The sequence below is a fragment of the Haematobia irritans genome, chromosome 2 (genome assembly GCF_050003625.1).
Source record: "Haematobia irritans isolate KBUSLIRL chromosome 2, ASM5000362v1, whole genome shotgun sequence".
In the NCBI taxonomy this organism is placed as follows: Eukaryota; Metazoa; Arthropoda; class Insecta; order Diptera; family Muscidae; genus Haematobia; species Haematobia irritans.
This window is the reverse complement of record NC_134398.1, coordinates 101,237,386-101,309,474: the sequence shown is the minus strand read 5'-3', so window position 1 is coordinate 101,309,474 and position 72,089 is coordinate 101,237,386. Positions and strand designations below refer to the sequence as shown.

Here is a 72,089-nt window from a genome sequence, read left to right as displayed (position 1 = left end):
CAAAAATGTGACTTTTGATACAAAAAAATTTAGCTTTTTTCTAGCTATTTTTTAACATTATTTAGCTTTTTTTGGCTAGTTTTTTGGGCAAATCTAGCGGTTTTTGGTGAAACAATTCTGGCAACGCTGCTCCAAGTTCACAAATTACGTAAGGTGGAGACCGAGAATGACGAATCAAATTCCGTGATTGATTCAGTGAAAGAAGCCGTTAAGCAGGCAATGCCAGAAATGAAGCAGGAGACCACCAAATTCAGAATGAAGTGCTATAACTGTGATAAGCCTGGACATGTTGCTCGCGAATGTAAAGCACGTCCTAAGCGATCAAGATCGAAATCGCCATCCCCATCAAACAATAGCCATGTGTGGGTGAACCCACAGTCCAGTGAGACACCTTTAAACTAAATAGAGCTAGTTCAGCGGGGCAAGAGCTGGCTCCCACATATGATAGCCCCACAATCTCCATAGCAACAGCAAAATAACCATTTAACTGTCGCGGGGTTTGTTAACGGCGACAAGCGTACATTGACGTTGGATACGGGTGCGTCGAAGTTATCATTAGATCAGACCAACAATTCAGGTATCATTTCACCTACTGTTTATTCTAATAGGCATTTAGGCGTTCAAGATAAATCCAATGTACTTTGTATGTCACCGTTTCATATAAATCTATGTTATAAATGTGGCATGCCAGTGGATTTTTATAGAAAAAAGAGAGAGACATTGGAACAGAATGTATGCAGATCAACTTTCCACGATATGAAATGCTTCGTTTGTGGCAAAGATGAGTCTTTTCTGGAATATGAACCGAATTCGGTAAATGTGAAGGTGGCAGAGATGACGGGGTACCTTTGCCAGCAGTTAGAAACCCCGGACATGGACCAATAGAGATTTTGAAAAGGGAAAATGGGGGCTGTGTGTTCAAGGTAGGTGAGGCAGTTGAACAGGCTCCAAGAAAATCTTTACATCAACGAAGAATCGAATATGAAATGGCTAGGCGTAAAATCTTTTGTGATGAATTGAGGAAATGCACTAGAAAATACCGGAAAATTTCGAAACTGAGGGAAAAAGAGAAAATAATTAAGAGATCGAAACGACTACTGGTAGAAACTGTGGTGATGACTGGGAATGACGATAGGCTGTATGCAAGGACATTTGTGGCAGGAAAAGAAGTTACGGCACTTTTAGATTCTGGTGCAGCTGCATGCTGTATTGGAAGAAATGCGGATACATTTTTAAAGGGTGTGGATAGGAGAGTGATAGGATTAAGGAATCAAGTTGTCCGTACTGCCAACGGAGGTGAGGTCTCAGTTAAGGGTATAGTTACACTTCCTGTGACTTGGAAAGGTGTTACCAAGGACATTGATTTTTTTATTGTACCTGGTTTGGAACAAGAGTTCTACTTTGGCATTAGCTTTTGGAGAGCTTTTGGTTTACCTTTAGTTGGTGAAGCTCTTCGAGCTAATGCATCAATTTCCGAGTTGGTTGTGGATGCTTCGCCAGAACAGGACCCGGCACGACATTCATTGTCACTCATTGATACGGAAAAGCTAGATAAGGTAAAATGTTCTTTTCCATCATTTTCTAGCCTTGGTTTGGGTAGAACGTCATTAGAGGAGCATAGGATAGATGTGACGAATGAGGATATCCCCATTAAGCAGCGGCACTATCCAGTCTCACCTGTTATACAAGAGCTCCTGTATCGTGAACTGGACCGTATGCTTGAATTGGGTGTTATAGAGGAGAGCAATAGTGCATGGAGCTCTCCGGTGACGTTAGTGAGGAAAGGGGACAAATGCCGTTTGTGCCTTGACGCTCGCAAGGTTAATGCCAGGACGATCAAGGACGCATATCCCTTGCCCCATATTGAAGGGTTACTTAGTCGTCTACAAGATACTAAGTTTATTTCAGAGATAGACCTCAAAGATGCTTTTTGGCAGATACCACTAGAGGCGAAGTCAAGGGAAAAGACGGCGTTCACAGTCCCTGGCCGGCCATTATACCACTTTACGGTAATGCCGTTCGGTCTTTGTAATGCCGCCCAGAGAATGTGTAGGCTCATGGACAAGGTCATTCCAGCTGGTCTAAGAGCCAACGTCTTCGTTTACCTTGACGACCTTCTAGTGGTCTCTGCCAACTTCGACGAGCATTTGACATTATTGGAGAGTGTAGCAGAATGTCTTAAAAATGCGAAACTCACCATAAATGTCGAAAAAAGTAAATTTTGCTACAAGGAGGTTCGATATTTAGGGTTTATCGTGGGCAATGGGTGTATTCGTACTGATGATACCAAGGTGGAGGCAATAAGGGAATTTCCGATACCAAAGACACCAAGACAACTGCGTAGGTTCCTCGGCATGTGTGGATGGTATCGTAGATTTATTCACGATTACGCCAATATTGCTGCTCCTCTTCATGAGTGTTTGAAAAAGGAAAACATCAGGAAATTCTTGATTTCCGATGAGGCCCTTATATCTTTTGACCGGCTTAAAGATTGCCTTACTTCAGCTCCTTTACTGATTAATCCAGACTTCAACCGTCCTTTTTATATTCAGTGTGACGCATCAACCCATGGCGTTGGTGGGGTACTATTTCAGCTGGACGATGACAATCATGAGCACCCAATAGCCTACATGTCTGCTAAATTAAATAAGGCACAGAAAAACTATAGCGTGACAGAGCTTGAGTGCTACGCCGCGGTGCTCAGTGTAAAAAAAATTCGACCTTATGTGGAGGGTTTACCCTTCACAATAATAACTGACCACTCGAGCCTCAAATGGCTCATGGACCAGAAAGAGCTGACAGGGCGACTTGCACGGTGGAGCTTGAAGCTCCAAGGGTTTGAATTTACTATTCAACATCGCAAGGGTTCGCTAAATGTCGTTCCTGACGCCCTTTCGCGGGCCCATGTTGAGGAAATGGCAGAAATTCATCGACAGCTGGATATTGACCTCTCGAGTCCATTTTTCGAGTCTGATGAATACATAGCACTGAGAGAGAGAATTTTGGAGAATACGATACCAGACTTATGTATTTCTGAGGGTTTTGTTTATAAGCGCACTAGGTTTGTAAGTGGGGATCCTTTAGGTGATGACAACTCATGGGTAATGTGGGTGCCAAGAGAATTGCGAAGTGGTTTGGTCGAAGCTGCACATGGCTCACCGTCGTCAGGCCGTGGTGGGGTACTCAAGACCTTGGCCAGGATTAGAGAGCGGTATTTTTGGCCTGGTATGGTGGCGGATGTTAAAGAAGCCGTAAGGGCTTGTGATATATGCTCCGTGAGTAAGACTAGGAACCTCTTCAAGAAGCCCTTGATGGGGAACAGATGGTGAGCGAACGACCTTTTCATCGTCTCTATATCGATTTTATGGGTCCTTATCCTAGAATACGGTTCTGTTCGTTTGTTTGGACCATTTTTCTAAATTTGTGATGCTGGATCCGATGCGTGCGGCTACGACCGTTAATGTAATCAAATTTTTAGAGAAACGGGTGCTACAAACATTTGGTGTACCGGAATTCGTGCATTCAGATAATGCAAAACAATTTGTTTCAGGTGCGTTTAGGGATTTCCTTCAACAGTATGGTATTAAACATATTCGTACAGGCCTATACGCACCACAATCCAACGCAGCCGAACGTGTGAATAGGTCTGTTTTGCAAATGATTCGTTCGTATATAGGGTCAGAACAAAGGAACTGGGACAAGCATATTGGTGACGTGGAATTTGCCCTAAGGAGTACCAGACATAGTTCTATTGGGGTATCTCCCTATTACGCGATATTCGGTCTTAACATGATACAACATGCAACCACCTACAATATTATCCGGAAACTTGATTCTGTCAAGGATCTTGATTTGGTGCTAACTGATCGGGCAGATAAATTGGCCCTCATTCGAGATAAAATTTTTCTCAATCTGAGAGATGCTCATGAACGTTGTTCGAGGAACTATAACACGCGTGCCAAAGAGGTGCGGTATAAAGTTGGCCAAATGGTGTTTAGGCGGAATTTTAAGCTTAGCAATAAGATTAAGAATTACAACTCTAAGCTTGCACCGGCCCATATAAAGTGCGTTGTGCTAAAAGTGTTAGGTAATTCACTATACGAACTAGGAGGGCTGGACGGAAAAAGTATGGGCATATTTCATGGACAAGACATATTTGTGGGTTAAGTAGTCCCGGCTAGCGGATTAGTCGTGGGTCGAGGCCACACATCCTGGATACACGAAAACGGAATTTAGGATTCGATAATGACAATTTATTGATTCAATTGTTTTTTTTAGATTTAAACTGCCTCAACTGCTTTAGTTTCCAATATCGAAATGAAAATAATTGAAAGTTTACACCAGGATCAATTTGGATATCGATTGAACAATTAATTGATTATATGAATTAATAAAAAAAAAAGAAAATTCAGTTAATGACAAAATTTTGAAAATGTGAACAAGTTGACCAATTCATTCTGGTTACAATACAAGGTCGCTTAATTAAGCATAGCTTTTGTTTAAGATTAAAATTAGGAACGCAAGTTAATATATGTACTGACTTTTGAGCAATTTGGTCAAACCTTTTTTTTTTTTCTTTGAGTGTAGAGACATATTTATGGCAATGTTAATTAAAAGGGTGATTGAATCAAATAATGTTTTTATATCCTTTACCGTATAATATAATGTTTTACACGGTAAAATATTCAAATTGTTAATTCGATATTATGTGTAAGAACTTGATTGAAAATTAACTGAAACTATATTTTATCTTTATTGAAAACAGTAAAAATGACAATTATTGATTTGATTCAAACATCATTTAATTTCAATTAGCAAATTAACTGACTTAATAACCTTTTAAGAAATCTTTAGACATGTGTTTAATTTTAGTTTTTTTGGTTAATTATATCAATTGAATTTTTACCATGTTCTCGTTTTCTTTTGCCGGCTGATTTTTTTTTTAATTAGTTTTCAATTTTGATTGAATTTATCGAGTAATGATTTTACGCTTCCGTTCCATACCAATCCTGGTATCGACGATAGCGAGCCTGTTACGTGAGGACTAATCAAGACTAGCTTCCCTTTTATTCCAACTCTGCAAGAATGCCCCACTCTATCTCTTGCACAATATCATTGGGAGAGAGAAAAAAAAAGAAAAGAAACAAGATTTTTAGTCAGTGGGTGTTATTCGTATAGCTCGCAAGGCCAGTACATATCAGCGTATATGATTATGAGTTAAAAATCTCGTGAAATATAAAAAAAAGAAAACGAGAAATAGTGACTAAACCAGAGAAAATTATAAAATTTAACCAAAGACAAAGAAATGAGTAAATATTAACTGGCAATAAAAATGTACAAGAATGCTATGAATTATAAAAGTGCATAGTTTATACATGTTAGAAATAAAGCCAAAAGCAGAAAAAAACTGGAAAATAAAAATATATATAATATATGATGATTTAATGTTGTGTAAAGATTTATTTATTTATTTTTTTTTTTAAATTTTTGTTACGAATGTTACGTAACATTCACACAAGTTATATACTTTAGTGTTATGCTAATCACATGGTAAAAACTAAGGGGATATTTTTTTTTTACACCCACCAAGTACATTGTACATGTGTAGATTAAGCCTTCATAGTGTTAGGCCAAACCAGTTTTATAAAATAATAAAAGTGTCATTCTCTGGATAAACATCATAGTAACTCAGAGAGAAATGAAAAACATGTTAAGAAATAACATTAAATATTTGTGATATGTTACTAACATCAAAACTAAGAAAATAAGAATTCACCAAAAAGAAGAATTACAACACAAAATAATAAGACGAAATGTAAGGCAAAAAACAAACAAAAAACCAAAACAAAAACAAAAAAAAATATAAATCAAAACAAATACGTGGAGAAGAAGAAAATATGCAAGAATTGTATAACAAAATAAAAAGAATGAATGTCTAGAGTTATCAACAAAGAAGCGAAGAATAGGCGATCTGCAAAATGTAATGAGGAATTTAAACAAAAACAAAGAACCAAAACAGTGAAAAGAAAAAGACGTAAATTCGAAGTCAATACAGAATAATTGATCAAAACAAACTACTGATAAAAGTACAGATGCTGCTGATGGTGAACAGGTGACACTGTTATCGACACAGAATACAGAATTATCAGACTCGCATCCATTATCACATTGTATTGAAAAAAAAAAATAAATAAATAATTAAAAGAAAAATAATAAAAAAAATAAAAAAAAAATCTATATAAACAGAAATTCAAAATCTCAGGGGTAACCTGTAAACTTAATCCACTATGAATTGGAAATTGTATGTATTTTTAGGCTAAATTTAATTAATGAATAAAAAAAAAACAAAAAAAAGAAAAATAATAAATTTTAATGAAAAAAAAAAAGAAAAAAAATCAAATTGTACAAGTATATAGTCTTAGCATTTAGTAAATTAGGATTAAGAATGTATCTAGATAAGGATAATGTGTTTTAATAAATTTTGGTTAAATTTTGAAATAATTCTTTGGTTTTATGTCGTCATTGATATAATCATAATGGAGTAGAGCTTTGTTTTTTTTTAAGGTGTTGTTTTCAACGTAGGTATGGGATAATTGATTGGAAAAGAACAGATGGACTGTTTGGACTCGGACAATTAGGCGGACAGATTCGATAACGTAGACGGACAGGCTAGATGGACTCTCTTAACTAGACGGACGGTGAGTTTATTTAACGAAGGGTTTTTCTGAGTTATTATTTGAGCCAACGGAAAAACATAGGCTACAGGCTTGTTTGGCAGTAGATGGGGTGGGAGGCTCTGACAACGGACGGGACAAAAGACCTGTAATTGTGTGATTGTGGAGGTTCCTATTGTAGAGGTTTCTTTTTTTATTTCTTCTGGACACGAAGAATTATGTAAGTGGCTTCAAATGGTATGATGAGCGGTGCAAGGTACCCATTCCCCAAGCTGACGAGCTAGCAGATATGCCACCGTGTCCAAAATACTCCCTCATCATATTCAATGTAATGGTTCTAATGATTCTAATAATAATACGGGTGCGTCGAAGTTATCATTAGATCAGACATAGTAAAAGAAAAAGTTACACCATTGATTGGAGTCAAACTACGCACAGCCACAGGGGAACCCGCAACAGTATATGGGAAAGTCGCCATGAAGTTAACTATTGCTAACATAACTATTGCTAAGTATGAGTTCATTGTGGCCGATATAGTTGATGATGTTATAATTGGTGCGGATTTCATGATGGCCTTCGGTCTAAACCTGGATATGAAACGTCGTGTCATGACCTGGTCCAATACCGAAATACCGGTTAATGTGGGACGACAAGAATACCCCTATCAGACAATTGACTACGAGCAAGCCAGAGTTAATACCACCGCATTCTGAAGCGATATTATGGGTGCCAATGAATGGAGATTGTGAAGTCGGCAAATTGAGAGCTGTTGAACCAGCAGAAAACAACAACATCTTGATAGCAAATGCCCTGGTAACAGCGAATAGAGAGAGACTAATACCAGTTCGTGTTTTGAACTTGTCCGACAATCAAGAGCATATTGGAAAATTTTCTGACATTGGCAAATGTACACAATAGTCAATTTGGAAAGCAACTCATCGAAGGCACATGGCACAGTGAAGAAACATCTTGAAGGTTATGTCGAAGCTTGGACACGTCATCTATCACCGACCGAGAAAAATAAGGCCAAGCAATTGTTATCGAAAAACGCCTTTGCCTTTGCTTTTGAGAAGAGAAATCAAGGAAGAACACCTGTTGTGAAGCATGAAATAAATACTACAGAGCAAAGGCCAATAAATGGGCAAGACATTTGACGAGCACCTTAAGAACTTGAAGGATATTATCCAGCAACTGTCAGGCGCTGGTCTACGACTTAACGCTAAGAAGTGCTCGCTTTTCCAGCGAGAAGTTAAGTACCTGGATCATCATGTTACAGCAGAGGGCATATCCACCGATGAAGATAAAATTCAAGCAGTAAAAGATCGGCCACGTCCACGGAATCTCCACGAGTTGCGCAGCTTCGTTGGTATATGCACATACTACAGGCGTTTCGTACCAAACTTTGCCAGCATCGCCGCAAGCCTCCATAAATTAACGAAAAAAGGTACGAAGTTCCAATTGAACAAGGAACAGGAGGAGTCATTCTATCATCTAAAAGAACTTTTATGTTCTGCTCCTGTTTTGGCATATCCGATTCCTGGTGAAAAATTTGTTTTGGATACAGATGCTAGCGCGTTCGGAATTGGAGGTGTGTTGTCCCAACAGATAGATGGTAAAGAGAAGGTCATTGGATATTTTAGCCGAACGTTGTCCAAGTCCGAAAAGAACTATTGCGTAACGAGAAGGGAGTTGCTTGCTGTCGTAGAAAGCGTAAAGCATTACCACAAATACTTGTATGGACAGAATTTCTTGCTAAGAACTGGTCAGCTCTACGATGGTTGCTTCAATTCAAGAATCCGGATCGAAAGACTCCAAAGCTATGATTTCAATATCGAACATAGAAAAGGTGGCAAATATGACAACGCGGACGCTTTGTCACGTCGCCCTTGTAATATCGAGTGCAAACGCTGCTCGAAAGCTGAACATAAGGTAGAAATCGTGGATATCCGGCTGTTCCACGTCGAATCTGGAGTGCAAAATTATTTCGGCGAAGGAAGAAGATAAGAAACCCAGCAAGAAAGCATCGCAGCCGGAAACCCACTTATGAAATCATACTGGGCTCAATGGGACAGTCTATGTCTGGTCAATGGAAACCTTCAACGTAAATGGGAAAGCGAAGATGGTAAGAGCTGCCGAAATTTAATCATCGTACTCGATTCTAAAATAAGAGATGTTTTGACGGAATTCCACAATGGACCTAGTGGAGGTCACTTGGGAATAACCAAAACAGCCGAGAAAGTGAAGCAACGATTCTACTGGGTTGGATGCCAGAAATCAATTGCTGAATGGGTGGCAAATTGTGAGAAGTGCATAAAGGCGAAAGGGCCAAAACGAAAAAGTAGAGATCTTATGCAAGAGTATAGGCCAGGAGCGCCATTTGAAAGAATACCAATGGACGTTGCAGGCCCTTTCCCAGTAAGTGATTCTGGAAACCGATGGCCAGCAAGTGGCCAGAAGTTTATGCCATTCCAAACCAAGAGGCGAAGACGATTGTAGACGTAGTCGACAAGAACTGGATATGTCGCTACGGTGTGCCGTCCGAGATACACTCAGACCAAGGAAGAAATTTTGAATCGGCCATATTCCAAGAAATGTGTGACTCCCTTGGTATCAAGAAAACAAGGACTACGCCATTGCATCCACAGTCTGATGGCATGGTAGAAAGGTTTAATCGCACTCTGGAAGAACATCTTGGAAAGGTGGTAGATAACGGCCAACGGGACTGGGACGAGCATATACCAAAGTTTTTGCTGTCGTGTAGATCAGCCATACATGATTCTACGTCACGAACACCGGCCAAGGTCCTATTCGGAACGGAATTGAAGTTGCCCGGAGATTTGATATACGGCGCTACACCCAATGAGCTCGCCATGGAAGAAACCAGTAACGACATACCAAACACATTTGGTAAAGTTCACGAATCAGTGCGAAACAAAATAAAAATGGTCAACAACAGGATGAAGGCGAGATATGATCGTGCAGCGAACATTGAGGGCTTTAAAAAAGGGAAACTGGTTCTGCTATTCAACCCACAACGAAAGAAAGGATTATGTCCTAAACTACAAACACAGTGGGAAGGCCCATATAAAGTAATCAAGAAGATCAATGATGTTGTATACCGCATTCAAAAGGACGACAGCCCAAGGTCAAAGATGAAAGTCGTTCACCTGGAACATTTGGCTTCATACGGAACGGGTTCTGTGCCCGTTCGGGACGAACGGGAGGCAGTGTTACGAATTTTATATTTCTAGATTTAAGTTTATTAAAATTAGTTTCCGTTAATTTAAAATTTCAAATTGTAACGGTCAAATTACGTCATCACATTCAAAATCATTTCTTTATTTTCTAGTACTTTCCTAAACATCTTTTGTGTTCTTAGTTTCACAATAATTGTAGTAACCCCTTTTGTTTTGTTATTGTTGTAGTAATATTAGCACAACCCTCTGTCAGCTAAATTACGAGATAGGCAGAAACGACAAAGTGATTGTTCTAGATAATTGTAGGCAGGGCTACGAACAGAAACGACAAAATGATTAGATAATTGTAGGCAAGACTATGAACATAATCAGCAATTTATGTGCGACATCTGCCGGACACTAGTAGAACATTCCAGATGGATGTAGACAATGAAGATAACCAGTTGAATATGTGCTGTTAGATAAATTTTTTTCCCGGACCAAGTCCTTGACGGTAAGATACTGGATGGTATCAAGGACGATATAACTTAATAGCATTTGCGGACCAGAGGTCTATGGATTGATTTAAAGCTGCTTTGATGCAAATTGGTGAAGTTTGGGAAGAAGCCGCTTTGGAGTTAGTCGATAGAAAAGACATACCGGCTAAGCCTAGAGCACATGCATGGATACCTGCAAATTCTCCTGATCCTGAGTCAATACTAAACGGACTAAAGGAATGTAACCCAGATCTTCCAACCGCCGATTAGAAGGTTGGTCGTTTGGATGAGGTGGATGGAACAATACGACCTGCAGTGTATATATTGAACATTGAGTTGCTGCCACATCTAGCCCAGACCCAAGGACGTGTAAGTTATGACTTTCAGCCAAAGGATTCCGAAACGAAAAAGGCTCCGGTAGAGTTAGAAGAAGAAAAATCTTGCGAAGCCGAAGGAGACATAAAAACTGCAGACATTGACGAACATCGTATGCGGGAAGTCCCTACAGGCTCAAACCTCACCAAAGCTGAACCGCGGGTTGTTGCGATAGTCACCGAGATCTGTGAAGAGGAAGCAATTGAAGCGGCTGATGTATCAGTGGTTGAAAATTTGGATGGTTCTACGGTTCCTCCAGATAAATCTTCACCATTGTAAAGCCGCTTGTGCTGCCTTAAAAGTTCTCCTGATGAAAGGAGACATAGATATAGTTCTTATTCAAGAACCATACCTATATAAGATCAAGATCTGTGTATTAAGCTCTCTGGATATCAAACTTTTGCATAATACCGGTAAAGAGCGTGTATAATTGCTAAAAACTAACTAAACATGTATCTGCTTCCTTCATTGAGCAATGCAGACACTGTCGTAGCCAGTCTAGAGATAGCCATGTTTCCGCCAAATGTAAGGAAAGCTGATTGGAATAGGTATAGGGAATCGTTCGGTATGATGATACCGGAAATAACAGACAAATATGATAAATGTGCAAGATATCGAACACGCAGTGGAGAGGATTTCTAAGGCCTTCAACATCTCACTGAAAGCTGCATGCCCTAGAGGGAAGCCAAGGGGGAACACCGACCACCACGGTGGTCTACGAAGCTAAGTAATATGAGGAAATCCTGCAGGAAGCTCTTTAACAAAGCAAAGTCCACCGGAGCTCCTGAGGATTGGGACGCTTACAAGATCTGAGAGGATACAAGCGAGAACTGAGAAAGGCTCAGCCTAACTCTTGGAATAATTACCGAGGCTTCCAGACTACGGAAGGTACTAGCATCCACTAACTCCGCTCCAGGTTTCATTAAAACATCGGAGGGCAATTGGACAACGTCCAGTGGGGAGACGCTGGAAATCAGACGGTTGAACCATGTTCTGGCGGTGCCACATTGGCTCAGCGGTCATTTCCTATCGAGGAAATTGTATCGGAATCTAGAATAAAATGGGCGTTAAATAGCTTTGGGCCATTCAAATCCCCCGGACCTGATGGAATTACTCCGGCGGAGTTACAAGCAGTGACTGAAAGAATTATCCCCTGGTTGACGGTGATATAAATATAAAGGATGTATAAACTTAGCATATATTCCAGAAAAGTGGACGGAAACAAAAGTCGTTTTCATACCGAAAGCGGAAAAAGCCTCTCACTCGAGTGCGAAGGGTTTCCGACCAATCAGCTTATCCTCATTCCTACTTAAGACTTTGAAGAGGATGATAGATATTTATCTTAGAACTAGCGACGATTCAAGTTTGCTCTCGAAACGACAGCATGCATACTCGAAGGGCAGATCTACTGAGACCGCTTTGCATGAACTAGTCAGCTTTATTGAAAGCTCTCTATCTGTCAAAGAATACACAATCGTAGCGTTTCTAGACATCGAAGGGGCGTTCAATAATGACCATCCGAGCTCGATATTACATGGACTGACAACTCTGTATGTTGATCCATGAATACTTAGGCAGTTAGACGAACTTCTAATGAAGAGACGTATTTCAGCCACACTAGGACAAGCAAACATACAAAGGTATGTGAACAGAGGCACTCCCCAAGGAGGAGTTCTATCAGTTCTTCTTTGGAATGTTGCTAGAAATAACCTTCTAGTTACCCCAGAAAAAGAAAGGATAAAAGTGGTGGCATACGCAGATGATGTGGCTTTAGCAGTCAGGGGACTGCTACAATCAGAGATGTTATACACAATCAGAGATGTTATACAGAGAGCCCACCGGATGACTGAGAAATGGACGAAAGAGAATGGTCTTGGAGTAAATCCTGCAAAGACAGAACTAGTCATGTACTGCAAAGATCGCAAAACCCCCACGGTTAAGCCCATATCCTTAGGGGGTATTGAAATTCCTTTTGGTGAGTGTACTCGTGCAAAAAGGCAATAGGAAAAAAGTGGGGACTAAAACCGAAAATTGTGTATTGTCTATACACGGCAGTGTAATCAAAGCAAACCAAAGAGTATATATTTAGAAAGAGATTGCATCAAGTTCGAATCGAAAATTCGAAGTTTGCGAGCTCAGTCCAACATTGGATCCCGTAACTTTTTGGGTACAGTGTTGTATTTTGGGTTTAGAGAAAATTAATGTCGTTTGTTTTTTACGAATTTGGATTGGCACCAGCGTTGCCAGAATTGTTTCACCAAAAACCGCTAGATTTGTCCAAAAAACTAGCCAAAAAAAGCTAAAAAATTTAAAAAAATAGCTAGAAAATAAGCTAAATTTTTTTGTATCAAATGTCACATTTTTGATTGAAATTTAACAAACTTTAAGGCTTTATTTCACTTAAAATGGATATTATTTTAATTGTATTCAATTTATTTATTTATTTATTTATTTATTTATTTATTCAGTCATCAATACAAAGGAAGCCAATAAAGGCCTATTATACATGTATTGTAGTAAGAAATCTATGTGTAGAATATATGAAATAAAAGCTTAAAAAGTAAAGTATTTCAGATTATTTATAATTTGGATGGCTCCCCAGCCACATGAAATTCATACAAGATATGTACAAAAAAAGTAATAGATAAATGATCCCATGACGCCAGCAAATCATAATAATAAGCTACTCAATACTATTAAAATATTGCATAATCCTCTTTCTATAAGATTCGCATGAAAACGAGAATGACCTAAGGTCATTAGGAAGATTTCAATTTAATTCCATTTCTGTGTAATGTGTCTTTGTTTATTCAATTCAAATCAAATAATAAAAAATGGAAAATAATTTTCTATATCAATTCAAAGGTAATTCGATGCCATAAATATTTTAACACAAAGGTTACTGAGATACAGGATATATCACATCCTCCGTGCCAATTTGTTTGCCATCATCGGAGAGTAGCGAATAGGTTTGCGTTTAACCCTCTCCGATTTCCTCAAACGTGGTATTGGATTTTCCCTACTATATACAGCGTCTCCAACATCTGGAGTGTTGACCTGTTGTGGAAGTGGTATTGATTCTGGGTGTTCATTACGTGGTATTGGATTTTCCCTACTATATACAGCGTCACCAACATCTGGAGTGTGGATCTGTTGTGGAAGTGGTATTGATTCTGGGTGTTCATTGGTATTATTACTGTCCCTTCCGACAATTGGAGTATCTCTCGAATTAATTGTAGAAGAGTCTCCATCGATCAACAATGGGACAGAATACGTGCTGAATATATGTACGTTGTCCTCAATCTTAAAAATACGAACTCTTTTAAATTCATCGTACCAATTGAGTCCGAATATATTTGAACACTCTACTGAGTCCGCAACAATAAGCTCCAAGTTTTTTATTTCCCCTTCAATTTTTACTTCAACTTTCAGTAAACCCAATACGGGAATTTCGGTCTTACCATATCCGAAGAGCTTAACGTCTGTGTATTGCAGTTGGGGCTTCCTAGCTGGTTGTACCCTCTGATTCCAATAACAGATTTCATAGCTCCTGTATCAAATTGAAACTCCATTTCCTTACCGTTAATTTCCACGTTCAGAACTAATTTGTTGCCTGTTCTTGTAATGATACTATCATCAACATCACATGAAAGCATTGCAAATTCGTCTTCTACCGTTCGTATGTCAGTATTAGTATTCTGATTTGACTTGCATACCGGGGCAATATGACCGATTTTCTTGCATATATAACATTGGGCTCTACGATATTTACATTGTTCTTTCTCATGTGTCTTAAAACAGCCCGTGCATGATGGCCACTGCTGACTCGATTTCAGTTTCCTATAGTCTTGATTCGAGCTTTGGTCGTATGTTTTCCTGGAACTATTTCTTACCACTAAAATCTCTGAATCGCCAGTATTATTAGCTTTTATACTATTAATTGTTTTCTGGGTAGTTTCAAATGTCTCAGCAATCTGCATCACTTCCTTAAGTGTTGGTTCCTCCTTATGTAGTGCAGCAGTTCTAACCGGTTCATCCGGTGTATATAAGATCACTATATATCGAATAAGTTCATCAGAATATTCAGTAGAACAGGTTGCATTTCTACATACAAAATTACACTCTCTGGCCATACCTCTCAATTCAGTAACCCACTGATTGTAAGTTTCTCCTTCTCGTTTCAATCTCTTATAAAACTCATATCTTGCTTTGATTACATGTGTCTTACTTTTGTAGTGTGTTTGTAAGCTGCTGATCAACTCTTTGTAGGACAATAACTGTAGTCTCTCCTTCCCAACAAGTTTCTGTAGAACGCAAAATGTTTTATCTCCAATCCAAGATAATAAAAAGGATCTTTTGCGACCGTCACAACTCCATAAGCTTTAAAATGTTCCTATAGTTGTCTCTTATAGGAATCAAATTCGGTCACTTCTTCCTCAAAGTGATGAAATTTCGGCACTGATATACTTCCTGGCAATGTACTAACAGCTGGACTAGCTATACGCTGGTTCAATACACTTGCAAAGAATTCCTGTTGTTGTGTCAGCATTTGTTGTGCCCAAGCTTGCTGACGTTCCAAAATTTGTTCAAACGCTTGCTCCATTATATTTTTATCCTCGTCGCCAATTAATGTGTCTTTGTTTATTCAATTCAAATCAAATAATAAAAAATGGAAAATAATTTTCTATATCAATTCAAAGGTAATTCGATGCCATAAATATTTTAACACAAAGGTTACTGAGATACAGGATATATCACTGTGAGACTGTAAGAAAATCTAAATCATATTAGCTCTGTTGGCGTACTCGATACATTTTGATTACTATCACAAATTTTTACTGGAAGTCCTTCGTTTATATTTCCTTGTAAAAACATTTTTCCCAGTGAACTTGCAATTGTCAGCTGGTTAATCATGCATTAGAAAATATCTATATATTTTGTTTTAACCGAATTAATGATAAATTCGTGAACGTGTACACTTCTCTTAATTTTACCCAAGAGAATAAACCCCATTCTAACTGTCTTGCAAGTTTATAATGAATAACTTTTATTCGAAAATTTCCCAAACCTATTGTTGTCCAATTTTCGTAAATGTAAATCCATCCCATTAATAAATAGCAGATTTGTTTTGATCCTACCACTACGAATTTTTATTGCATTTTTTGGTGTTAAAAAAATAATACCACATTCAAAACTTTATTTCCTTAATTATTTCTATGTTCGGTTCCAAAGATTTTGTACACTAATGATTTTTGTATTGATTCCGAGTCAAAATTGAATTTATTCGTTTTCTCAGCTTTTTCTTCATGAGCTATCACAGTGCTTTAAAAACGTGCTAACAAAAACTTAAATTTTCAAATTCAGACTCGACTTTAAGTAGAAATTATTTTATGTATACGTTTTTAAAATAAAATGTTTAAAAACCTCTTCTATTTTTTAACGTTATTTTGGTTTGTGGTCAAGATACAAAAACTCCACAAATTTAAAGACTATTAATTTAAAGAATTTTTTAGAATTGACCCTAGCCTTCTTTCATGAAAAGATACCCATTTTTAAGTTGAATCACTTAACTATAAGGACAAAACGACTTTATCGGCTTTTAGACAAGGAAAACAGTTTATATAAGTGAAATTCACAAATGCTATTTTAACCAAAATTCGCGTTCGTATTTTAAGGACATGATATCTTTGGCCTCACGACAATATTTTTTCAGTGTACAAAGCAATTCACATCTACTATTTTAATTTAGTAATATTATAATAACTTTAGAATATTAAAATAACATAAAAAGGATAAACGAGTCAAATGCTAATATTCCTAATAATTTACTGACAGTTTATAAGGAATTTGCATGATAATAGTAGATTTAAAGTTTACGATAACTTTTATGAATACGAGGCAAGAACTTTACCACAATGTGTATTTGCTGCAAAAATGCCCGCATAATGGCTGGAATAATTATTAATGTTTCAATTGAGATTTGAAACATGTGAAAAACCTTATTCTGGCAGCAAGGCTTAGATAAAAACGAAGTTTTATCCATATTTCAATAGGAACATGCCGAAAATAAAAAAGCCAAAAATAGCTAAAAGGGTCATGAAAAAAAGCTAAAAGCTAAATGCATTTTTTTCCCGCTAAACGTCTTCAAAAAAAACCAAATCTAGCGGGAAAAAAGCTAAATTGGCAACGCTGATTGGCACATACATTTCATTAACATAGCTTAGAATAGAAAAAAATGAGAAACAATTAACTAAATGAAATGTTAGTTCTCATGAAATGTTGCTACTGACCCTCCAAACATTCTGAGAGTCTTAGGATGGCTGATTCATTGGAATGACTATTTTAAGACTTCGACTGATGTTCAATTATGGATTAATTATCATCATGAGTAATTTTTTACTCTTTAGTTATTTAAAAATGTGACTTTCTCACTTTCATAACTCATTTAGTAGAATATTTTCTTCATCACTCAAGATTGTGTGATGAAACACATTAAAGAGTATATTCTTAATCTTTTTGTTTTAATATGCTGATTTTCAGAAGAAAAAAGCTAACGCTCATCAAACAAGCATACGTGTAATTGATAAATCATCGTTTATTGTTTGCTTTGGTTTGACAATTTATATGTCTGAGAAATAGAATACATATTTCTTCAGTTGAATAAAATATGCTAACACAATAAGCCCATATCATATATAATGCATTTTACGGACATGAAACAAAACAATAGTTACCATATTTTTTACGTTCTTTTCTTATTTTATATGTAATAATGCAAACTATTAGATAATATAAAACAATAAAAAAGAAAACATCACATGTAAAGATGTGCAGTAAGTAATGAGGTTTACAAATTCTCATTTCTTCTCTTGTGCTTATTTTATAAATGTAACAAAAATCAAAATTGCAGTCCAAATTTTAATAATAATAACTAATAATTATTATTTATGTGTATATAATACAACAAAACAATTGGATTGAAATTGAACATATTGGGATCTCAGAAAATAATATAGGTTATTTTTGAGAAACTATGCATGCATACATATAACTGCTAATAGCTTTACATGAAAAAACGGCCAAAATCAAATCTTATCATTTTAATTCTTAATATATGGAAGTGTATGTGTGAAAATGTACCTTTATGCATACGTTCTCCATATTGAAAAACTGCTCTTTCTCTCTCACTGCAAGTTAACATTTATACACGAAACACTTAGAAACCATCATTTAAGCAAGAATATAAAGATACCATATTTGTATATGAAAACACGTACGTGTATTTGTAAATTTACTAGTACATAGACAAGAACGGATGTCTGTTTAACTGAAAATAAAATTTAATATCCATTCAAAAGTTCATATTTTAGTCATCTTCATCGTCGACCCTTCATCAGTTGTAATATTTTTTGGCTTTTGTATTCTCCGTATATATAAATAATATATAAAAATGAATTGTTTAGTGAAAAATTGCCCGGGAAAAACATCTCAAAACATTAAAATGTTCAGAATACCAAATAGGTATATTAAAAAATGGTGTTATAATATTAAAGTGAACTACAAAGACTTAACACCATCTTCCCGTATATGTAGCCGTCATTTTCATAACGATTGCTTCGGACATGCAAAATTGAAAATTGCTTCTATGCCAACACAAGAATTAGGTAACTTTAAGATTTTATGTTATTATTAATATTAAGGTTATCAAATACTTATTTATTTTTATGTTTATACTTTGTAAAAAAAATATGGTATGCATTAATTGTTTGGTTGTGGTTGTCTTTATTATATTAATCCAATTCGGTTAATATATAATTTCTACATTTCGAAACTATTTTTATTAAATTTTAACAATGTATACAATAATAACACCCCCGTTTTTAGTCGTAGTTACTCTGTACTAACTATATCGTTGAATATTTTCCCTTTTGAAACTTAAAAAGTATGATGCCATTTCTTCTTTCACCTTGTTGTTTCATTACGTTCGGTCGAAAGTATATAAGCCTCCATAAAAACTATTAAAAACATTGATATAGATCAAATAAAAGTGTGTTATTTGGTTTCACACAAATACTACCGTGTGCTGTGCAACTTTTGCGTGTCGGCTATGAACGGGTCGGGCTGTGTAACCGATAATATTTCATCAACATTTTTTCATTTTTTTGGCACAAAAAAACTTAAATACTTTGCTATAAAAATATTAAAACAAAAACCACCGCTGCTGATAGAGACAGTAAAGAAAAAAGTAAACAAATACATCTGTTCTATTCGTTCAGAAAATTTGTTAGTGATACCGGATCGTCTACTTTTGTGTGTAAATATAACCATAGCGATAGGCGGTAGGCGAAACATTTTTGCCGCAACGGCAAATACAATAAGCTTGACGGCGAATAATTCCATTTTTCACGTTTCCTAGTGTTTTTTGTTGTCAATACAGCACGCTTTGACAATACTAAACAATGAAGTTGAATAAAAACATACAATGGCTTGTTATTTGTTGAGTTATTTCAAGAAAAAATAATCTACACGTGTCCAGGCAACAGCAATTCCTAGTGGTGAGTTAAAAAAAATTGATAAGCGATGGCAACACTATACCAGTTTTCGCCAAGGAGTTAGAATAAGTTTTAATTTAGCGACACGCCGCTAGCCGTCACGGTATTCCGTCGCGGATTTTGGGCTTCCCATAAGAAATACACGTAAATAAGTGTTCGCCTACCGCCTATCGCTATGGTTATATTTACACACTTACACAGCGGTTGGTTAGTAGACCAACCAGCTGATTACAACTAACCCAGTAGGAACAGATAGTAGAAACAACCCATTAAGAACAAACAAACAATGAGTTTTCCGAACTCTCACCAAGACACACCAAGAAATAGTTTATCCGAATTCAGGGTAAATCGGGTAAAAGAATTGGAAGCAATTAATGTCAATTTAATAAAGAGAGTCAATGAACTCGAAGCTTATGTTCATAACCTTCTCCAGGAAAACAATAAATTGAAAGATGAAAACAATTCGCTCAGAGAGGAAATCAATTTGAATTCTGAAGAAATTGTTGAAACACAAAACCAACAACAAACGGGCGATGACCCAACAGCTGATAAAACCATGAATGGTGAGTACTTCACTGACGAGGAAGAACTCAATCGTGAAACGGACTGGATCGTCCAGAGACACAAAAAAGCAAACAGGAACAAAGGGTTTATGCTATCAACAGAGCCATCCACAACGAAGCAAGCGGAAGAAATGCGTAAAAAAGAGAGAGAAAGAAATGCACAACTAAACAGGCCACCACCGATAATAATTTCTTTTGATAAAAATTACAACGAGTTACACAGTCTTGTTAAAAAAACTGTAAAAAATGATTTTACGATCAAGCTACTCAACAACAAGTCTTACAAGATAAATACTGTGGAAGTCGAGGACTACCGAAATACTACAAAATCATTTAATGATTCATAAATTACTTGGTATACCTACGAAGACAAACAGCATAGACCGATAAGAGTCATGGCAAAAAGTTTGTCTCACACATGCGATCCAAAAGATATTATCGCAGACCTAAAGTTAAGGGGATACAAAATTATTAATGCTTTCAATAAGACCAAATTCAAATCAAAGGAACCGCTCGATATGTTCGTGTTATCATTTGAAAATACGGAGGATATAAACAAAATATATAATATTAATGTCATTCTCGACACAAAAGTCTCTATCGAAGGTTTGAGGCTTCCAAAACTTATTCCTCAATGCGCAAAATGCCAAAGTTATAATCATACAAAAAACTATTGTTCAAAAGAACCGAGATGTGTCCGTTGTGCTGGAAAACACGAATCTAAAAATTGTGACAAACCTGTAGATTCTAACCCCAAATGTGTTAACGTGGTGAGGGAGCACCCAGCAAGTTTAGAAAACTAAAAAACCCACCAAAATTCAAATTCTAAAACCTAAAGAAACAGTAGTTCTTGTAAATAAAAAATCAACACTGAATAAAAATTTATCAGCACCTTCAAATTCAAAGACAAATTCCAAATTGTACTCTCAAGTAGTACAACAACGCATCCAAACTAACGAGCAAACAAACCAAAACATTTTAACACAAATACTAATAAAACTGGAAAACATTGAATCTCAAAACAAGACATTTGAGAGTCGTTTACTCTCACTAGAGGAAAATTTCAGTTCCGTATTTGAATGAAATCAGAAATACGAATTATGCTCTGGAATGCAAATGGTCTTCTAAAGCACAAAACTGATCTGCTTTATATCCTACAGTCCAAAAACATTGACATCTGTCTCATAAGCGAGACCCACTTCACAAGAGAGTCGTTTATTTCATTTGAAAATTACAAAATATATCACACCATACACCCGAGTAATAAAGCCAGAGGAGGCAGTGCAATTATTATTAAAGACAAAATAACTCATTGGGAGAAAGAAAAGATTAAACTCGAACAATTTCAGGCTACAACTGTTACCGTTATGGAAAATAAAGAATACTTAACAATCACATCGTTATATAGCCCGCCAAGGCACAATATTAAACATGCTGAGTATGTGAGACTTCTAGAATCTCATAAACAAAAATTCATAATAGGAGGTGATTTTAATGCTAAACATATTCAATGGGGATCAAGATTGACCACAACGAAAGGAAGAGAACTAATAAAAGCAGTAAAACAGTGTGGATGCAAAGTAATATCTACTGGCTTACCAACATATTGGCCAGCAGACTTAAGAAAAAGTCCTGATCTCATTGACTTTTTCATAACAAAGAAGATCTCTCAAAACCAAATGAAAGTTGAGGAGGGGTTTGAATTAAACTCAGATCACTCGCCAATATACTTAACGTATAAAAACAAAAAAACTGTTAACGTTGAAAAGCCACAATTAATAAGCTCAGACACAGACTGGGAATTATTTAATACTCTTGTTAATAAAGGCCTAAATTCATATACACCAATCGAAACTCCAGATGATCTTGAAAATGAAACCAATAAACTCACAATCGTAATTCAAAATGCTTGTTGGATTAGTACACCGACATACCAAAAACCAACTTCATGTAACTCGTATCCCTTGCACATAAGAAACCTGGTGAAACAAAAAAGAAAACAAAGAAAGAAATGGCAAAAAAGCAGATCTCCTCATGATAGAAAACTGTTGAATGATTTGACAAAAAAGTGAGGAAGGAAATTAAGAAAATCAACAATGTGAAGTTTTCTCAGTTCATATCTAAACTGAGTTACGACAGTAAAACTAATTATTCCCTATGGAAAGCCACAAAAAAACTAAACCGGCCAAAAACTCTTAACCAGCCAATTCGAACCATGCAAAATACATGGGCAAGAACTGACCGAGAAAAGGCTAGCGTTTTCGCAAATTTTTTATCTTCAATTTTTTTCAAAAAAGTCAACCTCAAATATTATTAAAAGCTATACTGCATGCGAGGAACAGATTCCAAAAGTTACTTTAGGGGAAATCCTTATCGAAATAAAAAATCTTAAAAATAAAAAGTCTCCTGGCTTTGATTTGATTAATGCCGAAGTTCTAAAAAAACTTCCAATTAAAGCACTAGCCAAAATAACAAAATTATTCAATACAGCTATTCGTATAAAGTACATACCAACCACCTGGAAGGTCGCAGAAGTAATTATGGTTCCAAAGCCCGGTAAAGATCTGAATGAAGTCAGTTCATATAGACCAATTTCTCTCTTACCAATGATTGGAAAACTTTTTGAGAAGATTGTATGCAAGCGTCTCAACGAATACATTGAAAAAAGAAATATCATACCAAGCCATCAATTTGGTTTTCGAAAGGGACATTCTACAGTCGAGCAACTCCATAGGATAACTTTTGATATTGAAGAAACCTTCGAAAAAAAGGAAGTATGTTCAGCAGTATTTTTGGATATATCCCAGGCTTTTGATGGAGTAGGGCATGCCTTGCTAAAACAAAAACTAAAAACAATTCTACCGAAAAGTTACTGTAACTTATTAGATTCGTATCAAATGATAGATGTTTTCGGGTCAAGCACGGAAATGACTATTCGGAAATCTTTCCAGTTCACTCTGGAGTCCCACAAGGCAGTATATTGGGCCCAGTTTTATACTTGTTATATACATATGACCTTCCATCACATTCACAATATACGATAGGGACATTCGCCGACGATACGGTCTTAATAGCTAGAGGAAATTGCAATGAAGCGTCAACATTGAAACTACAAAACGTCCTGGTGGAAGTAGATGCATGGACGAACAAATGAGGACTTAACTTAAACAGTTCGAAATCTGTTCACGTTGATTTCACGCAAAGACAAATACAATATAAACCCATTTTCATAAAAGGCCAACAAGTACCTGTAGCTGACTCTGCAAAATACCTTGGAATGACACTAGATAGCAAATTAAACTGGAAACCCCATGTATCATATAAAACGAAAGCCCTTGAATTAAAATATCGGGAGTTGAAATGGCTGATAGGTAGAAAGTCATCATTATCCATCGAAAACAAACTTACGATATACCAACAAGTCCTAAAGCCAATATGGGCGTATGGTATCCAGCTCTGGGGATGCGCTAAAGAAAGTATTATTCAAGGTATTCAAATACTCCAAAACAAAATCTTGAGAGATATTGTAAATGCCCCTTGGTATATAAGGAACAGTGATCTACATAGGGATCTGAAAATCAACACTGTAAGAGAAGAAATTCAGCAAGCAGCAGACAACTATGAAACACGTCTGCACCATCACATAAATCCGGAAATTCCTAAACTTTTAGAAGCCAATGTAACCCGAAGACTAAGTCGGTATAAGCCTCTAGATCTGAAGAGCAGATTTGCCCAGCGAATTGTACATTGAATCACAAGCTGCATCACATTCATAGTTAAACATATATTTAAAAAAACTACTAGTTAGTCTTATATACTAAGGACTAGTCGTAGTATTATACTTAAGCAGTTGTGGTATGTTTAAGAAATAAAAAAAAAATCTTCTGTAAAATTTTTTTTAACTTTTCTTTAATTTGCTTTCCGTTTCTTCTTTGTTTGAAATATCATAATTTATATACGACTACAAAGACAAAAAAAAACAAATTAATTTGGCCATCTTACACTCAAAAAAAAAGTGAACTCTCTATTTCACTAAAGCCATATTAACTTTATATTAGTTCATAGAATCATTATGTTTGGAAAAAGTTTATTTTAGTCAAATAATTTTTTGCGTATGTTAGTTAAATGAACTAAAAAACGGGAAAAAGTTATACACAGATAAAGCATAAAGATTTCCTAATTTCGTATTTCTTACAAAATAGTTTATTATTTCTTTAAATTTGTAAATTTTACCAAAAATGTGTCCATCGTGAACTTCTTGCAATTTTGAACTCCAAGATTTCTCTTGAAGGCCGGTATGCACCTCTAGCGAAATTTTCGGTAGCAAAAAATTATTTAAGTCTACAACAAAAAAAAACAGGGCTGTGTACACACATTTTAAACCAGCTAATCGCTTTTAAAAATTGTTAATATATGTTCCAAATATTCCTCAAATAAATTGTTTATTATTTACAGACCTTTTAAAACTTTTACGCACACAATGATTGTAATCAATTAAATGTTTGCTGCCAAAATATGCTTTTGACAACCCTGTTATTTATTTTATTTTATTTTATTTTATTTATGCGAATTTCCTATACAACAAGATATAAATCTTATAATTATAGCATAGGAATATATATTGATTAAGTTATATGGTTCAGCAAAATTAGGTATATAATATGTAAAACTAATACAATTTATATAATCACAAACAAATTAAACGTAACAGTAAAATTCTAAGTATTTAAAAAGTAGTTATATATTTTTGTTTTGAATTGATAGGTGTTGCTGATGGTTTGTAGTGTTGATGGTAGGGCATTCCAGAGACGCACAGCGTGAATAAAGAACTGCCACTCTGATGTTAAACTTTGGTGTCGAAAAGGTACCAGCTTCTTCCCTCTGTTTGACCTACAGAAAATCAATCTTTCGTATAGGTAATCTGGTTCATTGTGATGTATAATCTTGTGCAAACAACACAAGGCTTTACTTTTTAAAAGAGTTTCGAAGGATACACCATATATTTTAGTTTTGAAAGTAGATATGTGATCATATTTCCTCAAGCCATAGACATACCTTGTTATGTTATTAAATAGAAGATTGAGTTTTTGCTTGCTGTTTGCGTCAGTGTTTGAAAAAAGCTCGCATCCATACAGTATGGTAGGCATTATATAAGACTTCACAATCAAGGTTCGAGTTTTTTGTGGTGTATAATATTGTGTATTCCAAAGAACGCGCAGTTTGTTGTAAGCTGATCCAATTATATTTCCAATATGAGTGGACCATGTAAGTGACGAATTGAAACATATACCGAGGTTTTTGGCATTTTCAACAATTTCGATTCTTTCGTTGTTTAGAATTATGTCAACATTCAAACTGATTTTCAGTGATTTTTTCTTTATTAAAATGCACTTTGACTTCGATGGATTTAAGCTTAAGCCATTTGCGCATGCCCATTTATGGACTCTTTGCAAATCCAAATTTATGTTTCTAACAGTTTCCTGTAACTTGTTTATATCGCCTGCTAAGTACATTTGAGCATCATCGGCATACAGATGTATTTTGCAAAATTGTAATTGATTTGGCAAATCATTTGCATACAAGGTGAATAGAAGGGGTCCCAGTATGGACCCTTGAGGTACACCCCGAGTAACTAAAAGTGGATCTGATCGGGTATTCTTTACAAAAGCTGATTGATATCTGTTGGACAAATAAGATTGGACTAGTTTAATTGCCGATTTCGAGAAGCGAAACATGTACTTAAGTTTTGTTATCAAAATGTCATGATCTACAGTATCGAACGCCTTTGAATGATCTAGTAAAACCAGAATATTAATTTTATTATTTTCAATCTCAGAACGAATATCTTCGCTGACATTTAATAGCGCTGTAGTACAGCTACGTTGAGCTCGAAATCCGGATTGTCCTGATGTCAGTAATTTGTGTTTATTTATAAAAGAACTTATCTGGCGATGCAGTAATTTTTCGAAAACCTTTGATAAGAAAGATAGAATTGCTATAGGTCGTAGTTCTCCATTGGGTTTTGGTATAGGAATTATTTTTGAATGTTTCCAGCTATTGGGGTAACTACTGTTTTTAATGATGCAATTAAAGAAATAAACAATGAAAGGTAATACAACAGGTAAAATAATTTTTAAGAACCTTGGATGCATGTTGTCATACCCAACAGAGTTTGATGTTATCTTGGAACAGGTTGCGAGAAAGTCCAACTCTGTAATTTGGATAAATTCAAGTTTATTAAAAGAATCCATATTCTGGTCATAAAGGAAATTGTAATGGCTTGGGATGGATTGTATCATGGGTATATTGACAAAATTACTGTTAATTTCATTTACATCCACGTTCCCTTGAATTGTGTTTTCTGACCTCCCAATACCAATTTCTCGTATTGTACGCCAAGTTTTTTTTGCACTGACTGCATTGTAGAAACGATTCTGATAATAAGCAGTCTTTGCTTTCTTTATTTCTTCATTCACTTTTTTTCGTTTACTACGAAAATGTTCTTTCATGTCATCCAGTTTAAAACGTTTCCATCGTTGATAAGCAAGATCTCGATCTATAATCAACTGTTTTATACGATCTGAAAACCACGGGCTATTGCAGTTTTTAATAGTTTTGGTTTTTAGCTTCACAGTACTTTCATATAGTTTCTCAATATTATTCTCTAGGAAAAATGCTTGATCATCTACTGAGGCCATAGTATATATATAATCCCATTCAATCTTGAAAATCTCATTCTCCAATTTTTCGTAGTTTATGTTTTTGAAATCCCGATATGTATATTGTGATTTAGGTGAGTTCACTTGAACGTTGTAGGTGATAAAAATCAGGTCGTGTTTCGAAAAACAAGGAGCAGAAAGTTGATCGTATAAAAGAATTTTGGTTTGATCGTTTACAAAGAATAAATCCAGTAACGTGCTTGATGTAGATGTAAAGTGTGTGGGTAACTGATAATTTGTTGGTGAAAGGCCAATAGAGTTCATGTTGTCAACAAGACTCATGTCGTACAGTATATTAGCATTAAAATCACCAACTAATATAATATCGTTATACGAAAGAGCAGCGGATTCCAATTTGTTCATGAAAGTGTCGGTTTTTATCATAGAATTTGGTCTATAAACTGTTCCCATAAATATATTGCATTCTTTTGTGCTGATATCCAAGAAAATGTGTTCAATCTGATCAGTTTCACCAGTGCATGAAATTACTTTTGCGTTAATGCCGTCTTTTACGTAAATTGCTACACCACCTCCGTGTGATTTCCTATCAGCTCTATATAGTTTATATCCTTTTACAGATACAAAAGCATTAGTTATAGAAGTATTAAACCAGGTCTCAGATAAACATATGACATCAACCTGCGAATGTTCAAAGGTCCATCTAAATTCGTCAATTTTGTTCTTTAGACTTTGTGCGTTTATGTGGCAAACATGAAGGCCAATACGTTGTTTTACAAGGACTTTAACCATATCTGCTAATGCGCCTCTGTAAACATTATTGTTATTTAATGACATATTTTAAATAGTTTCTGTTAAATAATAAGCCATCAGCAACACTCAAAAAATTTCTAAATATTGATTTACAATAAGAATGTTCTTCAGAACTATTAGTATTATTGATATGTTTATGAAGTTTGTAGAAATAGTAGTACATAAAAGGTATTGTATAATTATTTATATTGGACATAATGATAACTTCGAATATAAATATGATTTTAGTTTTGTTCTGTTGGATTGCGAAAAAGTTTTGTTAGTTTATCGATAGAATTAAGTTGTATTGGGTCATCGTTCTCTGTGCATTTTACATATACGACACCTCTCATAGTGTATACAGAGTGCAGACGTTTCTCGTTTTTGTATCTTCTCGCTTCTCTAAACACTTTGAAATTATGCTGAGATAATTGTTCATTTATGTAGAATGGATTACCAGAATTAAACCCAAGCATGTTTAAGCGGAGTAAATCTTTAGTTTTGCGGCGGTGTGCAGTAATATTTTTGAGAAAGAAATTTCTTTCATACGGAGTTATACATTTGACAATTATTGTTGGAGCAGTTTCATTATTCTTGGCTTGTATTCTGTAGATCGTTTTAATTTCCGGTGGACGTATTTGTATACAGTTGCAAAGATTTCCAATTAGATCAAATAAGTTTTCATTATCATAGAAAGGTACTCCGTTTATTCTAAGATCACACGCCACTAAGGAGTTTTCTTGCTGTAATAACTTATTTTTCAAGTCAATAATTTCAGTTTTTAGTGTATTGACATCACTGACAACTTTCTCTACTTCATCTACTCTTTTATTCAAAGAGAGAAAGTCTGACTTTAACTCTGTCACTTGTTGCAGAATTCTCCTTTCACTATCTCTTATCATTGCAGTTACGTTTTCAAATTGTTTCGTTAGTTTCTGTTCCATTAGTTGCAATAATTTTGGTGACGAACCGTAATCAGAGAGTTTGGGAGTATCAAGATGTTTTGTTGTATTTGTGAGACCGGGAATGCGTTTGATTGATGGTGTAGACGGCATGATTATTGAGTTTGATTCCTTCGTCTATTATTTGAAAGTAGAGTTTGTTTTAATTTTGTGTTTAAATACTATTGTTAATGATGTTGAACGATCAACGCTTCATCATAGACACAAACTACCGAAAAATATTTTTCTGGCAACACGATGTGGTAAGATATATATTCGTAAAATAAAGTTTACTTTTAGGATGATTGTGGTAATATTAGAGGTGCGTACCAGCTTACGAAATTGAACGCTACCGAAAATTTCGTTAGCATAAATAGCAATGCATTTCTTATGGGAATGAAATTTTTCGCTAGAGGTGCATACCGGCCTTAAAACTACAAAATTTTCTTTAACTACTGAAAAAAATTAGTTATGTTTAATAAATTTTTTTGAATTTGTCGGAAAATATTTACTTATTTTTGCCATATCGGAGTGATGCCAGCGCTTGTAATACCGTTTAGTTAAAATTTTCTAAAAAAGTTCCAAATTTTTTAAAATTAAACGAAAGTTATCTTTCCTGGTGGGTTCACTGTTTTTTCAGTGTACATCTCATCGTGTTACAGAATATATAAAATAAATTACAAAAATATATTGTAAGACTTCATGTTTATAAATATTTTAATAATTATTTAGGATGGTGGCTAATTAATTTAAATTAATTAAAAAACAAAATAAGAATACGACAACAATATTCGAATTTTATATTAACAAGTACAAATGATTTTCAATGTAACTTTCTATATTAACTAAAACAGAACGACTTTAATGTTTGTGTATTTATTTTCATTTTTATTACAACTATAATAAAAACCATTAAATAAAAAATAATTTTTCGAATTACAACAATGTATATTAATTAAATTTAACCCTCAATTGTTGTTGGTAAATTTAAATATGATCATCATCTCAATACCTTGATTTTATACTTGAGCATATCATCATAATTTTTATGGAATTTTTAATTTGTTCCTAGACCAACGAAGCGTTACAAATAGTTCGTTGGAATCATAATTATTGTTGAGATATTGTCCTCAAGTTGGAGAACTTGCTTGTTTTAGTGCAAAAATCATATTTTTTAAGGATTATTGTTCCTTAGTAATATATTTGTTTTTACCAGTGTGATTTGATTTGAACTCTTTAACTGCTTTGTACAAGATTGGTATGAAACACTGTTTTCTAAATAAATTCACAGCCTTTCCATTATATTTCACAAATAATATAAATAACTTATTGAGAATAACTCTTAAAAAGGTGTTTTCCCTCAGGACCAATTGCGTCATTTTCTTATGTCGTAATACTATTAGCAAATAATTAGTCCTGGTTTGGATTATTTAATCACATGTCAATTATTTTATTTGGTGGAAGAAGCTTAAATAAAATCGAAATTTAGGATATGGTCATATTTAACAAATATTTGACAGATATCAAAAGTCGTTGCCATAATCATTCCAACAAACAAATTTAGCTCGCATTGAATATAAAAAATGAAAATGGAGTGTTCCCAAAATACCATTCAATAACTTACTCTCGTCAATGTGACATTACCCTAGGCTTCAATACAGTGCCTTTAAGTAAGACGATTTTTAATTACACCCAAAGAAATTTGTTAGTAGGGACAGCAGAAAAGTCTGCTAAAACAGCAGAAAGTCTGATGAAAAAGGGACAGCAGCCACTGTTTGCTGAAATAGCAATTATTTTCTGCTGTTTTTTAAGCTCGATTACACTAAAACATATTTTATTTTGGCTGAAACAAATAAAAATGTTAACTTGAGAACTATCCGAACATAATTAAAATAATATTTTATGAATATCTATGTGTTTGACCAAAAATGTGAATATTCATCGAATTGAGGCATAACAGCAAACAAAATGTTTGCTGATCGTATTTAGGAGCTTCTATGTATATTACAGTGTAAAAAATATACCAAAAACTACTTTTGTTTCTTAAATAGGCTTTGGGGAAATTTGTATAACCTAAAAATTTTATAAATTGTTGTTCATTAGGCCCTGAAGTACAAAAATATAACAGCAGACATCGACTGCGCTTTTTAGCAGACTTTTTTCTATGAGTGTAAATATAGTTCAATTTAAATATCTAAATCAAAATATCTTAATCTAAATCAATTTTCTGTGATCCTCTCCATTCCAAAGACTACAGGTCAAAAATCTGTAGTGTTGTTGTCATAGTTGAAATTCGGAACACATCCCAAAACTGCTCATGATTCGCTTGAACGGTTAACAGCAGCGAGGTTGTTAGTCTTCGTAAATTAGCTACACCGCCTGAAAATAAACAAGACATTTTTTGTTATTAATATTCAAATTAATAAAAAATTCGATTCTTGTACCATCTTTCAAGAGAATCGGATACAAGAGCTTCATTGCAGAAATAAATGCTGGCACATATTTCATCAAATCATATCAAATCATATATAAATATTGTCGTTCCATCCAAGATATTAAGAAGCATTGGATTATTTGCGAAATGTTTGTTCTTTTTTTAACGTTAGATTTGACAACAACGCCTTTTTAAAACAGACCCAATAAACACAAACGTTTGAAAAATGCTAAATTTCAACAATTTTTCAAACATTTTTTCAAAGGATTAGGGTAATATTCAAGTTGAGAAATTGTTGAGAAAATCGCGTTCTCAACAAAAAACAGACATTACCCTCAACAGTGAAATTCAACACATTAGCAATAATATCTCAAGTGTTATCCTCAAATTGAAATGCATCGCTACTCAATAATTTGTCAAACAATTTTCGATGCGTCAAATTCAAAATTAACATCGTTGCAAATACTTTTCAACCTAAATTTGTATGAATGATATCCCCACTTCAAATTGAAAGTCAAAGCCAAAATTCTATGAATTTTATATAATTTATTCATTTTTATCAAAATAAAATATATAATAATACACTACACTACATAATACACTACAATATCAATTGTTAAATAATAATCTTATTAAACATATCAACAAATAGGAACAAAAAAAACAAACAACAAAACTTTAAATATCTTAAACATTATTAGTAAACACTTTTGCATTGATAATTCGATTTCCTTCCTTTTGGTGTCATAAAACAGCATTAAAATTTATTAACATGGGGGCAATTTGAAATTAGGAACGTACTGGACCGCGTGTTAGAATTGATTTCCAGCAGAAGGAATTCACAAAATATCCATTTTAAACTGATAATAGCATATGAATTAAACTGACGATGTGATGCACATTTTCATCCAGAAGTTGTTGATTTCAACAATTTGTTGTTTTTAACCATTTTAATTGGTTGCACTTGTAATGTTTCTGGAAAATTTTTCATGTCGATAAGCCACTCATTTTTCATTGGTCAGCTTCTTAATGTTTGCAAGAATGTAGCATCCAAAGATTTTAGTTTTCTGCAAAGAGATTTAAATTTAGTGACTTCTCTAAAGTGTTGATTTAATTTTTCATATTGACGTACCAATTATTATAAACTATTTGAAGCAGTTCCAGTTAATTGTCCACCATTTTTTCATCGGTCAGCGTTTTAATGTTTTCAAGAACGTAGAATCCATAATTTTAGTTTTCTGCAAAGAGATATACATTTAGTGACATCCTTAAAGTTTTATTTCATTTATTATTTTCACTTACCTATTTTTATAAACTGTTTGGTTATTTGTCTAAAATTTTCCATTTTTTTTTTATTTCTTGCAATTGACCACGAACTTCGTTGCACAAATAAGTATTGAAAACCACATGGTTTTTTCGTTGCATTTTAGGGTAGTGTTTTGTCAAAGTTTTCTCATATTATCTTCAACACCTTTTCAAAGATTTCGTCAACATTTTGGCAAATTGGAAGTAATTCGCAAACAATTTGAAGATGTATTGGAGATGAGCTATTTCAAGTCAAGTTGAATTTATGTTGAAAATTATATTACCCTCAAACTGAAAAGTTGTTGCATTTGAAAAACACTCATCTTGTGTTTATTGGGGAGAAACAAAAATATTGCTAGGCTTTGAACCAGTCTACATGCAAACAAATATACATATAACATATATATAAACATACATACATACATATATAGTTATCACATCACATTTTTCAATTATTGGTAGGTGAGCAATCGTCTTTAGAATTCTCTTTTTTTGTTTGAAAATATTGCAGAATTCAATACTATCACGTATTGCATCAAGTCATTGATTTGTACAAATAATATATGTAATTCGGCAACATCGCCTAGTACAGCCAACATTTAAAAACTATTCCATTTTGTGGTTCGATTTTGCCATTTAAAGGCATTGGATAATCCAAATTGAAACGTATATGTTGCCAAGTTTCAAAGTTTTCTTGAAAATAAATTGATCGGAAATGTGTGGTTGACATATGTATGCAAATGTACAGTAATCCCTCGATTTACGTTGTCCCGGTTTACGTTGTTTCGATTTACGTCGTCAAGTTTTTTGTTCCATCCAACATCGATTTGCCATTCGATTTACGTCCTCGATTTTTTTGCCAGCTTTATCAGAGACTCCTTCCATTAGTGAAATAAGTACCAACGATGATGATATTGCAACATTTATTACTGAAATTCTTACCGAAATTCGTCAAACTCTGATTGACATTGTATATATACGCAATTGTCGAAGTGACGATGTTTTTTATATGTATACAACGTAACGGGTTTTCATTTGTTTATGAACTTAAGTTTTAAACCCTGATATTTTGGAATAATGAATTGTTTTTTATGTTTGCTTTATGGATATATATTTAATTATTTATTTTTTATGGATAAAAGACTGAATTACTTTTATTCTTCAAGTTGTTTATTATGTACACCCATATACATACATAATTAAATGGACTTAGGAGTAAGTATGAGCAAGTTTTAATTCGTTTTACGTCGTAAATCGAGGGATTACTGTACATGTTTAACTATTTTTATTAGGCGATGTTGCCGAATTTTACATTTTTGTGGAAATCAAAGGGCATACTGTAAAATTAAATCCTAGACAATCATTTCACAAATACATACAAATATAATTCGACGACGTCGGTTGAAAGAGTTAAACACAATTGCATATGCCACATTTGCTTTATTTTCAAGCAAATTTTGGAACTTTACAACATGTGCAGAATATATGTATTTTAATTTACAAAACCGGGCAACAAAATGGAACACACAATGAAATTAAATTCCTCCGTCAACGTCCAAAACTATTGATGTTTGTTTTTTGTAAGGCGATGTTGCCGAATTACATATATTATTTCTACAAATCAATGACTTGATGCAATACGTGATAGTATTGAATTCTGCAATATTTTCAAACAAAAAAAGAGAATTCTAAAGACGATTGCTCACCTACCAATAATTGAAAAATGTGATATGATGTATGTATGTATGTTTATATATATGTTATATGTATATTTGTTTGTATGTAGACTGGTTCAAAGCCTAGCAATATTTTTGTTTCTCTGTTTTAAAAAGGCGTTGTTGTCAAATCTAACGTTAAAAAAGAACAAACATTTCGCAAATAATCCAATGCTTCTTAATATCTTGGATGGAACGACAATAGCACTATTTGATATGATTTGATGAAATATGTGCTAGCATTTATTTCTGCAATGAAGCTCTTGTATCCGATTCTCTTGAAAGATGGTACAAGAAGCGAATTTTTATTAATTTGAATATTAATAACAAAAAATGTCTTGTTTATTTTCAGGCAGTGTAGCTAATTTACGAAGACTAACAACCTCGCTGCTGTTAACCGTTCAAGCGAATCATGAGCAGTTTTGGAATGTATGTCATGTATGTATGAGCTGTCATGATGCGGAGAAAAGGAATCAATTAAACACCTCTTGTGTGAGTGTCCTGCATTTTGTGTAAAGCGCAAGCATCTTTTAGGAGCATATAGCTTCAGATTACTGCCGAATCTGGAAAACGTTAACTTAAGCAGTCTGTTAATGTTTTTGGAACAATCTGTTTGGTTCAACAAAAGAAAATAATAATGAAGTTTCAGTGGTTAAAACTATGGAATAGGTACTTTTAGTTAAATGTGGTATCACAATGGTCGATTTTTCTAAAATAAATACAAAAATAATAAAAAATGGCAGCACGTAGAAAATATCTCTTCAATCACGGTCAAGTAATACAATTTTCTAATAACTTTAAATTTGCAAAAGATGACATCAATATTTCCAAGCTCACTGTTTCATTCGAAGAAATAATGATAGGTGAGGATGAGGCTTTAACGAACGAATTTGGTGGAACAGCTACCCCAAAATATGAAGAGGCAAGTTTAGCTTACAGAAAATGTAAAACTAAAATGATCGAAATGCGAAAAAGAAAATCACAGTTAAAAGCAGATGAGTCTCTCAGAAAGGAGATATCCAACCTGGGTTTTCTTCTCTTAAGCTCACATCTTCCGATACCCACCCATTCGAAGGGGGCTATTCGAAATAGCCTGCGTTTCGGGATATTTTTACAGCGCAAAAGCTTTACCACTTGCGAAGCAAAACGATGGGGGAGGCTTTTTGTTTATTTATTTTGTTAAGTATATTCATATTTATAATACTACAATAAACAATAATTTTTTTATATTCAAAGACCCAATTATGAATAACTCTAGTATATCTTATATCTATATTAAAATTATTTTAAATATACGTAATTACATTTTTCATTTCCTTTTGGAATAATTATAATAGATGCTTGTAATAAAAATTGTTAAAAACATTACATTACATAATTTAGGGTTGTATAAAATCTAGAGGTCGGTAAGTAAAACAACAGAGGAGCAGTTTACTGCGACTGAAGCCACCAATATTTGTTATAATTTAAAGTATTTGAAATTTGTCTATCTACATCCGAGATACTGACATCAAACCGAATGTTACTTAAATCTCACCTACTGATGTCGATGGATTTGTTGGTAGCCCATCTATATAGGTGGTAAAAGATGGGCAAACCATTCATGTCCTGAATATGTCTATTCTTGTCGAGGAATATAAAAGACTCTGGTGGAACAAACCCATTCAAAATTTAAGATCTTATGTAGTTCTCGTCTGTGTGAAATGGGGCCATAGGTTAGGTTAGGTTATGTGGCAGCCCGATGTATCAGGCTCACTTAAACTATTCAGTCCATTGTGATACCACAGTGGTGAACTTCTCTCTTATCACTGAGTGCTGCCCGATTCCATGTTAAGCTCAATGACAAGGGACCTCCTTTTTATAGCCGAGTCCGAACGGCGTTCCACATTCCAGTGAAACCACTTAGAGAAGCTTTGAAACCCTCAGAAATGTCACCAGCATTACTGAGGTGGGATAATCCACCGCTGAAAAACTTTTTGGTGTACGGTCGTAGCAGGAATCGAACCCACGACCTTGTGTATGCAAGGCGGGCAACCATTGCACCACGGTGGCTCCCAAATGGGGCCATAATCAAGTTCAAATCGAAACTCATACAGCATCTCGCAATGTGATTTCTTATCAGTTTTATTATTAAGTTGTCAATTCTATTGATATTTTCTGACTGGTACAATGTTCGATTGGAATAAAACTTTACGAAGTCGCTTTGTGGTGTTCGGAAAAGCGATGTACATGCTCTTAAACACTTCCGTTCGAATAATCGAATCCTTTCCATGTATGACGGCGAAATGTTAAACCATATGGGGCAACCATATGTTAATATTGGTCTCACAAATGACTGATACATAATTATTTTAACATTTTTTGTGACGTGTTTAGAGAAAAACAATTTACTGTGTGCAAAAAACGCTCTTCTGGCCTTATCAATTGAATCGTCAACATGTTGGTTGTAGTATAAGAATTTGTCTAGCTCTACACCTAGGTATTTAACACATTCAGAATTTTGAATATCCATATCTTCTAATTCTAATCTAACTCGAAATTTCCTCCAATTTTTCCTTATATTGGCATTGCATTTGTTAACTGATGAGCTAAATAGAATTGCCTTACATTTACCAGTATTTATTTTCATATGCCAGTTTTTAGCGTAAGTTTCGATAACATTAAAAGATGTTTGTAGATCGTTGTTTGTGGACTCAATAGTGTCCCCGGGTTGATAGATGACTATATCATCTGCGAATGCTATAATATTATCTAGGCTTGCTATAAGGGCGAAAATGTAGAGATTGAAAAGAATGGGTGCATTCACGGTGCCTTGTTGCAATCCATTAAACATTTTGAATTCACGACAGAATAGGTTCCTAAAATTAACAACGAACGTTTTGTTAGAACTCATCTCGAAAATCAGAATGACAAGATGTAGTGGAAATTGGTATGTAATCAAGTTGTAAACCATCCCATGCAACCATATGGTATCAAAAGCTTTCTCCATATATATTAGGCATGCCCCCGTACAAAATTTCCTGTTCCAATTCCAATTTATATCAGATACCAAAATATTAATCGCATTGATAGTCGAATGTATGTGTTTAAAACCAAATTGACGCTCACTTATCAGATTTTTCTCCCACATTTAGTATTCAAGACATTGTTTATGCACATTTCAAATACTTTGCTGATATTAGGCAATAAACTAATCGGTCTAAAATTCTTCGGATTCGCTGTGTCTTTGTCCATTTTGGGTATGACGATAACCTTGGCCTTTTTCCATGTCGTATGATAATGAGTTGTTAATAATATTATTGACAATTGTGCTGTAGTCTTGTTTCGTTCACAGGCAGGTAACAAAAAGTGAACCCGTCCGCTCTATTGTAAGAGCATTGGCCCTTTTGCATTCTGTGAAAGTTGTAATTGTTGAGTTGTTACACTCATATGTATTTTTGGAGTATAAAAATTCGTTGAAAGTATTTATAACCCATACTTGTGAAGAGTTCATCTCGTCTATAACCTTGAATGGATTGAAAGTAAGTACCGATAGTTTTCGCTATATCCTTCCCATTACGAATAACGTAATTCTGATCATTGTCGAGTTGTAGTACACTGTGATCAACGTTTGCCTTTTGAATTATGTCCCTTCTATTCACAGGAATTCTAAGCTCAGATATATCTACCTCATCTATTCTCCTAAAGTTCCTCCTGTTGGTAAACATATCAGCCGATTGTTTGGTAAACATATCAGCCGATTGTTTAGAATTTATTGCTGATAATTTTTTTTCAAAACTCCTGTTCATAGCTATTAAGAGGTTGTCTTTGATTAGTTTCCTAATTCTTTTAAGAGTTGCTTTTATTACCACCAGTTCAGGTTCCGGAACGGGATTTTCTAATCGATTGTTTCTCTGTATAATCGTTAATAATCGACTTTTCTTTTTATGTAATTTTTCGATTATTCTATTCGAAATAGGGTATCTATTACTCCTGAATGTTGGGACGATTTCTTCAATAGAATTTATTATAATGGAATTAGTTAGTTCTAAGCAGTGGTCTATTTCGCTGTTGGCTAGATTATAGTAGTTCGGTACAATAAGCTTGTCGTCAGTTCTGCTAGTAACGCTTTTTTGAAATTTATTCCAGTTGGTGGATTTGTAATTGTATCTAGCCTCTGGTATGACCTTAAAGAGATCGAAGAGTTGGTTATTGCTCATGGATGCCGTTGTAATAAGAGCGTCATGATCGCTATCATATGGAAGTGTCCTTATACAGTTAAGTGTGTCATTCTCAGGATTGATTCTAATTCTACTATCGATAATAAATAGATCCAAAAATGATTCTGTTTTGGGATATGATGCAGTAGAAGAAGCATATAGTTTACATCTAAAAGCCATTTCATTCCCGGACAACCAGTTTTTCAGTGCATTTCCTTTAGGATTATTATCCGTGTTTCCCCATTCAGTTCTTTTGCTGTTTAGGTCTCCCCCTAGTATAAAAAAATTATCTAAATTTTGAATGTTAAGATCAACAAATAATTGAGTAAGATCGGATTGAAAACCTGAATTATTATTACCCGTGGGGTAATAAGCTGAAATCATAAATAATGTTTTGTTGTTGCCTATTGGTATGGAGATTATAGATGTGTCCAGGAATTGGGAATCTTGAAGAGAATGTCTTACAATTTCTTTATGTGAGATATAATTTTTAATTAATATTGCTGTACCTCCCCCTCTGGAGTTAGGTCAGTCATTTCTAATGATATTATAATCTGTGATACATAGTTTGTGTCTTTTATTTAATTTAGTTTCACTTAATAGTACTATATCAGGTTTATGTAATTCGATGAATTTATTTAGATTGTATCGTTTACTTATAGATATTATGGAATTTACATTGATTTGAATAATCTTAAGGTTTCTAGACATTACTACATTAGGTTGATTGGTCATATTACACACCAAGCATAGAAAAAATAGTTTCAATTTTTGCGGACTGCATTTGCAGTTGCTGTTGCATATTAATTAGTTGATTTGACAAATTTGTCATCATCTTTTTCATTTCTACTAGAAAATTGTTATTTGGATTATTTGTTAGTAATGGAGACTCATTTACATTATTCCTTAGAACATTGGAAAAGCTTATATTTGGATTGGTGTAGTTTCGGTATAAATGACTATTGTTTTTTTTTTCTTTTATTGTTTCCTTTTTGGACCTCAATTTTTCTTGAAGTTTTTTTGTAAACTTGGCAACCCTTGTATGATGCAGGATGTCCATATGATTTACATAAAACGCAATAAAGATTCTCTTTGGGAACATCTTTAACTTCGCATTTCCCTCTCTCGTGGCTGACGTTGCTCTTGACGCATTTGGGTGGGAGAAAACAGTTGGACGAACTGTGGAAGAATCCCTGACAATTTCTGCATTGGGTTATCACTGGTCGATTCAACGGCTCGCAGCTAACAACTCGATGATCAATACTTTTTATTGATTTAAGATTGCTGGGATTGCTGTCGGGACTAATCTGCACTATGAATATTGGAAGCTTATACCCTTCTGTAACAGACTTCTTAGTAGTGAATTGGTCAACTTTAACAAACTTCAAATCCTCAGATTCGTAGGTCAATAGTTCATTATGAATGGTATTTGGATCAGTGTCGTATTCTAAACCTTTAAGAATAAATGTTTTGTATTTAAGACTTTTTGGTGTGAAAGTTACAAATTTCGAATTAGTTTTTTCTAAGTAAACTTTTACTCTAATGTGGTCATTAAGAGAATTTAGGTATAAGGCTCGTTTATTGCGAAATTGTTTTATTTGAAAATTGTTAATTTTTAAACCATTTTTAATAAAGTTTATTAATTCCTTTGAGTCTATGTCATACATGTTTATTGGGGGTATTCTTTTTATTTTTGTTGTTATCATTAATTGCTAATGGGTTGACAAGTGGCTGAGAGATTGTATTATGAACAGTTGTTGTATTGTTTTGATCTTTTCTTGTTGTTGTATTGACTATTTGATTTTGCTCTTTAAATTGGCTCACGTGTTGTGTGAAACTTTGAAGTATTTCTGCATCGCAGTCGCGAGAGAGCAAAGTAGTTGTTTTTCGTCACTTTGGGCACCTACTCCCTTCTTATTTTGTCTTTTTCTTTGATGGGGGGTTTTTAGATCACCACATGGTGTAATGTTTATATTGTTTGTTGGCATGAGAGCATGTTGCTCTGCGGCTATTGGTACACCACGTGGTGTAATGTTTACATTGTTGTTATTGTTTTTTGAAATGGGAGCACATTGCTCGGTCATTTCAATATTATAATTTCAATGATTACTTTTATATTTTTATTTGTTGAGACACTTTTCAGATTGATAGATATGAGACTCACTGCTAGTGAGCTTTTATTTGGTATATGAAGACCGAATACCACAATATATATAAATCCGTTCTTATTGCGATGCCTGATGTCTACGACACGTCTATCACTCATCACTGTTACGAACGAATTCCACGAGGGGGAGGCCTACCAAATCGTTAAAAAGTTTGATCTGGTAGTTGAAAATTTTCAGCTGGCATGGGATGCGCTACTAACGCGCTATGAAAATCCAAGATTTTTAATTCATCAAAAGATGAAACAACTTTTCGGTTTACCATCACTTCAATTAGAGACTCCAAAATCTATTCGCCAGATACAAAGTGGTATCAATGACAGTTTTCCAATTTTTAAATCCTACAAAATCAATACGGATAATTGGAACCCCATATTGGTCCACCTCTGTTCCACAAAACTTCCAGAGGATACTTTACGTGCCTGGGAAGATTCTCTCTGCAATCCTAAAGAGTTGCCAACTTTGTTGCAAATGAGTTCTTTTCTGTCCAAACAAATTGAAATAATAGAAACAATCTCCGATTTTCGAAAATCCAACTCGAGAGAAAATCATGGACAACAGCAAAAATCTCAATCTTTCGTATCCATCATAGAATCGGATAAACAAAAATACTTATATAAGAAATGTAATCGTAATCATCCATTGCGCAATTGCAATTATTTTAAATCACTTTCGGTCAACGATCGTCTCAAATATGTATATTCAAACAAATACTGCTCGAACTGTCTTTCTTTAAATCAAATTGCACGAGTGACAGATCATGCTCAAAATGTAATAAGAAGCATCATACCATGCTTCATCTTGACAACAACCAGCTTCCTCTTCAGCGCCTTCAGAAATACCCAGCACCAGTTCTCAGTCAACTAATGTTCAAGCACATTTCACTCAAAATGGCGGGACAACTATTTTACCTACGGCTCTTATTGACATTGACCATGCAGGAGAATTGTTTACGTTACGTGTTCTTCTAGATGCAGGGTCGGAGAGAACGTTTATATCAAGACGAGTTCAACAAACATTAAACCTCCCTATAGTAACGAGTAACTTTCAAATTTCTGGGCTCGGTGGGACGGTTGTTGTAACTCAAAATCATTATGCTGCGTTAATATAAAATCAAAGATATCGAATTTTACACATTTTTTGCCGTCAAATCAAGCTGGAATTGAAAATCTCCCTGATCTAAATGATTTTAAGTTAGCAGACACAAATTTCTTTAAGCCGGGACCTATTGACATGATAATCGGAAGTGATTACTATTAATTTAAATGGTGTTCGATCTATTATCGAGAGCGGCCTTGAAGCTCGAGAATCTTATTTTGGGTGGTATTTGTCCGGTCCTTTACCACCCGCGGATGTTCATACTTTTTCAACCCTTGTATCAAGTTCAGATGATTTTCTTCTACATGAACAAATACGAAAATTTTGGGAGATCGAAGAAGCTAAAAGATCGAATCCTATATCAGACGAGGATAAATTTTGTCAAGACTTTTTTCGGCAGATAACCTTTCGCCGAACTGATGGCCGTTTTGTCATACATCTTCCTTTTAAGGCAGAGTTTCCAGAGCAAGTTCATTTAGGACATTCTAGAAATATGGCACTTGCCCAATTCCATCGCATGGAAAAAAACGTTAGAGAAAATTCCTGATCTCAAAATTTCTTACCAGAAAATTCTTCAAGAAGACATGGATAACATGGAGCCATGCTATAGTTTCGAAATTTACGCTGAAAAAACATTTCTATTTTTTCTACCTCACCACAAATCAACCAAATTGCGAGTTGTATTTAAAGGCTCAAAAAAGACAGACAGTGGGTTCTCCTTGAATGATGTGTTATATGCTGGACCAATTTTGCAAGCAGATTTAATGCAAATTGTACTCAGTTGGCGATACTATAAATATGTCTTAACAGGTGATATACAGATTAAAACATTAGGCATCCGCTAGAATGCAATACATGATATTTTTTACTATGTTGTCGAACCTATTAGTCCCATATCAGGAGCAACAAAGCGACAAGTTCTCTCTATAATTGCTCGACTTTTCGACCCACTTGTTTGGTTGGGACCAATTGTTATTACAGCAAAACTTCTCATGCAGAAGTTGTGGGAAGATAAGATAGATTGGGATGAAGGCATACCACCCCATTTATTAATGGAATGAAAATCGTTTATCGAAAGTTTGCCGAATATCGCCGAAATAAAAATCCCCCGATACGTGAATTTTTCTCCAGGAGCTCCGATCCAAATACACGGATTTTGCGACGCGTCGTCGTCCACGAGAATAACAGTAGAAACATGTAAAAACGGAGGACAATCCTGCCGATTTGGGCACACGAGTGTGTTCTTCTCAAGATTTGGTAAATAATTCACTGTGGTGGCATGGGCCATCCTGGCTGCAACAACCGATTGAAGTTTGGCCAAGAACATTCGATCCTACGGATCTTGAAATAAAGAAGGTGTCAACATTTCATCTTGAACTGCAAGAGGACATAACTTCGCGATTTTCATCTTTAAACAGGGCACTACGTGTCGTTTGTTATATGTTTCGATTTGTTAAGTTATGTCGCAAGAAAATTCAACAAAGAATCGTTTAATTATTTTAGCTCAACGCATTCACTATCCTAGAGAATATGAAAATATTCAAGATAAAAAGCAAATCAACAATAAAATACATATTTTGACTCTAAATCCGTTTTTAGACAAGGAAAGTCTACTTAGAGTTGGTGGAAGACTTCAAAATGCTGGCTTGAGCTACTCCGAACGACATCCCGTCATAATACCAGAAAGAGCCATACGAATCGTCCGTCCGATCTTGCTGTGGCACGGCCATATTCCGATTTTGGCGGCGTCGGAGTTCTGCCCCTGCAGAATGTCGTTACTCTGGCGCCCAGCCTCGTAGTCCGCGTGTCCCCCCATGGTGTATCCGTTCCGGTCCGTGCAGTAATCGACAACTGCGCGCGACAAAGCCAAATCTGTCGCTCTATGGTTGAGAACTTAGGGCTCCCGGTTACAAATATTGAGGGGGTCCAATTTTGCCGGTTGACAGTTTCGTCCGCTTATGATCCAGAACAGCGATTGACGTTTACTGGTCGTGTGCACGATCTAGGTCGTGTGTTGACTCCCGTCGAAGCCGTGCCAGAACGGATCAAGGAATCTTTTTTGGGATTACCTTTGGCAGATCCACAATTTTACAGAGTGGGACGGGTTGCGATCGTTTTTGGTCCTGAGGTATATGGGCGAATTATAACACATAGGGTGTATACGTCGCCCGGTCTCCCGGTGGCTCATTATACAATTTTCAATTGGGTTCTGTCCGGGTTGTGTAACTGTTAGGGTAAATACGCGAGAGCCCCCCTTTTGGGTTCTAACGGCCCCCTTTTGGCCATCGTTTTATTGTATCTCTATTCACGAGAGCCCCTTTTTTGGGGTCCTACCGGGTCCCCTTTTGACCCATCGCTACCTTGTCGCGAGAGCCCCCCTTTTGGGTTCTACCAGGTCCCCTTCTGACCTTACGAACTTATTTTTATTAGTTTTTTTTTTGTAATCTAGTCTTAAGTTGAATTTGAAAAGATAAATGAATGAATAAATTGGATTTATGGTAAATGAACTGAAAGAAACTCACTTTGCACTGCACTTAGCCTCATTTTGTATTTTAAGTTTAGTTTTAGTTACAACATACCTTGATGTTGCAAGGCGGCCGGCAATGTTTAAGTTAAAATAAAGATTAATTGGGTTTAATAGTGTTCGTTAGAATTTGTATACTACTTTTTGGTACATCCCTGCCAGAGTAGAAATGTCATAATTCCAATATTATTTTATCTTGTCAAAAGCCCCCGCCTTCCGCCATCTTGGTTGAGAGCATCTCTCACTTTACTTGTTATCGATAAGCCAATTGGTGCGGTTGCAAATTTATCCATATCGTTGGAAATTATAGGTAATATTGTTTACCATTTTGTATTTATTTAAAAACCTCAATAAAACCTCCTGCTTTTATTATATATTGAAAATACTAAACTATCGTGTTTTTATTTTTCTTTATATTTTCCATATTTTTCGCAATCGGCGAACAAATCTCATTTCGCCATGCTCTTTGTAAGATATACTGTTGTTGATGGCAACCCGAAAGATGACAGCAATACCGTTGGCAATGCGAGTGGGTTCGATGGGGTTCAAACCGCAACAACTGAACAATAATTTTATGGCAGTTCCTTATATACATTATATATGTTTATTTGTAATAGTAAATTTTTGCGTCCCCTTTTTTCATATAAAGAAGGCCCTTCGGGCCTTGATTTGGCCCTTTCTGCTGGACACAAAAAACATGTAAGGATAGTCATAATTTTTCAATTTCATTGTATTTTATTTAATTATTTTTTTAGCAAATAAACACTATACATCTTTTGTACATCCAACCTTTGAACAATTCGAGTCTCATTGGAAATTGTATTACTGCCAAGATTGGAATGCTTTAGGTGGTTTATTTTCATGTCAAGACGCAGAGAGGACATTTTTATGTGATGTTTATTAGAAGTTCTAATTGACTACACAGTCTCACATAAGTTTACATACCCTTGAGGTTTTTACCTTATAACTAAACATGTTTCTTGTTGTTGTTTATAATCCAGACTAAAAACATCTTCTTGAAAATGGACAAATACTTTGTTTTTCAAATTAATTTACAAAATCTAAAGCATATATATGCATATTTTATTATATTTTAATAATTAAAGAAAATACAATTTCTTAAACCGTATGTAAACTTGTGTAAGACTGTGTATATATTGGATGTTTCAAGAAACCAATTAACTTCAAGCCTACTGACGAATTTAATTTGTTATGGATGCTGCCAAATTTATCGATGCCTAACTGCCATAACAACAGTCGCTGTTATATTTGCCGTTTTTAATTTGTTGACAAGTGATTCTGTGTTTTTTTTATAGTGGAGAAATTTGTCATATTCCTAGCAAAGAATCACTGCCGTCTAATTATTGATGCCGTCTGTGTTACATTTATTTATGCCGTCAAATTATTTATGTTAAAATTTTTATAACTGCCTTTGATAATTTCATGTCAGAAAAGCCCGAACCTTCGCAGCAGAGAAGCAAACGATCAACACAAGGTAAAACCCCAGCCCGCTTGGACGCATACCTCATCGACATGAGCCTACAACATTCGCCCACATCAAAAACATCTATACAAATTGGAGAAAAAGTATGTACGCCAACCAATAAACTGCAAGAAAAACCAACAAATCAACCGTCTACGTCATCTGCCAGTAGTGACCGCATAGAAGCCGAAAAGCAGAATTTAACACCAGTTCAACACTCAAAGACAACAACAATGGACGTAGAGGGTGAGTTGCAAAAGCAAATGGTAACAATGCAGAAACAAATGATGCAAATGCAGAAGTTGCTGCAAGATCAGTTTAAAGTGCAGCAGACAGAGATTCAAAAACTGCGAAAAGATTTGGATGAAAAAGTAATCTCGCAGCATACAACACCGTCCGTCCAACAATCTCATGGTCAGCAGACTTCGCAGCAACAATTCTCATTTGAAAATTCTCAAATGAGAATTTAAAACATCTAGTTCCATCAAAAAAAATTTCGACACTGGCCTATTTCTGGTAACTCTGATCCCAGGAAAGGACATTTCTCATATTTCCAACATCAGAGGCATTCTAAATCAAATTATTAAATGGGAAGTCCCCAAGAAAAAAGAAACGGACATTCAATGCCGCAGATGCCAAAGGTGGGGTCATATCTCGAAGAATTGCAATTCCCCTTACAGGTGCGTCAAATGTAATCTCGACCATGAACCAGGTGAGTGTCTCCGTACCAGAGAGGATCAGACAGACCCTTTCTGTAATAATTGTGGTGAAGCTGGTCACCCAGCCAATTGGAGAGGTTGTCCTACATACAAAAAGTATGTGGCCAGAAAAGGCAGCTGTCAGAAACAACGTAAACCGTGCCATAACTTCGTCACTAGTATCTCCTGGACGAACTTTTTCTAATCTTTTTCAACAACAATCCACTAAAATGCACCCCATCCAATATGCACCAAAAAGCATCATAGATCAATTCATGGAACTAGCAAGTTACTTTATGGATCCTGAAGAACTTACGCTGGAACAGGAAATAAACTTATTCTTAAAAAACTACAAAAGTATGTCAAAGTCTGACGCAAAAACTGAGTTTAAGCGTCTATTTAATAAAATTAAACATATTAATAATGATCCATAGATACATTAAATTAATAACATTCAACGTAAGGTCTCTTAATGACACTAGTCGACAGTTAGACCTGGCAAGCTTGTTGCTCCATAACAAGATAGACATCGGATTCATCCAGGAGTGTCACCTGCGAAGAAATAGAAAAATTAGAATCAATGGATACAATATAATAACCGATAACTCACCTGTTGGCACAGCTGTTGTTATCAAAAATTGCATTAATTTCAGTAGAGTATATCTCAACAACATTGGAATGAATACTAGCCTTGTTCAAATTGATTACATAACATCTGGAATACGCAAGCGATATCTCTTTGGCTCCGTTTATATCCCATGTAACCATCCCTCACAAACATTAGAATCTGACCTTGAAAAACTTTTGCAATTTTGCAAAACTTTTGATGCCTTCGTCCTAGGGGGTGACTTAAACTCAAAAAATACATCTTGGGGTGACTCTAACGAGAACTCAAACGGCAGGACACTTCATTCTTGGCTTGGTAATAATGTGCTCGATATTATACGCATTTGTGATACATCTCCATCTTATCCAAATGGCAGCTCATTTCTTGATCATTTCCTTGTCAGCACACAGCTCATAGACATCATAAACCAAAACTACAAAATTCAAACTCTCCCAACATTTTCTGATCATTTCCCGATCAAAATGGATTTGCAGCTTCATCAGGCCGGACCGCTTATGAGATCACCTAGAATTGTTACTTCATACGCTGCCACAAACTGGGACAATTTTCGTCACGATATTGATGACGCCATCTGCAGGCTAACTCCTATAACAAATAATAACCTCCAAAATCATGAAATTGATGAATTATAATACCCATAATACCCATTCACAGCAAATTGAAGTTAAGGATGGAAAATTTCCCCTCTCCGAAAGGACAAAAAAACTCTTTAGATTGAAGTACTCCTGGCAGAAAGACCTTAAAAAAATGTTTCATCGTGCTGGAAACAGGACATCCAGTGAGTATAAAATTTTGCCCAAACAAATTCAATTACTGAAAATAATAATAAAAGAGTCAGTAGCTATTGAACAAGCTAACAAATTCAAAAATACACTGGGAAAAATAAACCCTGGTCCTTCCGCCTTCAAACAAATTTACCAAGTAATTGAGAAAAATAAACACCCCTTCTGCAATAAGATAACGCACAATGATTGCACCATTACCAACGCCATTGATATAGCTGATCACTTCAAAAATTTTTATTCCGAAGTTTTCCGGGAAACAATTCCGCAACACCCGGTTCCTGACCTTGTTTCTAGAGTGACTTCATGCATCGAGCCCATTTCACGCCATATATACTCGTTCAATGAAAGCTTTACAGCACTTTCTAATACGGATTCGCAAAATTTTACAACCTCTGAAAAGATTAAAAACATTATCCAATTCATAAACAACAAAAAATCATCTGGCATGGATGGAATTTCAAATTACATTCTTAAAAAATTTCCCGAATCGACAGCAAACCTGTTGGCGGTCATTTTCAACAACTGCATAAATAATTGCTATTTCCCTAATGACTGGAAAAAAGCTAAAATACTACCGATAAAGAAAAAACCAGATAGTATCAACCTCTGCGATTTCCGTCCAATATCGTTATTGTCTAACGTGGGGAAAAATTTTTGAAAATGTCATAAAAGAAAAACTGGAAAACAATTTCATTGTAGAACCCATCTCTGATTTCCAATTTGGTTTCAAAAAGACGCACGGAACGCAACACGCTCTTATCAAGTTTCACAACGACATTGTCGCTAACTTGCGAAACAAAACTTGCACCGTAGCAATATCCTTGGATATTGAAAAGGCATTCGACTCAGCATGTCATAAAGGCATCCTGTATAAACTGGTAGAACTGGGAACACCACCTCATCTGGTCAAATTAATTGAGAGTTTTTTAACAGATCGCCAATTTTCAGTATTCATCGAAAATGAATCATCCGCAATGGGTTCTATCAATAGTGGAGTCCCCAGGGCAGTGTCCTAGCACCCTATCTATTCAACATTTTCCTCAATGACTTCCCTCATATCACAGCTGACTCTCAGGCTATCCTTTACGCTGACGATTGCTTGATATACGCGCATAGTCTGTCGCCGATTGATGCCTTACATAAAGCTGAGTCACATCTTAGCCTCATAAATGAATTCTACCAAACATGGGGCATCAAAATAAACGCAGCCAAATCACAAGCTATCTGCATCAGGAATGCTTCAGGAAAATGTCATAGATCAGTCGTCCCGCAAAGTAAAATACTGCAATTGTTTCTTGAGGACACTGAAATCCCATTTATGGAGACTATAAAATATCTCGGGGTCAATTTCAACAATCTTCTTAAATTCAATGAACACGGCCGAAATTAACTACAAAAGGCAAAACGAGTTTTAGGATCATTTTCATACATCATGATTAGCAGATACTTACCACAAAAGACTAAATTACTGCTGTATAAAGTGGCCATCAGACCGCTGCTTACTTAGGGATTTCCAATTTGGTTCACCATCTCACCGATAGTGATTAAAGAATTGGAAATCTTTGAACGTAAAATACTGCGGAGATGCATAAATAAACACTATGCTTCACGGAACAAAAAATTCTCCAATAAACACATATACGAGGTCTCGGAAGTTAAGCCTTTCAGTGAATATGTGTTTAACCTTCATACGACGTTCGTGCAGAAACTTGCCACTCATGAAAATGACCTTTTAAAAGAAATCTACAACTTGGAAAATCATACACATTGGTCTGGTTCGACCTACTTGTCATCAATCGCCATAATCAATGAGAACACATTTGATAATCCAGACCATCCCAATACGCAGCGATTCTATCACAAGATTCCTAGAACGCACAGAGGTTAAATTCTTACATTATTTGTACACTTTTTTTATATTCTACATAATTCATACTACTCTTACCCGTATGTCATTATTACTATAATTCATTGTAGCATATTGTTATAATTATGTATAATAATCTATACGTCACCTAAAATCGCACAAAATGTACCTGATATTTTCTCCGTAGCAAGCCATTTACACTTGCATTCGAAACTGTGATTTTTATCCAAGTAAAAACCTTCAACTTATAAAAGCTTCAATTGAGCATCCGTTTTATAACATACTTACCCAACACAAATACCACTGTGATATCATTCTGCATATTTTACACACTGTTAGTCATATATTTAACAGTCTAATTGTTATCTCGTTGTAAGTTATTCATTTATTTTTGTTATTTATTTATTATCGGTAATCCCTCTTGCATTACTATCAATCGATATAGGCCGCGAGCCAGCCTTTCCCTACATTTGTTTTGCTACGTATTTTCTTTATACGTTCACTAGTAGCCATTGCAAGCAAGTAGCTAACGTACTTAACCATCGTGTATTAGAATAAGACAACAATAGTTCTAAGTATTAAAAATATACATTCGCTCCTTACTCATTGTATCACAATCAAGAAGAAGACTCAATAAAAAAATACTTACTTACTTACTTGAAAATTCTCAGCCAGTTCTACCAGTGTTAACGCCGCTGCCTCCCTCACAGCCAATGCCGCCAACGTCTTCTCAGCAACCGCGTGAGACTTTACCGCCGTTAACGTATGGAACAAACGTAACGTCCTGTAGTGGATGTAGTACTCCAAGCATAAATTATGTAAATATGCCTCAAAAAAAAATATACCCTCTTCCCTCATTTTCAGGTAATCCGGAAGAATGGCAAACATTTTCAGAGTCATTTTATTCTACCACAGCAGAATTTTCATATTCCGATCTACGCAACATAATGAGGTTAAGAGAGTCATTGAATGGCCGTGCCCGTGAAGTAGTGGAGTGTCTCCTAGGAAATTCTTCCAACGTCAGCCACATCATGTCTACACTTCGTGAAACCTTTGGCCGCCCAGAGCAACTTATATGTAGCCAAATTGAGAAGGTACGCCAGATAACACCATTACAAAATGACAACTTGGACTCTTTGGCCACGTTCTCCACAAAAATCACCAATATGTCTACATTCCTAAAAAATGTTAAAGAAGAACATCATTTGGCAAACCCGTCTTTACTGAGTGAGTTAGTTGCAAAATTACCTATTAACCGACAAATGCAATGGGGTGAAAAATGCTTGTCTTTGGAAAGAATGCCCACCATTGTTGACTTCAGTGATTGGTTGCAAAATTTAAGACGCATCGCCAATGTCGTCTACGATACGTTACCATCTAATAGTCGTCGTACTAACTCTAGCCATCAAAGTCGTAAGTTTGCTTTTGCCGCCGTCAAGAATTGTTTAGTGTGCAAGGGACTCTGCCCGTCATTAATAAATTGTAAACAATTCTTGGATATGTCCGTCGAAAATAAATGGAAGATAATATCAGATAGTAAGTCGTGTTTTTGTTGTTTGAAAAAAGGGCAGTTTGTGGTTGCTGTTGAGTGGGAGACACGCTTTTGTTTGAGCTCCGTCAAATAATTATTTTTGGGGGCCGGGGGACATTGGGGTTTCCAAGGGGTTGTCACGGTATGCTGGTGAATGCATCGTGTGGAGTGAGGTTGGTGGTCGCGACGGCGTAAAAACGCTTGTTTTTTGCAAAAAAGATATTCATTTCAATTCGCATTTTTTGCATTTTTGTTGGAACTATTATATTTTAACACTTTCATTGGAAATTGTGTTGGCCGGTGGCCGACAGTGGATAAATGATAAATACAACAAATAACAAAAACCAGCTGATGAAGTCATAGTTGCCTTTTTGGGTTCCAAGCCGTGTTTACACGACTGTGAGATCAAGTGCTAATTCACCCAACGCATAATTCACAATAGCCGATCTGACCGTTACTTTTGAATTGTACAGTGGTCCACAGCGAAAAAACAAATATTTTGCAAACTGGAAAAGAGGAAAGCCAGTAACTTATCTCCAGAAGGGGAAATTAAAAGTTCAACAAAGCAATTTCAGTTGCATAACGAACAACTAGTATCGAATATTAGCGTGGCTAGTCTTAAATCAATAATAAAATAATGTAATGAAGATGTATTAGCACGTCTTGCATCACTATCGGAAGAAGTGGCTAATTTGAAGACAGTTAACGATGGACTGGTACTAGAGATGGGACTGCTTAAAGAAGAAAATGACATGCTAAAGGCCCGTTTAAGAGAAGTGGAAGCAAGCATCAAAGGAAAGAATTTGGTTATTAGAGGATTATCTATTCAACAAACAAATACACAGGCAATTCAAAAGTTATGCCAGGAAGTCCTAAATGTGGAATCAACAATATGCGTCAAATCAACAAGAATTTTATTCAAAAGGAACGGAACTGCTGCAGTACTTGCTCAATTTGAAACAGAAAATGACGTGGAAAGTATATTGGGCAAAACTAAAAACCTTAAGGGCACGACAATTTATATTGAAAGAGACCTCAATGCTGAACGAAGGCTGGATAAGATTATTATGCTTAAACTACGGAGGAATTTGATGGGTTTCAGCAAAAAGTATAAAGTAAAAGTACAAGATGATAGAATGAAAATTGAAAACAAATGGTTTAAATGGAGTGTTAATAATTGTTACTTGTGCATACCAGATTTTATATAAATCAAAATATCATTGAAATTTGTATAACTTTCACATATTGTCAGTATACATAAAAATAATTTAATTGTTGAAAAACTTCTACCAAAAGATACCAAAATTTGAATAAACGGTTTCACAAGTTTAAATCAAGATTGGTTTTTTTCAACAATTATTTATTCAAATTTTGTTTTGAAAACGAGAATAGGATCTGTTTTTGTGAAGGATCACTGAAATAAAGATATTTGTTCATATTGGGAACAATCTGCTTCTAACGTAGAAGATTTATGAGAAAAAGTAGAAGACTACAGGGTCTTTCGCCAATAATGCCATTGACACGTTCACCATCCCGAGGGCTTCCGGAAAAGGATTCCCCTCATCAAGAACAAGTAAGTGGAAGACCAAACTCGCCAGCTAGAGAACACCAGGAAACAAATATCCCGTTGGTCGATTTACATCCTCCCTTACCATCGTCGTCACCTGAATCAATAACTTCGCCAAATATTGAATTGAACCAAGTAACTGCAATGTTTCAACAACAATTCGAGTCCATGAGGCTATTATTTTCGAGTCAAATATCATCTATTCAAGTCATGGTTGAAAACAACAATATTCAAATGCGGGAGTCACTAACCTCACTTCGCGCAGAAGTAAGAGATGAAATTTCTCGAGAACTAAATCAATCAGTAATTAGGGAACCAAACCAAAATGTAAGTACAATTTTATCTTTAAATAACCACGAACAAAATCAACAACCGCCAATGGCTCCCAACCGAACTGGACAGACAATTCAACCTGTCCTCGAATCGCAGCCTATTATACATCGAGCTAAGAAAATCTACCCCTTACCAAAGTTTTCCGGAATACCGGAAGACTGGCCTACCTTTAAAGAATCTTTCCTAACCACCACAGAAGAATTTCAATACTCTGACCTACACAATATAATGCGGTTAAGGGACTGCTTAGAAGGAAAAGCAAGAGAGACGGTAGAGTCATTACTAACATCTTCGAAAAATGTGAGCGACATAATAAAAACGCTGGAGGAGTCTTATGGCAGGCCAGAACAGCTAATAAGATCGCAGATAGAAAAAATACGATCTTTACCAAACGTGGAAGATTCGGACCTAGATGCCTTAATTGAATTCACCCACAAGGTGGGAACCATGACTGCATTCCTCAGCTCCGTAGGGGGATACCATCACCTTGCCAACCCATTACTGCTAAGTGAGCTGGTAGCAAAACTTCCGCCAAATAAAAGACTATCGTGGGCAGAAAAATCGCTTCAGCTTGGCCACATGCCTACTGTCAGAGAATTTGCAGAATGGTTATCAGAGCTCCGAAAAGTAATTAACATAGTCAAGGATTCTCTGCCTATGAACTCCAAGGAGGCTAAGAAAAAATTCGCTTGTGTTACAATTAACGACAGAAAATGTCCGATTTGTAAAGAAAATTGTAAGTCACTCTCTGTATGCCAAACATTTGCAAACCTTCCAGTTCAGGTTAAATGGAGAAAGGTAAAGAATTTGAAGCTATGCTTCTCGTGCTTAAAATTTGGACATCAGACAAAAAACTGTTTTTCAAAAAAACAGTGTGGAATCAATGGATGTTGTAGTATTCATAACGAAGTTTTACATAACAGCAAGGAGCAAGGTAAAACCGAAGTAGTTGAAACTCAAGCCCGAAGTTGTCTAGCAGAGGTAAACGCAAAATCAGTATTGTTTCAGATAATTCCGGTGCGTTTATATGGCTCAAACCGGACCGTTGAAATATATGCATTTATAGACGACGGAGCAAATGTTTCGATGATTGACGAGGAAGTAAAAAATCTGTTGGGATTGAAAGGTAGAAAAGACGTCTTAGAAATTCAATGGATTAATCGCCAGGTATCGCGGGAAAGTGTTGAAATCGTGGATATCACAATAAGTGGAAGAGGTCCAGATTGCGAGCGTTATAATATGAAAAATGTCTATTCTACAGATAAAATTGATTTGCCGCTGCAAAAATTTGATAACAAGATAACTAAAGTCGAATGTCCCTTTTCCAGCTATAATGACGTGAAGCCAAAGATGATTATCAGCCTTGCTCATGCCTTCCTAACCGTTCCGATTGAAACACCCAAGATGAGATCACCTTCTGAACCTATTGAAACTAAAACGAGACTTGGTTGGCTAGTATATGGACCAGTGGAAGAAAATATCAAGAAGGACTTTGTTTCTTGTCACTTACGGCCACTAAATACGTTCGACGAGCCTGATAAATTGGAAAAACTAGAAAGTCTAATGAAGGAATATTTTGGTATTGAAACTTTCGGTATACGCCATACAGAGCCGACTATATCCCCAAATGATAAAAGGGCTTTAGAGCTTCTTAGACAAACGGTAAAAAAAGAAGGGGATAGATTTGAGGCTGGACTCTTATGGAGAAATGAATTTGAAAGATTCCCAAACACGTATGCCATGGCCTTCAACCGCCTTAAACTCGTAGAAAAGAAAATGGGAAAAGACGCCCAATACGCTGAAGAATATAGGAACAAAATACAAGAATATATTGACAAAGGATACGCAAGAATTCTATCTGAAGAAGAAGCATCCACAAGAAACGGGAAATGTTTTTACTTGCCACATTTTGGCGTAAAAACTGAAACCAAAAAAAAGCTTCGACTTGTATTTGATGCCGCAGCAGAAGTAGACAAAATTTCATTGAATAAGGCTCTACTTCCAGGCCCTGATTTAAATCAGCCGTTGATTAAAGTATTATTTCAATTTCGACAAGCTCCAATTGCAGTGTGCGGCGATTTAAAAGAAATGTTCCATCAAGTGAAGATAGTAACCCCGGACCAAGATGCTCAGAGATTCCTGTGGAGAGACGGAGATCCTTCCAAGCCGCCAAAGACATACGTGATGCAGAGAATGATTTTTGGAGCTACATGCTCCCCATGTACTGCACAGTATGTTAAGAATACTAACGCGGCCGAGTTTTCTGAAATGTTCCCGCGAGCTTCGTATAGTGTTATAAATAATCACTATGTCGACGATTATGTTGACTGTTTTGAGACAAACGAAGAAGCCATTAGGGTTGTTCAAAATATAAAACATATTCACCAAGCGGGGGGGTTTACTATGCATAATCTCGTTACAAATTCGAAAACCGTAGCGCTAACCCTAGGTATATCAAACGATAACACTGTACATATTGGTAAAGATCACATTGAACGAATTCTGGGAATGAATTGGGACCCACGCTTGGACGTATTTCTTTTCAAACTTCAATTTCACAAAGTTCCAAAGGAAGTTTTAGAAATGAAAGTAATCCCTACAAAGAGACAACTTCTCAGTGCTTCAATGTCCGTTTTCGATCCCTTCGGATTTGTTGCCGATTATATGATATCGGTGAAAATTTTGATGCAACAGGCATGGCAATGTGGAGTCGAATGGGACGATAGTTTGCCTGAAGAAATAAATGAGAAATGGAAAAAATGGCTTCAAAATTTGGACAAAGTCGCTCAATATGCAATACCCAGGTATTATTTTTCAATTGACCCAGCAGTGAAAATCGAGCTACATATGTTCTGCGACGCAAGCGAAGACGCAATGGCAACTGTGGCCTATTGGAGAGTTCTTTACAAAGAAAAGACAGACGTCGTATTCGTAGCCGGGAAAACGAGTTGCGCTCCTATACGTTATCATTCGATACCGAAATTAGAGTTACAATCCGCTGTAATGGCAACAAGATTGAAGCAAACAATAACAACATGTCACGACCGTATAAAGGTTAACGAAGTTTTCTTTTGGAGTAATTCACACACAGTAATAAAGTGGATCAGATCAGACCATAGAAAGTATAAGCAGTATGTTGCAAATAGGGTTTCGGAAATCTTAGAGGATTCCGAAATCACAGACTGGCGTTGGTGCCCCACGGCCTTGAACCCAGCCGATACCGCTACAAGAGGATTTTCATACAATTACGAACCACAGGGACGTTGGAAAACTGGTCCAGACTTTCTAAAACAAGATGAAAAGCACTGGCCAAAAGACAATTTGATGTTGGACATAAAAGATAGAAGTGATGAATTCTTAAAGTCGAAATTTTCATTAATAATAATACAAAATGTCGAATTTGTTAATTCCATCATAAATCGGTCATCCAAATACACTAAAGTAATACGCGTCATGGGTTGGATTTTGAGATTCGCTTCTATTATAAGAAGAAATTCAACAAAAGGAAACGAATTGGATTCCGATGAAATACAACATGCAGAATTCTTTTTGGTAAGAGAGATTCAAAAAGAAAATTTCCAGGAGGAATATTCAAAGCTGCTAGAAGGAACGACAATTGATAAATCCAGTTCCATGGTGTCTCTTAGTCCATACATAGACGAGCAAAGACTAATAAGGGTCGGAGGAAGACTAGGTAATGCCGAAATACTGTCTGACTATGCTAAGAAACCTATTATTCTCCCGAAAGACCATAGATTTTCGTTTTTACTTGTTGAATACTATCACAAGAAAACATGCCATCAAAACACAGAGACTATTATAGGAATGGTGAGACAAAAGTATTGGATACCTTCCCTTAGGGTATTAGTGAAAAGAATTGAAAATCAGTGCGTGCTTTGCAAAATAAGGAAGGCAAACGCAACTCAACCACAAATGGGGATACTACCAGCAGATAGGGTAACACCATTTATTCGTCCCTTTACATATGCAGGAGTAGATATATTTGGGCCATTTAATGTGTCTTTCCACCGCCGACACGAAAAACGATGGGTAGCATTATTTACGTGTCTCACAGTAAGGGCAATACACTTGGAAATTGTAACCGATTTGTCCACGGATGCCTTTCTAATTGCTTTAAGAAATTTTATAAACAGACGAGGTATTCCCACTCAAATAAGAAGCGATAATGGAAAAAATTTCGTTGGTATAAAAAAAGAGCTTCGAAATGAACTTGAATTTTTAGACTTTGACCAAATTAAAAGATCGTCATGTTTTTGGGGAATAAAATGGCTTTTCAATACGCCATTCGACCCAGCTTCAGGAGGAGCATGGGAACGACTAATACAGTCAGTTAAAAAAGCACTACATGTACTGATGAGAGATATGATCCCAAAATACGAAGTGTTTTACAGTCTCCTACTAGAAGCTGAAAATATAGTAAATTCAAGACCTCTTACGCATACTCCAGTAACTCCCCACGACCCGGAACCTTTAACACCAAACCACTTCCTGCTAGGAACTACAAACTCAAATCAAGTACCTGCAACTTACGATCCAAAACTCAATAGTTTGAGAAAACAATGGAGAGTGGCTCAAAACTTAAAAAATGGGTTTTGGTCAAGATGGATAAGAGAATATCTCCCCGATCTCACTCGTCGCGTGAAATGGTGCCTACCAACTAAAGACATGAATGTGGGATGTTTGGTCCTCATATGTGATACGAACGCTCCTAGATCAAAATGGGGACTTGGTCGAATAGTCCATTTGTACAAAGGAAAAGACGGCATATCAAGATCAGCAGATGTTAGAACAAGTGTCGGCATCCTCAAACGACCTATATCTAAACTGGCCTTAATTGATGTCGAATCCACATAAATTTATGAAAATTTCCCAAGTCAATTTACGTGGGGGAGAATATGTTAATAATTGTTACTTGTGCATACCAGATTTTATATAAATCAAAATATCATTGAAATTTGTATAACTTTCACATATTGTCAGTATACATAAAAATAATTTAATTGTTGAAAAACTTCTACCAAAAGATACCAAAATTTGAATAAACGGTTTCACAAGTTTAAATCAAGATTGGTTTTTTTCAACATGGAGTTATGATAAAAACTTAATGTGTGGTTCACTTAATGCTATAACTATCCTGAAAGAGTTGTATGGTGAGGAATTTGATTTGACCATTAAATATAATATCTTAAAAGCTGAACTAAATTTAAAAAACTAAAACAAAATAAAAATTTAACAAGCGTAGAATTTAGTAATGTTTCAAAAATCAATTTTAAAATATTATCTTATAATGTAAATGGTCTAAAAAATAAACGTCTTTATCCTGAATTCTTCGAGTACATTGGAGGTTTTGAAATGTTTGCATTAATGGAGACACATGTCGAAGAACACCAAATGAATGGTTGGTCCAAATATTTCAATGACTATAATTTAAAATGGCAGAAAGCAGAAAGGTCAAATACATATGGAAGAGCAAGTGGAGGATTAGTATGTGGCATTAAAAAAGATCTTCAAGAAAGAGGAATTAGACATTGTTTCATGTGTGGGGTCGGGTCGAATTTAATTAAAATAATAGCTCCAGAATCAAACTTTACATTTTTTCCGTTTTATATACGAGGTGAAAATTGGCCCAATGAATTCGAGAGAATGAAGGAAATAGTCAAAAAGATAGAAGGAGACCCCATAATATTGGCAGGAGATATGAATGTGAGAATTGGTAGGCTTCAGCAAAATCTTGAGGGATGTTGTTTGGAAACAGAGTTCACAGCAGGATTGCAAGCCAGATCGTCAAAAGACAATATTGTAAATGGGAAAGGCAAGCAATTTTTGGAGTTATGTGAAGACAATAGTCTTCTTATTTTAAACGGTAGAACCAAAGGAGATGAGGAAGGCCAGTTTACATACGTAAGCACGAATGGGAATTCAGTCAACGATTTGGCAGCTATCTCATATGATGGATTGAAAATGGTAAAGAGATTCGAAGTTGAAGAAAAAATTTGGTCCGATCATCTACCCCTTAACATAGAAATCCAAGTTCAACAAACTCAAGACAGTCAAAAACAGTTAAATCTACTTCCAAAATTATTATGGAAACATGAAATCGCCGACAGATATGAAAACAGATTGAGTCAAAATTTAACTCTATATAAAAGAAGCAATGGTATAAATAATTTGAATGATCTATCAAAAATAGTTCAAATGTCGTCCATAAATGCAGGTAAACAAAATAAACAAAACAGATACAAAACCTGTTGGTATAACAGTCGCTGTGAAAGGGCTAGAACAAAGTCCTTTAAATGCCTTAATAAGTTTAGAGAAAGTAATACACAAAATGATAGAGAAAAATATTTGGATGCAGTTAAAACATATAAGATATTATGTCGGGAGAGAAAAATAGAATATGCCAGAGAGTTACAAATAAAAATCAGCAAATCGATAGACGCAAAGGAATGGTGGAAAATCGCAAGGCAAATTAGGGGTCGAGATCTAGAGATTGGTACCAACATTTCAGCTGAGGATTTCAGAGCCTATTTTAACGACTTATTAAATAAACCACAATTCGCAAATGAAGTTTCCTACGCTCTATGCTATAGAGCTAATGCAGAGTTGGACAGAGAAATTGAGGTTTCTGAAATTCGAGAAGTCTTGCGCAAAACTAAGGAAAATAAAGGTCCTGGAATCGATAGGGTGCCGTACGAGTTTTTGAAATACGCATCATATGAATTTCTTACAGAGTTGGCAAGTCAATTTAATCGAATATATGAATCAGGACAATTGGATAAAATTATGGAAGAGTCTGTAATATTCCCAATTCACAAAAAGGGCGATTTAAATACACCAAATAATTACAGAGGGATTTCGTTTATGAATACGATAGCAAAAGTATTTATGGGAGTTCTAAATAATAGGCTGAAGAAATGGGTAAACGATAACAACATATTAAATGAATTCCAAGCGGGATTCAGAACAGGATACTCGACTATAGACAACATTTACAATTTGGCCTCAATTGTGCACTACAAACTGGCAGAGACAAAGAAAGTATATGGATTTTTTGTTGATTTCTCAGCCGCATTTGATATGATACCAAGGCAATTGCTAATCTATAAGTTACATGAAATTGGAATGTCAACTAAGATAGTTAATATCATTGAAAAACTTTATCGAACTACTAAATCCATGGTATGGACAGGGGACGAGGTTTCACAATACTTTTACACATACACAGGAGTACGACAAGGATGTTTATTGTCGCCATTATTGTTCACATTATACTTAAATGATCTTCATGATTGGTTAGAAGGAGGTCTGATGATAGATGATATAAATGTTCGAATTTTATTATACGCTGATGATATTGTCATACTAGCTGATCAAAGAGACGTGTTACAAATAATGATATCCAATCTAGAAAAATATTGTAAACAATGGAATATGGTGGTTAATTTGGATAAATCAAAAATAATGGTTTTTCGAAATGGAGGTCGGTTGTCCTCTAACGAAAAATGGAACTATATGAATCGGGAAATTGAGATAGTAAATGAGTACTGCTACCTTGGCGTGTTACTAACACCAAAAATGACATTCACCAAGCACTTAGAACTTAGGAACCAAAAGGCTAAGATTTGTATAAACGCAACATGGAAGAATCTCATTGATAAACCCCTTGTGTCGCTTATAGATAAATGGAAAATTTTCCAAAGCGTATGCAGAACTACACAATCATATGGTGCTCAAGTATGGGGATTTGGTTGGTTCGAAGAAGTAGACAAGCTACAAAGATACTTTCTAAAAAAATATTAAAGCTACCAAAACATATACCAAATTATATATTATCTCTAGAATCTGATGTACCTGACAACCACTTTTATACATTGAAACTACATATAGATTATATTTATAACACAATATTCAAATACGGAAATACAAGGTTGCCGCATAAGCTATCAATGAAAATATGGAGCAAAAGAATTTTCTGGGCAGCAGAGTTAAATCGTTTAGCTGAAAGTGCAAATTTCCTGGTAGGAAATTGGTTAACAACTGAGGAGAATTGGAAAGCAAAATCTAATATATTTCTCAGCCATCTAAAAACTCAAAGTTATATGGAAAAGTCGGAAAGGGCCAGTGAAAGCGAAGGAAGATTTTATCGATTATTAAATCCGGACAAAGGAATAGACTATTTTAGCAACATTTGGAATATTGAAAAAATCTCAATTTTGATTAAAACCAGAGCGGATGTGTTACCGTTAAATGGAAATGACTACAGGACTCAAACAAACGTCCAATGTACGCTCTGTAATATGAGGGAAACTGAAAACTTACAACATTTCTTAGCCAGATGTCCAATGTTACAAGAGTTAAGGCGGAGATATCTAGGAAGTACATACATATCTGAAAGAGAGTTAATTTATATCTTAAATGGAGATCTCGATGATGGTGTGGAAAGATTGTTTAACTATGTGAACAATGCGTTAAAATATAGAAAGAATATAATCACAGAACATTTCTAGATACATGTAATCCAGGAAAGCAAATATACTAAGTTGATTTATATCTATTTAACAGCAAAGTAAAGAATTCTTTATGTTAAAGACAGACAACTTTGAAAGTTATTGTCAATAATATTATATTATAATTTTGTTATCTCTAAGTCAAAATGTAATTACTAACAATGAATTGTAAATTTTGATGAAAACAAAATAAAATCTAATCTAATCTAAAAAAAGGGCATCAAATTTCCCAGTGCAGAAATAGTGTAAAGTGTGATAAAAGTTAGTGTGGAAAGTTTCATCATGTTTTGCTGCACAAAACTACCACTTCCCAAAGTGTTGATCTTTCGCAGCAACCCACCCAAAATCCAATGCAATCAAACACAAGAAATTGTCACGCTTTAAACAACACTACCAATATTTTATTCCAGATTGTCCCCGTGAAGCTTTATGGAAAGCATAAGACCATAACAACATACGCCTTTATCGATGACGGTGCCAATGTTTCGATGCTAGACTAAGCACTTGGTGATGAAAAAAAGCGAAATGTTATCTTTGCAATGGTTGAACGACCATAGTATGATGCAAACGATGGAAAAGGTGGTATTAACAATAAGTGGAGTTGGTCAATTTTGCAAAAGCTACATTCTACATTTCAGACAATTTATCGTTGCCAGTACAAAGTTGTAAATGGGAAAGTTTGGTAAAGTTGAATGGAGATTATGATTTCTCAAATATCAATTTCAGCGAATACATCAACGTACAACCGAAACTAATATTAAGCCTTAATCATTGTTATTTAACAGTTCCTCTTGACGTACCACGCCATTTGTCAACCGTTGGGCCGATTGTCACCACCACAAGACTCGGAGTCGTCATTTATGGACCATTGCCAGAAGAAGATGTTGTAAGTAATAATCGGGCGTTGCACATACGCAAGTCAACCAATACAAAAGTAGAAAATTACACAGTTATGGAAAATCTTATGAAGAATTATTTTGATGTGGAATCTTTTGGAATAAAAGTAAATATACAACCTTTATTTTCAAATGAAAATGAACGTGCATTGAATATTTTGAATGGATCAACAAGAAAGTAGACGAAAGTCGATTCTTGTGGAAAGAAAATGTAAAACCGTTTCCTGATACTTATCCTATGGCCCTAAGAAGATTGTGCAGTGTGGAAAATAAAATGAAACGAGATAATGAATATGCAACTGAATATTGTCAAAAAATTAGTGACTACATTGCAAAGGGTTATGCCAGAAAATTGAGTGATGCTGAAAAGGAAATTCAAAATAATCGAGTATTTTACTTACCACATTTTGGTGTTAAAATGTAAATAAAAAGGGTGTTCGAATTGTCTTTGATGCTGCTGCGGTAGTGAACAATGTATCATTGAATAAGTGTCTTCTTTCTGGACCAGATATAAACAATTCACTTATTTCTATTATTTTAAAGTTGCTGGAGGATTCGAATTGAGGAATATAGTCTCAAATTCCGAGAAAGTCAGAACAGCTTGTGGGCATTCGGCCAATGGAAAAAACAATGGTGGTGAGTTTTTATTAAAAGATAACATTGAAAGAATTTTGGGAATTCATTGGTTGCCAGAAAATGACATATTTTGTTTCCGATTAAATTTGCACAAAATTGAAAAATCTATTTTGGAAGGTAGAAAAGTACCTACAAAAAGGGAAATGCTATCATCGAATATGTCTATTTACGATCCCTATGGTTTTGTATGCGATTTTATGATTGGTTCAAAAATTTTGATGCAGCATGTTTGGAAAGCTGGAATCCAATGGGACGAAGAACTGCCAGTACAAATTTATGAATGTTGGAAGATGTGGCTGCAGGAGTTATATAAATTGGAACAGTATAAAGTGCCACGTTGTTATGGAAAATATTTTCTTAATTGCCATGTGGAGTTGCATATATTTGCAGATGCTAGTGAAGAGGCAATGGCGGTGGTAGCGTACTGGAGAACGGTAAGTGTGGGTGGAATCAATATTGTTTTTGTTATGGGAAAAACTGCCTGCGCACCAACACGGTATCACACCATTCCCAAATTAGAGTTACAAGCAGCAACAATGGGCGTTCGTTTAAAAGAGTTGATTATAAAAAACCATTTAAAAAATATTAATAAATATTATTTTTGGACAGATTCAAGAACCGTGGTGCAATGGATTCGTTCTGATCATCATATCTACAAACAGTTTGTCGCCAACAGGGATGGAGAAATTTTGGAAAGCAGCCAAATCAGTGACTGGAAATGGTGCCCCGGAAATATAAATCCAGTTGATTATGGGACTAGAGCCAAATTTCCCATTAATTATGAGATAGACGGATGGTGGAAAAATGGACCCGATTTTCTTCGTATGGATGAGTCACACTGGCCATTGGAAACCCAAATGAAAAATTGTTCTGATGACAGCGGTACCAAGCTCCGTTCAAAACATATCATTCTTTCTACAAACCAGGTACGACCTGAAATTCCTGAGTTTAATCGCTTTTCTAAATATTCCAGACTCAGAAGAACCATGGCTTGGGTAAGGCGGTACATACTTAATTTGTTATATAAATTAAAAGGCATCGACTGCATCAAAGGTGAGCTGACGGTAGAAGAAGAAGTTTGGGCGGAAAACCATCTATGTCAAGAAGTACAAAAATCTTGTTTTGCTAATGAAATTACATGTATCCAGAAAAATAAATCAGTCGCTTACACCAGTTCAATAAAATCACTCAATCCGTTCATTGGAATTGATGGCTTACTTCGTGGTAATGGTCGTCTGGCTAATGCACCGAATTTGTCTATAGAAGCAAAAAATCCTATAATTCTTCCAACGAAGCACCCGTTCACTCGTTTATTAGTGGATTCATACCATACCAAATTTCAACATATCAATACATCTACAGTCATGAACGAAATTCGTCAGCGTTTTTGGGTACCATCTCTTCGCCGTCTCTTGAATAGCGTCCAGTCTGCTTGCCGTGTTTGCCGCCTTCATCGTGCCAAGCCAACTCAACCTCAAATGGCCCCTCTTCCAATCGATAGAGTGATTATGTTCGACCGTTCACGTATACAGGAGTGGACTATTTTGGGCCTTTAAATGTCACAGTGCGTCGCCAGCGGGAAAAGAGGTGTGTCTGTTTATTCACCTGCTTGACAGTACGAGCCGTGCACTTAGAACTATCAACCGCGAAGGTGGTGTCTGGGAACGACTCGTGCGCTCTGTCAAGAAGGCTCCTTTCATGATGTTAAAAGAGCAGGCCCCCCGAGAAGCAACTCTGAACAGTTTTTTGATTGAGTCAGAAAACATGGTCAACTCACGCCCCCTGACACATCTACCTGTGACTCCAAGTGATCCGGACCCCCTCACACCAAATCATTTCTTGTTAGGATGTTTGAATTCTACCCAGACGCCAGCCCCCTTCGAGCCAAGGCTTATGTGTTTAAGGAAACAGTGGCGAGTTCTACAAAATCTGAAAAATGGAATGTGGCGTCAATGGATGTCCGAATACTTGCCGGAGATGACAAGGAGGTCGAAGTGGTGTCTCCCTTCAAATCCAATTAGTGTTGGATGTTTGGTTTTTATATGCGACCCTGACATGCCGAGGTCACAGTGGAAATGTGGAAGAGTAACCGAATTGTTTGTGGGTAAAGATGGAGTGGCTCGGTCGGCGTTGGTATCAACCGTCTCAGGCCAATATCGAAGACCAATATCTAAACTTGCAGTGCTTGATGTACTTGGGCATGATTCTTGTGAAGCATCCCCGTCCGGGTCAATTCACGGGGGTGAGGATGTTGTCGATGGCAACCCGAAAGATGGCAGCACTACCGTTGGCAATGCGAGTGGGTTCGATGGGGTTCGAACCGCAACAACTGAACAATAATTTTATGGCAGTTCCTTATATACACTAAATATGTTTATTTGTATTAGTAAATTTTTGCGTCCCCTTTTTTCATATAAAAGCCCTTCAGGCCTTGATTTGTCCCTTTCTGCTGGACACAAAAAATATGTAAGGATAGTCAAGGATTTTATATTCCCCGTCTTAAAACTTGTATAAGAAAACGTATAAGGGAGTGCAAGACTTGCACCATATATAAACAAAAATTTCAAAAATCAATTGATGGCGGCCCTTTTCCCTGAACGTGTTAACTTTTCGCTACCATTCATTTATGCGGGTGTGGACTTTGCTAGCCCGTTTAATATTATTTATTTATTTATTTCCATTTATTTAAGCAATTCAAAGCCTTTACAGGGCCAATTTAACGAATTTCAATGTACTACTCTAACGGACATTACAATATTATATAAAAATATTAAATATCAATTAATAAAAATAAACAACAATCTTATATAAAAAATTGAACCAGCAATCTTATATCAATAATGTTATATAACATATACATATATATTTTTTGAGTTTGTTAATGTTCTTGGATCCCATTAAGTCATTAAGTTTAAGAAATGCAAAGATTATTAAGGGTTACGCCGCCATCTTTGTGTGTTTCTCAACAAGAGCGGTCCATATTGAAGTTTGTTCCGATCTCTCAGCTGATTCATTCCTGGCAGCGTTTTCGAGATTTATTGGACGTCGTGGTTTACCGAAAACCATGTTCTCCGACAACGGTCGAAACTTCGTTGGTGCAAATTTTAAACTATTGCAGGAACACAATAAGTTTTTGAAAAACGCAGAAAAATGTATCCAAGATAAATACGCTCTCCATGGCTTCTCTTGGTCTTTCATACCCCCTTACGCTCCACATATGGGCGGCCTATGGGAGGCCGCCGTAAAAAGTATGAAGTCCCATCTGAAGAAAGTAACAAATAATCTATCGTTCACATTTGAAGAGTTTACGACATTTCTGATTAGAATTGAAACTGTGCTGAAATCCAGACCGATTTCACCTATCTCGGAAAATCCAGACGAATTATTACCACTTACTCCAGGTCATCTGCTCAGAGGAGCTCATCTTACCGCTCCCCCCGAGTCTTTAATTGAGCCAAACGAAACTGAAATTTCACATTTGTCCAGATGGAAACTGTTGAAAGTATTCTACATGCATTTAGTCAATGTTGGAAGTCGGAATATATTACTGACTTTCAACATCGTTTCAAGTGGAAAACCACAAGAAATAATATCAAAGTTGATGACTTTGTCATAATCAAGGGTGACCACTTGCCTCCCACGGAGTGGAGACTCGCACGTATTGTTAAAGTTATTCGCGGAAATGACAACAATGTACGCGTTGCAGCAATTAAACCCCAAAATAGCACAATCGTGAGACCGATCGCGAAACTTTGCTTGTTACTCACAACATCATACTCTTCGCATAAAAAGCGAATTGATTCATCGACAAATGATCGTTTTTTTAGAATGTTAATTTCTCATCGTGCCTATCTCTCTTTTTCTCTCTTTCTTTTCTTTCTCCCTTAGGTCCACCATGGGTAGAAGTTTCGTTTGCGGCTTCAACCACCCAATTAAATATTGCACACATTTTCGATGGATGTACAAAGATGAACGGCGAGCAGTCATAGAGCGATTCAACTATTGCGTCTCAGACCGCCACCGACGCAAATGCTGCGCTTCAACAAATCGCTGTAATGTGTGCTCTGGTGCACACTATACAATGATCCATCGCCCCCTTTCTGCCCCTGCTCAGAAAGTTTTATTATGGCAGAAAAAACACATCAACCACCTGTATGTGAAACAGTGGACAGCTCAAAGAATGACGCTTCTAACTCCTAACATGCCAACAATGAAACGGATGCTGTTTGCAATAATGATGTCGCCCCCTTGGCTCCTGCTACTAAATCTCTTCTGAAAAAGTACATATCAGAACCTATACCAAGAGGCCCCTTAGCAGATGGAACCCCTATACTGGCTCCAGTTGCTCTTTGCCGTTTACGTGTAGGAAATCGATTTATTGATGTGAATTTTATAATCAATAAAACTGTGCCCTAATGCGCTTTACAGACTATCAGTTATTCCGGACGGGATGTCGTTGTTTGTAAAGAATCTTACAGTATGTCGCATCGGTACGACTTGTCGGCGATGACTAAATAATCGGTTAATGTGTTATCGATCCCATAAATATGCAGCAGTATCGATTATGCCTTCGGACTTATAATGTGCACAATATATGGGATATGTCCGACACGAGCACTGTCGTCCGGAATAACTGATAATCTGTAAAGCGCATAAATCTCACATCAAATATTCAAATATTCACCTCGACCAATAAAGTCGCAAATAATTGTATGAATTCAAGTGGAATTTTTTTTGTTGTTTTCCTTTATCGTTTTGGAAAACCTCTTTAAATATTATTAGCCCTTGGTTCACGACCAGAGCTAACAATAGCTTTGGGCCATTCAAATCCCCAGGACCTGATGGAATTACTCTGGCGGAGTTACAAGCAGTGACTGACAGTGCTTGTGTATCTCAGGCGCATTCAGTAAGACATGAACAGATTCATGCTGCATCTATTGCCTTTAGACATTTTGGCCAAACAGTCAGCTGCAACAACGGATGTGCGGTTGCGCGAGCTATCGCTGTGGTCGGACAAAATGTACGGTCACAGTTCGGTCCTCAAAATAATACCAGATGTGCCTAACGTAGTTTGAAACTCTAATTCCCAACAGTGAGGCGTGGTGTACACAGAACCCGGGGAATAAAAGATATATAGATTTCTACACTGATGGCTCCAAATTGGATGGACAATTGGGTTTCGGAGTATATTCTAATGATCTGGAACTTCGAATAGCGAAAAGATTACCTAATCACTGTCGTGTTTTTCAGGCTGAAATATTAGCAAAAAGAGAGGTGGCGAATTGGCTGAGAAGTAATGTTCCAAAAAATGTGGGCATTAATATATACTCAGACAGTCAACCTGCAATAAAATCCTTGGACTCTGTGTTCCTTAACTCGAAAACGGCCATCGACTGCCGCAAATTTCCCAACGAGATGGCTGATCAGTACAATATTCACCTAATATGGGTGCCTGGCCATAGGAACATACCGAGGAACTGCGAAGCAGATGAGTTAGCAAGGCTAGGAACTACCTTACATATTCCAGGGGAATATAATATCTCTGATTGTGGATGGGAATTTTCCCCTGACTGCTAGCGCCACATCATCTGCGTATGCCACCACTTTTATCCTTTCTTTTTCTAGAAAAACCAGAAGGTTGTTTATAGCAACATTCCAAAGAAGAGGTGATAGAACTCCTCCTTGGGGAGTGCCTCTGTTCACATACCTTTGTATGTTTGCTTGCCCTAGTGTGGCTGAAATACGTCTCTTTATTAGAAGTTCGTCTAACAGCCTAAGTATACCTGGATCAACATTCAGAGTTGTCAGTCCATTTAATATCGAGCTCGGATGGACATTATTGAACGCCCCTTCGATGTCTAGAAACGCCACGATTGTGTATTCTTTGACCAGTTCATGCAATGCGGTCTCAGTAGACCTGCCCTTCGAGTATGCATGCTGTCGTTTCGAGAGCAAACTTGAATCCATGCTAGTTCTAAGATACATGTCTATCATCCTCTCCAGGGTCTTAAGTAGGAATGAGGATAAACTGATTGGTCGAAAATCCTTCGCACTCGAGTGAGAGGCTTTTCCTGCTTTAGGTATGAAGACGACTTTTGTTTCCCTCCACTTTTCTGGAATATATGCTAAGTTTACACATCGTTTATATATCACCGTCAACCAGGGGATAATTCTTTCAGCCACTGCCTGTAACTCCGCCGGAGTAATTCCATCAGGTCCGGGGGATTTGAATGGTCCAAAGCTATTTAAAGCACATTTTATTCTAGATTCCGACACAATTTCCTCGATAGGAAATGACCGCTGAGCCTCTGTTACACCGCCAGAACATGGTTCAAACGTCTGATTTCCAGGGAAGTGTGTGTCCAAAAGTACCTCCAACGTCTCCTCACTGGACGTTGTCCAATTTCCCTCCGATGTTTTAATGAAACCTGGAGCGGTGTTAGTGGATGCTAGTACCTTCCGTAGTCTGGAAGCCTCTGACGTATTCTCAATACTGCTACAGTAATCATCCCAAGAGTTTTGTTGAGACCTTCTCAGTTCTTGTTTATATTCTCTCAGATTCATCTTGTAAGTGTCCCAATCCTCCGGAGCTCTTGTGGACTTTGCTTTGTTAAAGAGCTTCCTGCAGGATTTCCTCATATTACTTAACTCCGTAGTCCACCATGGCGGCCGATTTTTCCCCTTGGATTTCCTCTAGGGCAAGCAGCTTTCAGTGACATGTTGAAGGCCTTAGTGATCCGCTCCACTGCGTGTTCAATATCTTGCACAGTGCTCATATATGTCTCTGGCATTTCCGGTATCATCAAATTGAACGATTCCCTATACCTATTCCAATCAGCTTTCCTAACATTTGGCGGAAATATGGTCTTTGAAGTACGAACAGCCAATCTGAAACTGATGTAGCGATGATCTGAGAAGCTATGTTCCCTCAAAACTTGCCACTCAGATATCTTATCATTCAGTTCTTGCGAGGCCAAGGTGACGTTCAAAACCTCTTGCCTGTTTTTAGTAACAAAAGTTGGGGCATCTCCCTTATTGCAAACTACCAAATTAGTACGCAAAATAAACTCTAGGAGTGACTCTCCTCTTGTATTAATGTCACCACTTCCCCATATGCTATGATGTGCATTTGCATCGCATCCCATAATGAGTTTTGTCTTTGTTTTCAATGACTCCTCAACTAAGGTGTTAACGGCACATGGAGGCATCTCCCTATCATGTCCCATGTAGACCGAAGATACCCAATATTTGCATTTGGATATCTCTAGACTGGCTACGACAGTGTCTGCATTGCTCAATGAAGGAAGCAGAAATAAGTTTAGTTCGTTTCTAGCAATTATACATGCTCGATTTATATCGTTACCGGTATTATGCAAAAGTTTGAAACCCAGAGTGCTTAATTCACAGATCTTCTTCTTATATATTTATGGTTCTTGAATAAGAACTATATCAATGTCTTCTTTCATCAGGAGAACTTTTAAGGCAGCACAAGCGGCCTTACAATGGTGAAGATTTATCTGGAGGAACCGTAGAACCATCCAAATTTTCAACCACCGTCAAACCGCACAAAAGATATGCTAGTGTTCTCAAGACGTCAGATATCACTTCTGATATCTGCTATAACGGGTCGCTGCCTGATAGGCGAATTTGCAAAACCTATTGGTGCGAAGTATAATCACTACTGTATGACCTCTTGTGTGAGTGTCCTGCATTTTGTGTAAGGCATAAGCGAATTTTAGGAGCATATAGCTTTAGATTACTGGCGGACCTGGAAAACGTTAACTTAAGCAGTCTGCTAATGTTTTTGGAACAATCTGGTTGGTTCAACAGAAGGAAATAATAGAGAAGGTTGAGTGGTTAAAACTAGAAGTTCCCATATGTAATAGGTACTTTGTGAGTACTATGTTCGGTTTTTTCACCAAAACACTAAATTAAATGTACAAAAATATTTATGAAGACTATTATATTTTTATCAAGTCTTACCAAATAATGGATGGAAAAGATCAATGAATTGATTGATAATCATTTTATATTTCTAAATTAATTAAGAAAAGTAACCGTGAAAAAAAGCTGGTTCTCAGCTTGAAAACTGAACATAGTACTCAGCTTAAGTGAGCCTGAAACTTAATCGTGCTGCCTGACCTAACCTATGATTTGTGGAAATATTGTTATTGCTAACAATTTGATTGCAAAAGGGGGATTTTATTTTTCCCGTTATTTGGTAGATTTCCTTGAAGCAGACGGACGGTTTGATATTTTGTAGTTTTTTGTTAAATTTTTCAGCTTGTTCAATATTAACTGATTCCTTTATTATTATTTCTAATAGCTGGATTTTTTTTCGAGAGAATGGTATACTCACTACTCAATTTGTTTCCAGTGCGGTGAAAAATATTTTCCAATTGTTTCTGCCAGTTATGTTTAATTTTGAAAAGTTTTCTTGTTCCTTCCGACTACGGGAATTTATTGTTAGTGATTTGAATTTGTTGAGAGTGAGAATTATGTATATTTTTGTAACTTTCATTGAATTCTTCAATTATTTAAGTTATCACTTTCGGCATTATTCAAATTGTTATTCTGTTGAGGCATTAATTGAATAGGAGAAAGATCCATATCTCGGCGAAAATTGTCCCTGTTTGTATTTTTATAAGAGTTAATGGTAATTGGAGCTCTAATAGAAGACCATTATGCTCCAGTATTAGGGTAAGTTTAAGTGGAAAATGATCTGAGAATGATGATATTTAGGGTTGAAATTTGATAATTTGCTCCATTTCCACTGATCAGATGAGAACTAACTGAAAAATGATCAAGATAAGGCGGACCATTCGGATATGAGGGCGAAGAATCACATAATCTAACGACATCCAATGTGTGATTTTCCAGCCAGTTGAGCAGAATTTTACCATTTGAGTTCTCGACGGCATCGCCCCACGCGGGATTTTTTGAATTAAGATCACCGCCAAGAATAAATGAATCAAAATTCTGGCAAAAATTGAATAATTTTTCCAAATCAGATTCTAATGCCTGAACTGGGTGATTACAGGGAATATATACAGACCCAAGCAGATATATTTTCTTCATACTATTGCATGATGATTCAACTTTTCTGAAGGTGGTTTTGAAACCAAAATCATTCAAATAAACTTTCTCATAGTGAAATGTATTCTTTACTACAATAGCAGCACCCAATGGTTAATTATCATATATAAAATTATATCCATTTAATTGTACTCTTCAATTTCTTTTCAGATGGCATTCCTGAATGCAACCAGTGTCAAGTTTGTTGTGTAATAGGGTATTCTTAAGGTCAATCTGTCCATATATAGTCTTAATTTTGTTAAGAATACGAATGAATTCAGTTTTGGCTTCAGCTTTCTGCATTTTTGGGTATTCGGAAAGGAATATGTTTACTTCGTGTCCAATTGTTAATTCTTCTGGTTCGAGGAAAAGTGA

General features: G+C 35.9%; 2 protein-coding genes and 1 long non-coding RNA gene across 13 annotated transcripts; 2 read left to right on the top strand and 1 right to left on the bottom strand.

Annotated features, from left to right (window-relative positions):
- The first annotated feature begins 18,022 nt into the window (after window positions 1-18,022).
- LOC142225892 (uncharacterized) lies at window positions 18,023-46,301 on the top strand. Of its 3 annotated transcripts, none has more exons than XM_075295752.1 (3): window positions 18,030-18,386; window positions 44,161-44,386; window positions 44,443-46,301. In XM_075295752.1, the coding sequence occupies exon 3, from the start codon at window positions 45,131-45,133 to the stop codon at window positions 45,638-45,640; it is 510 nt and encodes a 169-aa protein (XP_075151867.1). In that variant the 5' UTR covers window positions 18,030-18,386; window positions 44,161-44,386; window positions 44,443-45,130; the 3' UTR covers window positions 45,641-46,301. The 3 variants fall into 3 exon arrangements, 2 of the variants coding, with proteins under 2 accessions (XP_075151867.1, XP_075151866.1); XM_075295751.1 differs by lacking the exon at window positions 18,030-18,386 and adding an exon at window positions 43,911-43,997; XR_012719494.1 differs by lacking the exons at window positions 44,161-44,386; window positions 44,443-46,301 and adding an exon at window positions 34,054-34,455 and having other exon boundaries at window positions 18,023-18,386.
- On the bottom strand, window positions 18,485-18,997 carry LOC142225893 (uncharacterized). The gene is made up of 2 exons (XR_012719495.1): window positions 18,800-18,997; window positions 18,485-18,737 (listed from the first exon to the last, which is right to left on the bottom strand). It is a non-coding gene; the product is annotated as an uncharacterized LOC142225893 (long non-coding RNA).
- A 3,515-nt stretch (window positions 46,302-49,816) lies between the features above and the next one.
- Window positions 49,817-67,367, top strand: LOC142225891 (uncharacterized). 9 transcript variants are annotated; one of them, XR_012719492.1, is made up of 5 exons: window positions 49,860-50,684; window positions 61,518-61,686; window positions 61,746-61,789; window positions 61,893-63,073; window positions 63,249-63,826. XR_012719492.1 is itself a non-coding variant. In XM_075295750.1 (3 exons), the coding sequence occupies exons 2-3, from the start codon at window positions 50,096-50,098 to the stop codon at window positions 66,626-66,628; spliced, it is 690 nt and encodes a 229-aa protein (XP_075151865.1). In that variant the 5' UTR covers window positions 49,817-49,924; window positions 50,013-50,095; the 3' UTR covers window positions 66,629-67,367. The 9 variants fall into 9 exon arrangements, 3 of the variants coding, with proteins under 3 accessions (XP_075151865.1, XP_075151864.1, XP_075151863.1); XR_012719490.1 differs by having other exon boundaries at window positions 61,746-63,073; XR_012719491.1 differs by having other exon boundaries at window positions 61,518-61,789.
- Window positions 67,368-72,089: the final 4,722 nt, after the last annotated feature.

Bases quoted from the DNA above. Each gene is read 5' to 3' on its own strand.
- LOC142225891 (XM_075295748.1), top strand. From the start codon at position 49,862: ATGCCGCCAACGTCTTCTCAGCAACCGCGTGAGACTTTACCGCCGTTA. The intron at 50,685-66,527 runs GTAAGTCGTGTT...TTTCTCCCTTAG, and splicing joins ATGGAAGATAATATCAGATA to GTCCACCATGGGTAGAAGTT.
- LOC142225892 (XM_075295752.1), top strand. From the start codon at position 45,131: ATGTCAGAAAAGCCCGAACCTTCGCAGCAGAGAAGCAAACGATCAACA.